Source organism: Aquarana catesbeiana, linkage group LG07, assembly GCF_042186555.1.
Source record: "Aquarana catesbeiana isolate 2022-GZ linkage group LG07, ASM4218655v1, whole genome shotgun sequence".
Lineage (NCBI taxonomy): Eukaryota > Metazoa > Chordata > Amphibia > Anura > Ranidae > Aquarana > Aquarana catesbeiana.
This window is the reverse complement of record NC_133330.1, coordinates 335,682,847-335,754,935: the sequence shown is the minus strand read 5'-3', so window position 1 is coordinate 335,754,935 and position 72,089 is coordinate 335,682,847. Positions and strand designations below refer to the sequence as shown.

General features: G+C 45.9%; 1 long non-coding RNA gene across 1 annotated transcript; it reads left to right on the top strand.

Moving 5' to 3' along the window:
* The first annotated feature begins 59,868 nt into the window (after positions 1–59,868).
* Positions 59,869–71,839, top strand: LOC141103851 (uncharacterized). The gene is made up of 3 exons (XR_012235380.1): positions 59,869–59,994; positions 65,765–65,972; positions 71,446–71,839. It is a non-coding gene; the product is annotated as an uncharacterized lncRNA (long non-coding RNA).
* The last annotated feature ends 250 nt before the right edge of the window (positions 71,840–72,089 follow it).

Sequence of the window (72,089 nt, the reverse complement as noted above, 5' to 3'; positions counted from 1 at the left end):
GAGACTGCAGACATGATAAAGGAGACGGTTAGAGACTGCAGACATGGTACAGGAGATGGTCAGAGACTGCAGACATAATACAAGACATGGTCAGAGACTGCAAACATAGTACAGGAGTTGGTCAGTGACTGCAGACATGATATAGGAGACGGTTAGAGTTTGCAGACATAGTACAGGAGATGGTCAGAGACTGCAGACATAATACAAGAGATGGTAAGAGACTGCACACATAGTACAGGAGATGGTCAGAGACGGCAGACATGATACAGGAGATGGTCTGAGACTGCAGACATAGTAAAGAAGATGGTCCGAGACTGCAGACATAGTACAGGAGATGGTCCGAGACTGCAGACATGATACAAGAGATGATCAGAGTCTGCAGACATAATACAGGAGACGGTTAGAAGCTGCAGACATAGTACAGGAGATGGTCAGAGACTGCAGACATAATACAGGAGATGGTCTGAGACTGCAGACATAGTAAAGAAGATGGTCCGAGACTGCAGACATAGTACAGGAGAAGGTCCGAGACTGCAGACATGATACAAGAGATGATCAGAGTCTGCAGACATAATACAGGAGACGGTTAGAGGCTGCAGACATTGAACAGGAGATGGTCAGAGACTGGAACACATAATACAGGAGCTGGTCAGAGACTACAGACATAGTACAAGAGATGGTCAGAGACTGCAGACATGATATAGGAGACGGTTAGAGACTGAAGACTTAGTACAGGAGATGGTCAGAGACTGCAGACATAGTATAGGAGATGGTCCGAGACTGCAGACATGATACAAGAGATGGTCAGAGACTGCAGACATAGTACAGGAGATGGTCAAAGACTACAGACATAGTACAGGAGATGGTCAGAGACTACAGACATAGTACAGAAGATGGTCAGAGACTGCAGACATAGTACAGGAGATGGTCCGAGACTGCAGACATGATACAAGAGATGATCAGAGTCTGCAGACATAATACAGGAGATGGTTAGAGGCTGCAGACATTGAACAGGAGATGGTCAGAGACTGCAGACATAATACAGGAGCTGGTCAGAGATTACAGACATAGTACAGGAGATGGTCAGAGACTGCAGACATGATACAGGAGACGGTTAGAGACTGCAAACATTGTACAGGAGATGGTCAGAGACTGCAGACATAGTACAGGAGATTGTCAGAGACTGCAGACATAGTACAGGAGATGGTCAGAGACTGCAGACATGATACAGGAGATGGTCCGAGACTGCAGACATAGTACAGAAGATGGTCCGAGACCACAGACATAGTACAGGAGATGGTCCGAGACTGCAGACATGATACAAGAGATGGTCAGAGACTGCAGACATTGTACAGGAGATGGTCAGAGACTGCGGACATAGTACAGGAGATGGTCAGAGACTGCAGACATGATACAGGAGACGGTTAGAGACTGCAGACATAGTACAGGAGATGGCCAGAGACTGCAGACATAGTACAGGAGATTGTCAGAGACTGCAGACATAGTACAGGAGATGGTCAGAGACTGCAGACATGATACAGGAGATGGTTCGAGACTGCAGATATAGTACAGAAGAAGATCAGAGACTGCAGACATGATACAGGAGATGGTCCGAGACTGCAGACATAGTACAGAAGATGGTCCGAGTCTGCAGACATAATACAGGAGACGGTTAGAGGCTGCAGACATTGAACAGGAGATGGTCAGAGACTGCAGATATAATACAGGAGCTGGTCAGAGATTACAGACATAGTACAGGAGATGGTCAGAGACTGCAGACATGATACAGGAGACGGTTAGAGACTGCAGACATTGTACAGGAGATGGTCAGAGACTGCAGACATAGTACAGGAGATTGTCAGAGACTGCAGACATAGTACAGGAGATGGTCAGAGACTGCAGACATGATACAGGAGATGGTCCGAGACTGCAGACATAGTAGAGAAGATGGTCCGAGACCACAGACATAGTACAGGAGATGGTCCGAGACTGCAGACATGATACAAAAGATGGTCAGAGACTGCAGACATTGTACAGGAGATTGTCAGAGACTGCGGACATAGTACAGGAGATTGTCAGAGACTGCAGACATAGTACAGGAGATGGTCAGAGACTGCAGACATGATACAGGAGATGGTCCGAGACTGCAGACATAGTACAGAAGATGGTCAGAGACTGCAGACATGATACAGGAGATGGTCCGAGACTGCAGACATAGTACAGAAGATGGTCCGAGACTGCAGACATAGTACAGGAGATGATCCGAGACTGCAGACATGATACAAGAGATGATCAGAGACTGCAGACATAATACAGGAGATGGTTATAGGCTGCAGACATAGTACAGGAGATGGTCAGAGACTGCAGACATGATATAGGAGACAGTTAGAGACTGCAGACATAGTACAGGAGATGGTCAGAGACGGCAGACATGAGACAGGAGATGGTCAGAGACTGCAGACATAATACAAGAGATGGTCCGAGACTGCAGACATAGTACAGAAGATGGCCTGAGACTGCAGACATAGTACAGGAGATGGTCAGAGACCGCAGACATAGTACAGAAGATGGTCTGAGACCACAGACATAGTACAGGAGATGGTCCAAGACTGCAGACATGATACAAGAGATGGTCAGAGACTGCAGACATAGTACAGGAGATGGTCAGAGACTGCAGACATAATACAGGAGATGGTCTGAGACTGCAGACATAGTAAAGAAGATGGTCCGAGACTGCAGACATAGTACAGGAGAAGGTCCGAGACTGCAGACATGATACAAGAGATGATCAGAGTCTGCAGACATAATACAGGAGACGGTTAGAGGCTGCAGACATTGAACAGGAGATGGTCAGAGACTGGAACACATAATACAGGAGCTGGTCAGAGACTACAGACATAGTACAAGAGATGGTCAGAGACTGCAGACATGATATAGGAGACGGTTAGAGACTGAAGACTTAGTACAGGAGATGGTCAGAGACTGCAGACATAGTATAGGAGATGGTCCGAGACTGCAGACATGATACAAGAGATGGTCAGAGACTGCAGACATAGTACAGGAGATGGTCAAAGACTACAGACATAGTACAGGAGATGGTCAGAGACTACAGACATAGTACAGAAGATGGTCAGAGACTGCAGACATAGTACAGGAGATGGTCCGAGACTGCAGACATGATACAAGAGATGATCAGAGTCTGCAGACATAATACAGGAGATGGTTAGAGGCTGCAGACATTGAACAGGAGATGGTCAGAGACTGCAGACATAATACAGGAGCTGGTCAGAGATTACAGACATAGTACAGGAGATGGTCAGAGACTGCAGACATGATACAGGAGACGGTTAGAGACTGCAAACATTGTACAGGAGATGGTCAGAGACTGCAGACATAGTACAGGAGATTGTCAGAGACTGCAGACATAGTACAGGAGATGGTCAGAGACTGCAGACATGATACAGGAGATGGTCCGAGACTGCAGACATAGTACAGAAGATGGTCCGAGACCACAGACATAGTACAGGAGATGGTCCGAGACTGCAGACATGATACAAGAGATGGTCAGAGACTGCAGACATTGTACAGGAGATGGTCAGAGACTGCGGACATAGTACAGGAGATGGTCAGAGACTGCAGACATGATACAGGAGACGGTTAGAGACTGCAGACATAGTACAGGAGATGGCCAGAGACTGCAGACATAGTACAGGAGATTGTCAGAGACTGCAGACATAGTACAGGAGATGGTCAGAGACTGCAGACATGATACAGGAGATGGTTCGAGACTGCAGATATAGTACAGAAGAAGATCAGAGACTGCAGACATGATACAGGAGATGGTCCGAGACTGCAGACATAGTACAGAAGATGGTCCGAGTCTGCAGACATAATACAGGAGACGGTTAGAGGCTGCAGACATTGAACAGGAGATGGTCAGAGACTGCAGATATAATACAGGAGCTGGTCAGAGATTACAGACATAGTACAGGAGATGGTCAGAGACTGCAGACATGATACAGGAGACGGTTAGAGACTGCAGACATTGTACAGGAGATGGTCAGAGACTGCAGACATAGTACAGGAGATTGTCAGAGACTGCAGACATAGTACAGGAGATGGTCAGAGACTGCAGACATGATACAGGAGATGGTCCGAGACTGCAGACATAGTAGAGAAGATGGTCCGAGACCACAGACATAGTACAGGAGATGGTCCGAGACTGCAGACATGATACAAAAGATGGTCAGAGACTGCAGACATTGTACAGGAGATTGTCAGAGACTGCGGACATAGTACAGGAGATTGTCAGAGACTGCAGACATAGTACAGGAGATGGTCAGAGACTGCAGACATGATACAGGAGATGGTCCGAGACTGCAGACATAGTACAGAAGATGGTCAGAGACTGCAGACATGATACAGGAGATGGTCCGAGACTGCAGACATAGTACAGAAGATGGTCCGAGACTGCAGACATAGTACAGGAGATGATCCGAGACTGCAGACATGATACAAGAGATGATCAGAGACTGCAGACATAATACAGGAGATGGTTATAGGCTGCAGACATAGTACAGGAGATGGTCAGAGACTGCAGACATGATATAGGAGACAGTTAGAGACTGCAGACATAGTACAGGAGATGGTCAGAGACGGCAGACATGAGACAGGAGATGGTCAGAGACTGCAGACATAATACAAGAGATGGTCCGAGACTGCAGACATAGTACAGAAGATGGCCTGAGACTGCAGACATAGTACAGGAGATGGTCAGAGACCGCAGACATAGTACAGAAGATGGTCTGAGACCACAGACATAGTACAGGAGATGGTCCAAGACTGCAGACATGATACAAGAGATGGTCAGAGACTGCAGACATAGTACAGGAGATGGTCAGAGACTGCAGACATAGTACAGGAGATGGTCAGAGACTGCAGACATGATACAGGAGACGGTTAGAGACTGCAGACATAGTACAGGAGATGGTCAGAGACTGCAGACATAGTACAGGAGATGGTCAGAGACTGCAGACATGATACAGGAGACGGTTAGAGACTGCAGACATAGTACAGGAGATGGTCAGAGACTGCACACATAGTACAGGAGATGGTCAGAGACGGCAGACATGAGACAGGAGATGGTCTGAGACTGCAGACATAGTAAAGAAGATGGTCCGAGACTGCAGACATAGTACAGGAGATGGTCCGAGACTGCAGACATGATACAAGAGATGATCAGAGTCTGCAGACATAATACAGGAGACGGTTAGAGGCTGCAGACATAGTACAGGAGATGGTCAGAGACTGCAGACATAATACAGGAGATGGTCTGAGACTGCAGACATAATACAGGAGATGGTCTGAGACTGCAGACATAGTAAAGAAGATGGTTCGAGACTGCAGACATAGTACAGAAGATGGTCAGAGACTGCAGACATGATACAAGAGATGGCCAGAGACTGCAGACATAGTACAGGAGATGGTCAGAGACTGCAGACATAGTACAGGAGATGGTCAGGGACTGCAGACATAGTACAGGAGATGGTCAGAGACTGCAGACATGATACAGGAGATGGTCCGAGACTGCAGACATAGTACAGAAGATGGTCAGAGACTGCAGACATGATACAGGAGATGGTCCGAGACTGCAGACATAGTACAGAAGATGGTCCGAGACTGCAGACATAGTACAGGAGATGGTCTGAGACTGCAGACATGATACAAGAGATGATCAGAGACTGCAGACATAATACAGGAGATGGTTATAGGCTGCAGACATAGTACAGGAGATGGTCAGAGACTGCAGACATGATATAGGAGACAGTTAGAGACTGCAGACATAGTACAGGAGATGGTCAGAGACTGCAGACATAATACAAGAGATGGTCCGAGACTGCAGACATAGTACAGAAGATGGCCTGAGACTGCAGACATAGTACAGGAGATGGTCAGAGACTGCAGACATAGTACAGGAGATGGTCAGAGACCGCAGACATAGTACAGAAGATGGTCAGAGACTGCAGACATGGTACAGAAGATGGTCTGAGACCACAGACATAGTACAGGAGATGGTCCAAGACTGCAGACATGATACAAGAGATGGTCAGAGACTGCAGACATAGTACAGGAGATGGTCAGAGACTGCAGACATAGTACAGGAGATGGTCAGAGACTGCAGACATGATACAGGAGACGGTTAGAGACTGCAGACATAGTACAGGAGATGGTCAGAGACTGCAGACATAATACAAGAGATGGTAAGAGAATGCACACATAGTACAGGAGATGGTCAGAGACGGCAGACATGAGACAGGAGATGGTCTGAGACTGCAGACATAGTAAAGAAGATGGTCCGAGACTGCAGACATAGTACAGGAGATGGTCCGAGACTGCAGACATGATACAAGAGATGATCAGAGTCTGCAGACATAATACAGGAGACGGTTAGAGGCTGCAGACATAGTACAGGAGATGGTCAGAGACTGCAGACATAATACAGGAGATGGTCTGAGACTGCAGACATAATACAGGAGATGGTCTGAGACTGCAGACATAGTAAAGAAGATGGTTCGAGACTGCAGACATAGTACAGAAGATGGTCAGAGACTGCAGACATGATACAGGAGATGGTCCGAGACTGCAGACATAGTACAGAAGATGGTCCTAGACTGCAGACATAGTACAGGAGATGATCCGAGACTGCAGACACAGTACAGGAGATGATCAGAGACTGCAGACATAGTACAGGAGATGGTCAGGGACTGCAGACATAGTACAGGAGATGGTCAGAGACTGCAGACATCATACAGGAGATGGTCCGAGACTGCAGACATAGTACAGAAGATGGTCAGAGACTGCAGACATGATACAGGAGATGGTCCGAGACTGCAGAGTTAGTACAGAAGATGGTCCGAGACTGCAGACACGATACAAGAGATGATCAGAGACTGCAGACATAATACAGGAGACGGTTAGAGGCTGCAGACATAGTACAGGAGATGGTCAGAGACTGCAGACATGATAAAGGAGACGGTTAGAGACTGCAGACATGGTACAGGAGATGGTCAGAGACTGCAGACATAATACAAGAGATGGTCAGAGACTGCAAACATAGTACAGGAGATGGTCAGAGACTGCACACATAGTACAGGAGATGGTCAGAGACGGCAGACATGAGACAGGAGATGGTCTGAGACTGCAGACATAGTAAAGAAGATGGTCCGAGACTGCAGACATAGTAAAGAAGATGGTCCGAGACTGCAGACATAGTACAGAAGATGGTCCGAGACTGCAGACATGATACAAGAGATGATCAGAGTCTGCAGACATAATACAGGAGACGGTTAGAGGCTACAGACATAGTACAGGAGATGGTCAGAGACTGCAGACATAATACAGGAGATGGTCTGATACTGCAGACATAATACAGGAGATGGTCTGAGACTGCAGACATAGTAAAGAAGATGGTTCGAGACTGCAGACATAGTACAGAAGATGGTCAGAGACTGCAGACATGATACAGGAGATGGTCCAAGACTGCAGACATAGTACAGAAGATGGTCCTAGACTGCAGACATAGTACAGGAGATGATCCGAGACTGCAGACACAGTACAGGAGATGATCAGAGACTGCAGACATAGTACAGGAGATGGTCAGGGACTGCAGACATAGTACAGGAGATGGTCAGAGACTGCAGACATCATACAGGAGATGGTCCGAGACTGCAGACATAGTACAGAAGATGGTCAGAGACTGCAGACATGATACAGGAGATGGTCCGAGACTGCAGAGTTAGTACAGAAGATGGTCCGAGACTGCAGACACGATACAAGAGATGATCAGAGACTGCAGACATAATACAGGAGACGGTTAGAGGCTGCAGACATAGTACAGGAGATGGTCAGAGACTGCAGACATGATAAAGGAGACGGTTAGAGACTGCAGACATGGTACAGGAGATGGTCAGAGACTGCAGACATAATACAAGAGATGGTCAGAGACTGCAAACATAGTACAGGAGATGGTCAGAGACTGCACACATAGTACAGGAGATGGTCAGAGACGGCAGACATGAGACAGGCGATGGTCTGAGACTGCAGACATAGTAAAGAAGATGGTCCGAGACTGCAGACATAGTAAAGAAGATGGTCCGAGACTGCAGACATAGTACAGAAGATGGTCCGAGACTGCAGACATGATACAAGAGATGATCAGAGTCTGCAGACATAATACAGGAGACGGTTAGAGGCTACAGACATAGTACAGGAGATGGTCAGAGACTGCAGACATAATACAGGAGATGGTCTGATACTGCAGACATAATACAGGAGATGGTCTGAGACTGCAGACATAGTAAAGAAGATGGTTCGAGACTGCAGACATAGTACAGAAGATGGTCAGAGACTGCAGACATAATACAGGAGATGGTCCAAGACTGCAGACATAGTACAGAAGATGGTCCTAGACTGCAGACATAGTACAGGAGATGATCCGAGACTGCAGACACAGTACAGGAGATGATCAGAGACTGCAGACATAGTACAGGAGATGGTCAGGGACTGCAGACATAGTACAGGAGATGGTCAAAGACTGCAGACATCATACAGGAGATGGTCCGAGACTGCAGACATAGTACAGAAGATGGTCAGAGACTGCAGACATGATACAGGAGATGGTCCGAGACTGCAGAGTTAGTACAGAAGATGGTCCGAGACTGCAGACATGATACAAGAGATGATCAGAGACTGCAGACATAATACAGGAGACGGTTAGAGGCTGCAGACATAGTACAGGAGATGGTCAGAGACTGCAGACATGATTAAGGAGACAGTTAGAGACTGCAGACATGGTACAGGAGATGGTCAGAGACTGCAGACATAATACAAGAGATGGTCAGAGACTGCAAACATAGTACAGGAGTTGGTCAGTGACTGCAGACATGATATAGGAGACGGTTAGAGACTGCAGACATAGTACAGGAGATGGTCAGAGACTGCAGACATAATACAAGAGATGGTAAGAGACTGCACACATAGTACAGGAGATGGTCAGAGACGGCAGACATGATACAGGAGATGGTCTGAGACTGCAGACATAGTAAAGAAGATGGTCCGAGACTGCAGACATAGTACAGGAGATGGTCCGAGACTGCAGACATGATACAAGAGATGATCAGAGTCTGCAGACATAATACAGGAGACGGTTAGAGGCTGCAGACATAGTACAGGAGATGGTCAGAGACTGCAGACATAATACAGGAGATGGTCTGAGACTGCAGACATAGTAAAGAAGATGGTCCGAGACTGCAGACATAGTACAGGAGAAGGTCCGAGACTGCAGACATGATACAAGAGATGATCAGAGTCTGCAGACATAATACAGGAGACGGTTAGAGGCTGCAGACATTGAACAGGAGATGGTCAGAGACTGGAACACATAATACAGGAGCTGGTCAGAGACTACAGACATAGTACAAGAGATGGTCAGAGACTGCAGACATGATATAGGAGACGGTTAGAGACTGAAGACTTAGTACAGGAGATGGTCAGAGACTGCAGACATAGTATAGGAGATGGTCCGAGACTGCAGACATGATACAAGAGATGGTCAGAGACTGCAGACATAGTACAGGAGATGGTCAAAGACTACAGACATAGTACAGGAGATGGTCAGAGACTACAGACATAGTACAGAAGATGGTCAGAGACTGCAGACATAGTACAGGAGATGGTCCGAGACTGCAGACATGATACAAGAGATGATCAGAGTCTGCAGACATAATACAGGAGATGGTTAGAGGCTGCAGACATTGAACAGGAGATGGTCAGAGACTGCAGACATAATACAGGAGCTGGTCAGAGATTACAGACATAGTACAGGAGATGGTCAGAGACTGCAGACATGATACAGGAGACGGTTAGAGACTGCAAACATTGTACAGGAGATGGTCAGAGACTGCAGACATAGTACAGGAGATTGTCAGAGACTGCAGACATAGTACAGGAGATGGTCAGAGACTGCAGACATGATACAGGAGATGGTCCGAGACTGCAGACATAGTACAGAAGATGGTCCGAGACCACAGACATAGTACAGGAGATGGTCCGAGACTGCAGACATGATACAAGAGATGGTCAGAGACTGCAGACATTGTACAGGAGATGGTCAGAGACTGCGGACATAGTACAGGAGATGGTCAGAGACTGCAGACATGATACAGGAGACGGTTAGAGACTGCAGACATAGTACAGGAGATGGCCAGAGACTGCAGACATAGTACAGGAGATTGTCAGAGACTGCAGACATAGTACAGGAGATGGTCAGAGACTGCAGACATGATACAGGAGATGGTTCGAGACTGCAGATATAGTACAGAAGAAGATCAGAGACTGCAGACATGATACAGGAGATGGTCCGAGACTGCAGACATAGTACAGAAGATGGTCCGAGTCTGCAGACATAATACAGGAGACGGTTAGAGGCTGCAGACATTGAACAGGAGATGGTCAGAGACTGCAGATATAATACAGGAGCTGGTCAGAGATTACAGACATAGTACAGGAAATGGTCAGAGACTGCAGACATGATACAGGAGACGGTTAGAGACTGCAGACATTGTACAGGAGATGGTCAGAGACTGCAGACATAGTACAGGAGATTGTCAGAGACTGCAGACATAGTACAGGAGATGGTCAGAGACTGCAGACATGATACAGGAGATGGTCCGAGACTGCAGACATAGTACAGAAGATGGTCCGAGACCACAGACATAGTACAGGAGATGGTCCGAGACTGCAGACATGATACAAAAGATGGTCAGAGACTGCAGACATTGTACAGGAGATTGTCAGAGACTGCGGACATAGTACAGGAGATTGTCAGAGACTGCAGACATAGTACAGGAGATGGTCAGAGACTGCAGACATGATACAGGAGATGGTCCGAGACTGCAGACATAGTACAGAAGATGGTCAGAGACTGCAGACATGATACAGGAGATGGTCCGAGACTGCAGACATAGTACAGAAGATGGTCCGAGACTGCAGACATAGTACAGGAGATGATCCGAGACTGCAGACATGATACAAGAGATGATCAGAGACTGCAGACATAATACAGGAGATGGTTATAGGCTGCAGACATAGTACAGGAGATGCTCAGAGACTGCAGACATGATATAGGAGACAGTTAGAGACTGCAGACATAGTACAGGAGATGGTCAGAGACGGCAGACATGAGACAGGAGATGGTCAGAGACTGCAGACATAATACAAGAGATGGTCCGAGACTGCAGACATAGTACAGAAGATGGCCTGAGACTGCAGACATAGTACAGGAGATGGTCAGAGACCGCAGACATAGTACAGAAGATGGTCTGAGACCACAGACATAGTACAGGAGATGGTCCAAGACTGCAGACATGATACAAGAGATGGTCAGAGACTGCAGACATAGTACACGAGATGGTCAGAGACTGCAGACATAGTACAGGAGATGGTCAGAGACTGCAGACATGATACAGGAGACGGTTAGAGACTGCAGACATAGTACAGGAGATGGTCAGAGACTGCAGACATAGTACAGGAGATGGTCAGAGACTGCAGACATGATACAGGAGACGGTTAGAGACTGCAGACATAGTACAGGAGATGGTCAGAGACTGCACACATAGTACAGGAGATGGTCAGAGACGGCAGACATGAGACAGGAGATGGTCTGAGACTGCAGACATAGTAAAGAAGATGGTCCGAGACTGCAGACATAGTACAGGAGATGGTCCGAGACTGCAGACATGATACAAGAGATGATCAGAGTCTGCAGACATAATACAGGAGACGGTTAGAGGCTGCAGACATAGTACAGGAGATGGTCAGAGACTGCAGACATAATACAGGAGATGGTCTGAGACTGCAGACATAATACAGGAGATGGTCTGAGACTGCAGACATAGTAAAGAAGATGGTTCGAGACTGCAGACATAGTACAGAAGATGGTCAGAGACTGCAGACATGATACAAGAGATGGCCAGAGACTGCAGACATAGTACAGGAGATGGTCAGAGACTGCAGACATAGTACAGGAGATGGTCAGGGACTGCAGACATAGTACAGGAGATGGTCAGAGACTGCAGACATGATACAGGAGATGGTCCGAGACTGCAGACATAGTACAGAAGATGGTCAGAGACTGCAGACATGATACAGGAGATGGTCCGAGACTGCAGACATAGTACAGAAGATGGTCCGAGACTGCAGACATAGTACAGGAGATGGTCCGAGACTGCAGACATGATACAAGAGATGATCAGAGACTGCAGACATAATACAGGAGATGGTTATAGGCTGCAGACATAGTACAGGAGATGGTCAGAGACTGCAGACATGATATAGGAGACAGTTAGAGACTGCAGACATAGTACAGGAGATGGTCAGAGACTGCAGACATAATACAAGAGATGGTCCGAGACTGCAGACATAGTACAGAAGATGGCCTGAGACTGCAGACATAGTACAGGAGATGGTCAGAGACTGCAGACATAGTACAGGAGATGGTCAGAGACCGCAGACATAGTACAGAAGATGGTCAGAGACTGCAGACATGGTACAGAAGATGGTCTGAGACCACAGACATAGTACAGGAGATGGTCCAAGACTGCAGACATGATACAAGAGATGGTCAGAGACTGCAGACATAGTACAGGAGATGGTCAGAGACTGCAGACATAGTACAGGAGATGGTCAGAGACTGCAGACATGATACAGGAGACGGTTAGAGACTGCAGACATAGTACAGGAGATGGTCAGAGACTGCAGACATAATACAAGAGATGGTAAGAGAATGCACACATAGTACAGGAGATGGTCAGAGACGGCAGACATGAGACAGGAGATGGTCTGAGACTGCAGACATAGTAAAGAAGATGGTCCGAGACTGCAGACATAGTACAGGAGATGGTCCGAGACTGCAGACATGATACAAGAGATGATCAGAGTCTGCAGACATAATACAGGAGACGGTTAGAGGCTGCAGACATAGTACAGGAGATGGTCAGAGACTGCAGACATAATACAGGAGATGGTCTGAGACTGCAGACATAATACAGGAGATGGTCTGAGACTGCAGACATAGTAAAGAAGATGGTTCGAGACTGCAGACATAGTACAGAAGATGGTCAGAGACTGCAGACATGATACAGGAGTTGGTCCGAGACTGCAGACATAGTACAGAAGATGGTCCTAGACTGCAGACATAGTACAGGAGATGATCCGAGACTGCAGACACAGTACAGGAGATGATCAGAGACTGCAGACATAGTACAGGAGATGGTCAGGGACTGCAGACATAGTACAGGAGATGGTCAGAGACTGCAGACATCATACAGGAGATGGTCCGAGACTGCAGACATAGTACAGAAGATGGTCAGAGACTGCAGACATGATACAGGAGATGGTCCGAGACTGCAGAGTTAGTACAGAAGATGGTCCGAGACTGCAGACACGATACAAGAGATGATCAGAGACTGCAGACATAATACAGGAGACGGTTAGAGGCTGCAGACATAGTACAGGAGATGGTCAGAGACTGCAGACATGATAAAGGAGACGGTTAGAGACTGCAGACATGGTACAGGAGATGGTCAGAGACTGCAGACATAATACAAGAGATGGTCAGAGACTGCAAACATAGTACAGGAGATGGTCAGAGACTGCACACATAGTACAGGAGATGGTCAGAGACGGCAGACATGAGACAGGAGATGGTCTGAGACTGCAGACATAGTAAAGAAGATGGTCCGAGACTGCAGACATAGTAAAGAAGATGGTCCGAGACTGCAGACATAGTACAGAAGATGGTCCGAGACTGCAGACATGATACAAGAGATGATCAGAGTCTGCAGACATAATACAGGAGACGGTTAGAGGCTACAGACATAGTACAGGAGATGGTCAGAGACTGCAGACATAATACAGGAGATGGTCTGATACTGCAGACATAATACAGGAGATGGTCTGAGACTGCAGACATAGTAAAGAAGATGGTTCGAGACTGCAGACATAGTACAGAAGATGGTCAGAGACTGCAGACATGATACAGGAGATGGTCCAAGACTGCAGACATAGTACAGAAGATGGTCCTAGACTGCAGACATAGTACAGGAGATGATCCGAGACTGCAGACACAGTACAGGAGATGATCAGAGACTGCAGACATAGTACAGGAGATGGTCAGGGACTGCAGACATAGTACAGGAGATGGTCAGAGACTGCAGACATCATACAGGAGATGGTCCGAGACTGCAGACATAGTACAGAAGATGGTCAGAGACTGCAGACATGATACAGGAGATGGTCCGAGACTGCAGAGTTAGTACAGAAGATGGTCCGAGACTGCAGACACGATACAAGAGATGATCAGAGACTGCAGACATAATACAGGAGACGGTTAGAGGCTGCAGACATAGTACAGGAGATGGTCAGAGACTGCAGACATGATAAAGGAGACGGTTAGAGACTGCAGACATGGTACAGGAGATGGTCAGAGACTGCAGACATAATACAAGAGATGGTCAGAGACTGCAAACATAGTACAGGAGATGGTCAGAGACTGCACACATAGTACAGGAGATGGTCAGAGACGGCAGACATGAGACAGGCGATGGTCTGAGACTGCAGACATAGTAAAGAAGATGGTCCGAGACTGCAGACATAGTAAAGAAGATGGTCCGAGACTGCAGACATAGTACAGAAGATGGTCCGAGACTGCAGACATGATACAAGAGATGATCAGAGTCTGCAGACATAATACAGGAGACGGTTAGAGGCTACAGACATAGTACAGGAGATGGTCAGAGACTGCAGACATAATACAGGAGATGGTCTGATACTGCAGACATAATACAGGAGATGGTCTGAGACTGCAGACATAGTAAAGAAGATGGTTCGAGACTGCAGACATAGTACAGAAGATGGTCAGAGACTGCAGACATGATACAGGAGATGGTCCAAGACTGCAGACATAGTACAGAAGATGGTCCTAGACTGCAGACATAGTACAGGAGATGATCCGAGACTGCAGACACAGTACAGGAGATGATCAGAGACTGCAGACATAGTACAGGAGATGGTCAGGGACTGCAGACATAGTACAGGAGATGGTCAAAGACTGCAGACATCATACAGGAGATGGTCCGAGACTGCAGACATAGTACAGAAGATGGTCAGAGACTGCAGACATGATACAGGAGATGGTCCGAGACTGCAGAGTTAGTACAGAAGATGGTCCGAGACTGCAGACATGATACAAGAGATGATCAGAGACTGCAGACATAATACAGGAGACGGTTAGAGGCTGCAGACATAGTACAGGAGATGGTCAGAGACTGCAGACATGATTAAGGAGACAGTTAGAGACTGCAGACATGGTACAGGAGATGGTCAGAGACTGCAGACATAATACAAGAGATGGTCAGAGACTGCAAACATAGTACAGGAGTTGGTCAGTGACTGCAGACATGATATAGGAGACGGTTAGAGACTGCAGACATAGTACAGGAGATGGTCAGAGACTGCAGACATAATACAAGAGATGGTAAGAGACTGCACACATAGTACAGGAGATGGTCAGAGACGGCAGACATGATACAGGAGATGGTCTGAGACTGCAGACATAGTAAAGAAGATGGTCCGAGACTGCAGACATAGTACAGGAGATGGTCCGAGACTGCAGACATGATACAAGAGATGATCAGAGTCTGCAGACATAATACAGGAGACGGTTAGAGGCTGCAGACATAGTACAGGAGATGGTCAGAGACTGCAGACATAATACAGGAGATGGTCTGAGACTGCAGACATAGTAAAGAAGATGGTCCGAGACTGCAGACATAGTACAGGAGAAGGTCCGAGACTGCAGACATGATACAAGAGATGATCAGAGTCTGCAGACATAATACAGGAGACGGTTAGAGGCTGCAGACATTGAACAGGAGATGGTCAGAGACTGGAGACATAATACAGGAGCTGGTCAGAGACTACAGACATAGTACAGGAGATGGTCAGAGACTGCAGACATGATATAGGAGACGGTTAGAGACTGAAGACTTAGTACAGGAGATGGTCAGAGACTGCAGACATAGCATAGGAGATGGTCCGAGACTGCAGACATGATACAAGAGATGGTCAGAGACTGCAGACATAGTACAGGAGATGGTCAGAGACTACAGACATAGTACAGAAGATGGTCAGAGACTGCAGACATAGTACAGGAGATGGTCCGAGACTGCAGACATGATACAAGAGATGATCAGAGTCTGCAGACATAATACAGGAGATGGTCTGAGACTGCAGACATAATACAGGAGATGGTCTGAGACTGCAGACATAGTAAAGAAGATGGTTCGAGACTGCAGACATAGTACAGAAGATGGTCAGAGACTGCAGACATGATACAGGAGATGGTCCGAGACTGCAGACATAGTACAGAAGATGGTCCTAGACTGCAGACATAGTACAGGAGATGGTTCGAGACTGCAGACATAGTACAGAAGATGGTCAGAGACTGCAGACATGATACAGGAGATGGTCCGAGACTGCAGACATAGTACAGAAGATGGTCCTAGACTGCAGACATAGTACAGGAGATGATCCGAGACTGCAGACACAGTACAGGAGATGATCAGAGACTGCAGACATAGTACAGGAGATGGTCAGGGACTGCAGACATAGTACAGGAGATGGTCAGAGACTGCAGACATCATACAGGAGATGGTCCGAGACTGCAGACATAGTACAGAAGATGGTCAGAGACTGCAGACATGATACAGGAGATGGTCCGAGACTGCAGAGTTAGTACAGAAGATGGTCCGAGACTGCAGACACGATACAAGAGATGATCAGAGACTGCAGACATAATACAGGAGACGGTTAGAGGCTGCAGACATAGTACAGGAGATGGTCAGAGACTGCAGACATGATAAAGGAGACGGTTAGAGACTGCAGACATGGTACAGGAGATGGTCAGAGACTGCAGACATAATACAAGACATGGTCAGAGACTGCAAACATAGTACAGGAGTTGGTCAGTGACTGCAGACATGATATAGGAGACGGTTAGAGTTTGCAGACATAGTACAGGAGATGGTCAGAGACTGCAGACATAATACAAGAGATGGTAAGAGACTGCACACATAGTACAGGAGATGGTCAGAGACGGCAGACATGATACAGGAGATGGTCTGAGACTGCAGACATAGTAAAGAAGATGGTCCGAGACTGCAGACATAGTACAGGAGATGGTCCGAGACTGCAGACATGATACAAGAGATGATCAGAGTCTGCAGACATAATACAGGAGACGGTTAGAGGCTGCAGACATAGTACAGGAGATGGTCAGAGACTGCAGACATAATACAGGAGATGGTCTGAGACTGCAGACATAGTAAAGAAGATGGTCCGAGACTGCAGACATAGTACAGGAGAAGGTCCGAGACTGCAGACATGATACAAGAGATGATCAGAGTCTGCAGACATAATACAGGAGACGGTTAGAGGCTGCAGACATTGAACAGGAGATGGTCAGAGACTGGAACACATAATACAGGAGCTGGTCAGAGACTACAGACATAGTACAAGAGATGGTCAGAGACTGCAGACATGATATAGGAGACGGTTAGAGACTGAAGACTTAGTACAGGAGATGGTCAGAGACTGCAGACATAGTATAGGAGATGGTCCGAGACTGCAGACATGATACAAGAGATGGTCAGAGACTGCAGACATAGTACAGGAGATGGTCAAAGACTACAGACATAGTACAGGAGATGGTCAGAGACTACAGACATAGTACAGAAGATGGTCAGAGACTGCAGACATAGTACAGGAGATGGTCCGAGACTGCAGACATGATACAAGAGATGATCAGAGTCTGCAGACATAATACAGGAGATGGTTAGAGGCTGCAGACATTGAACAGGAGATGGTCAGAGACTGCAGACATAATACAGGAGCTGGTCAGAGATTACAGACATAGTACAGGAGATGGTCAGAGACTGCAGACATGATACAGGAGACGGTTAGAGACTGCAAACATTGTACAGGAGATGGTCAGAGACTGCAGACATAGTACAGGAGATTGTCAGAGACTGCAGACATAGTACAGGAGATGGTCAGAGACTGCAGACATGATACAGGAGATGGTCCGAGACTGCAGACATAGTACAGAAGATGGTCCGAGACCACAGACATAGTACAGGAGATGGTCCGAGACTGCAGACATGATACAAGAGATGGTCAGAGACTGCAGACATTGTACAGGAGATGGTCAGAGACTGCGGACATAGTACAGGAGATGGTCAGAGACTGCAGACATGATACAGGAGACGGTTAGAGACTGCAGACATAGTACAGGAGATGGCCAGAGACTGCAGACATAGTACAGGAGATTGTCAGAGACTGCAGACATAGTACAGGAGATGGTCAGAGACTGCAGACATGATACAGGAGATGGTTCGAGACTGCAGATATAGTACAGAAGAAGATCAGAGACTGCAGACATGATACAGGAGATGGTCCGAGACTGCAGACATAGTACAGAAGATGGTCCGAGTCTGCAGACATAATACAGGAGACGGTTAGAGGCTGCAGACATTGAACAGGAGATGGTCAGAGACTGCAGATATAATACAGGAGCTGGTCAGAGATTACAGACATAGTACAGGAGATGGTCAGAGACTGCAGACATGATACAGGAGACGGTTAGAGACTGCAGACATAGTACAGGAGATGGTCAGAGACTGCAGACATAGTACAGGAGATTGTCAGAGACTGCAGACATAGTACAGGAGATGGTCAGAGACTGCAGACATGATACAGGAGATGGTCCGAGACTGCAGACATAGTACAGAAGATGGTCCGAGACCACAGACATAGTACAGGAGATGGTCCGAGACTGCAGACATGATACAAAAGATGGTCAGAGACTGCAGACATTGTACAGGAGATTGTCAGAGACTGCGGACATAGTACAGGAGATTGTCAGAGACTGCAGACATAGTACAGGAGATGGTCAGAGACTGCAGACATGATACAGGAGATGGTCCGAGACTGCAGACATAGTACAGAAGATGGTCAGAGACTGCAGACATGATACAGGAGATGGTCCGAGACTGCAGACATAGTACAGAAGATGGTCCGAGACTGCAGACATAGTACAGGAGATGATCCGAGACTGCAGACATGATACAAGAGATGATCAGAGACTGCAGACATAATACAGGAGATGGTTATAGGCTGCAGACATAGTACAGGAGATGGTCAGAGACTGCAGACATGATATAGGAGACAGTTAGAGACTGCAGACATAGTACAGGAGATGGTCAGAGACGGCAGACATGAGACAGGAGATGGTCAGAGACTGCAGACATAATACAAGAGATGGTCCGAGACTGCAGACATAGTACAGAAGATGGCCTGAGACTGCAGACATAGTACAGGAGATGGTCAGAGACTGCAGACATAGTACAGGAGATGGTCAGAGACCGCAGACATAGTACAGAAGATGGTCTGAGACCACAGACATAGTACAGGAGATGGTCCAAGACTGCAGACATGATACAAGAGATGGTCAGAGACTGCAGACATAGTACAGGAGATGGTCAGAGACTGCAGACATAGTACAGGAGATGGTCAGAGACTGCAGACATGATACAGGAGACGGTTAGAGACTGCAGACATAGTACAGGAGATGGTCAGAGACTGCAGACATAGTACAGGAGATGGTCAGAGACTGCAGACATGATACAGGAGACGGTTAGAGACTGCAGACATAGTACAGGAGATGGTCAGAGACTGCACACATAGTACAGGAGATGGTCAGAGACGGCAGACATGAGACAGGAGATGGTCTGAGACTGCAGACATAGTAAAGAAGATGGTCCGAGACTGCAGACATAGTACAGGAGATGGTCCGAGACTGCAGACATGATACAAGAGATGATCAGAGTCTGCAGACATAATACAGGAGACGGTTAGAGGCTGCAGACATAGTACAGGAGATGGTCAGAGACTGCAGACATAATACAGGAGATGGTCTGAGACTGCAGACATAATACAGGAGATGGTCTGAGACTGCAGACATAGTAAAGAAGATGGTTCGAGACTGCAGACATAGTACAGAAGATGGTCAGAGACTGCAGACATGATACAAGAGATGGCCAGAGACTGCAGACATAGTACAGGAGATGGTCAGAGACTGCAGACATAGTACAGGAGATGGTCAGGGACTGCAGACATAGTACAGGAGATGGTCAGAGACTGCAGACATGATACAGGAGATGGTCCGAGACTGCAGACATAGTACAGAAGATGGTCAGAGACTGCAGACATGATACAGGAGATGGTCCGAGACTGCAGACATAGTACAGAAGATGGTCCGAGACTGCAGACATAGTACAGGAGATGGTCCGAGACTGCAGACATGATACAAGAGATGATCAGAGACTGCAGACATAATACAGGAGATGGTTATAGGCTGCAGACATAGTACAGGAGATGGTCAGAGACTGCAGACATGATATAGGAGACAGTTAGAGACTGCAGACATAGTACAGGAGATGGTCAGAGACTGCAGACATAATACAAGAGATGGTCCGAGACTGCAGACATAGTACAGAAGATGGCCTGAGACTGCAGACATAGTACAGGAGATGGTCAGAGACTGCAGACATAGTACAGGAGATGGTCAGAGACCGCAGACATAGTACAGAAGATGGTCAGAGACTGCAGACATGGTACAGAAGATGGTCTGAGACCACAGACATAGTACAGGAGATGGTCCAAGACTGCAGACATGATACAAGAGATGGTCAGAGACTGCAGACATAGTACAGGAGATGGTCAGAGACTGCAGACATAGTACAGGAGATGGTCAGAGACTGCAGACATGATACAGGAGACGGTTAGAGACTGCAGACATAGTACAGGAGATGGTCAGAGACTGCAGACATAATACAAGAGATGGTAAGAGAATGCACACATAGTACAGGAGATGGTCAGAGACGGCAGACATGAGACAGGAGATGGTCTGAGACTGCAAACATAGTAAAGAAGATGGTCCGAGACTGCAGACATAGTACAGGAGATGGTCCGAGACTGCAGACATGATACAAGAGATGATCAGAGTCTGCAGACATAATACAGGAGACGGTTAGAGGCTGCAGACATAGTACAGGAGATGGTCAGAGACTGCAGACATAATACAGGAGATGGTCTGAGACTGCAGACATAATACAGGAGATGGTCTGAGACTGCAGACATAGTAAAGAAGATGGTTCGAGACTGCAGACATAGTACAGAAGATGGTCAGAGACTGCAGACATGATACAGGAGATGGTCCGAGACTGCAGACATAGTACAGAAGATGGTCCTAGACTGCAGACATAGTACAGGAGATGATCCGAGACTGCAGACACAGTACAGGAGATGATCAGAGACTGCAGACATAGTACAGGAGATGGTCAGGGACTGCAGACATAGTACAGGAGATGGTCAGAGACTGCAGACATCATACAGGAGATGGTCCGAGACTGCAGACATAGTACAGAAGATGGTCAGAGACTGCAGACATGATACAGGAGATAGTCAGAGACTGCAGAGTTAGTACAGAAGATGGTCCGAGACTGCAGACACGATACAAGAGATGATCAGAGACTGCAGACATAATACAGGAGACGGTTAGAGGCTGCAGACATAGTACAGGAGATGGTCAGAGACTGCAGACATGATAAAGGAGACGGTTAGAGACTGCAGACATGGTACAGGAGATGGTCAGAGACTGCAGACATAATACAAGAGATGGTCAGAGACTGCAAACATAGTACAGGAGATGGTCAGAGACTGCACACATAGTACAGTAGATGGTCAGAGACGGCAGACATGAGACAGGAGATGGTCTGAGACTGCAGACATAGTAAAGAAGATGGTCCGAGACTGCAGACATAGTAAAGAAGATGGTCCGAGACTGCAGACATAGTACAGAAGATGGTCCGAGACTGCAGACATGATACAAGAGATGATCAGAGTCTGCAGACATAATACAGGAGACGGTTAGAGGCTACAGACATAGTACAGGAGATGGTCAGAGACTGCAGACATAATACAGGAGATGGTCTGATACTGCAGACATAATACAGGAGATGGTCTGAGACTGCAGACATAGTAAAGAAGATGGTTCGAGACTGCAGACATAGTACAGAAGATGGTCAGAGACTGCAGACATGATACAGGAGATGGTCCAAGACTGCAGACATAGTACAGAAGATGGTCCTAGACTGCAGACATAGTACAGGAGATGATCCGAGACTGCAGACACAGTACAGGAGATGATCAGAGACTGCAGACATAGTACAGGAGATGGTCAGGGACTGCAGACATAGTACAGGAGATGGTCAAAGACTGCAGACATCATACAGGAGATGGTCCGAGACTGCAGACATAGTACAGAAGATGGTCAGAGACTGCAGACATGATACAGGAGATGGTCCGAGACTGCAGAGTTAGTACAGAAGATGGTCCGAGACTGCAGACATGATACAAGAGATGATCAGAGACTGCAGACATAATACAGGAGACGGTTAGAGGCTGCAGACATGGTACAGGAGATGGTCAGAGACTGCAGACATGATTAAGGAGACAGTTAGAGACTGCAGACATGGTACAGGAGATGGTCAGAGACTGCAGACATAATACAAGAGATGGTCAGAGACTGCAAACATAGTACAGGAGTTGGTCAGTGACTGCAGACATGATATAGGAGACGGTAAGAGACTGCACACATAGTACAGGAGATGGTCAGAGACGGCAGACATGATACAGGAGATGGTCTGAGACTGCAGACATAGTAAAGAAGATGGTCCGAGACTGCAGACATAGTACAGGAGATGGTCCGAGACTGCAGACATGATACAAGAGATGATCAGAGTCTGCAGACATAATACAGGAGACGGTTAGAGGCTGCAGACATAGTACAGGAGATGGTCAGAGACTGCAGACATAATACAGGAGATGGTCTGAGACTGCAGACATAGTAAAGAAGATGGTCCGAGACTGCAGACATAGTACAGGAGAAGGTCCGAGACTGCAGACATGATACAAGAGATGATCAGAGTCTGCAGACATAATACAGGAGATGGTTAGAGGCTGCAGACATTGAACAGGAGATGGTCAGAGACTGGAGACATAATACAGGAGCTGGTCAGAGACTACAGACATAGTACAGGAGATGGTCAGAGACTGCAGACATGATATAGGAGACGGTTAGAGACTGAAGACTTAGTACAGGAGATGGTCAGAGACTGCAGACATAGCATAGGAGATGGTCCGAGACTGCAGACATGATACAAGAGATGGTCAGAGACTGCAGACATAGTACAGGAGATGGTCAAAGACTACAGACATAGTACAGGAGATGGTCAGAGACTACAGACATAGTACAGAAGATGGTCAGAGACTGCAGACATAGTACAGGAGATGGTCCGAGACTGCAGACATGATACAAGAGATGATCAGAGTCTGCAGACATAATACAGGAGACGGTTAGAGGCTGCAGACATTGAACAGGAGATGGTCAGAGACTACAGACATAGTACAGAAGATGGTCAGAGACTGCAGACATAGTAAAGGAGATGGTCAGAGACTGCAGACATTGTACAGCAGATGGTCAGAGACTGCAGACATGATATAGGAGACGGTTAGAGACTGCAGAAATGATATAGGAGACGGTTAGAGACTGCAGACATGGTACAGGAGATGATCAGAGACTGCAGACATGATATAGGAGACGGTTAGAGACTGCAGACATGATATAGGAGATGATTAGAGACTGCAGACATGATATAGGAGATGGTTAGAGCCTGCAGACATAGTACATGAGATGGTCAGAGACTGCAGACAAAATAAAAGAGATGGTCAGAGACTGCAGACATAATACAGGAGATGGTCAGAGACTACAGACGTAGTACAGGAGATGGTCAGAGACTGCAGCCATGATATAGGAGGAGACGGTTAGAGACTGCAGACATAGTACAGGAGATGGTCAGAGACTGCAGACATAGTCTAGGAGGTGGTCAGAGACTGCAGACATAGTACAGGAGATGGTCAGAGACTGCAGACATGATATAGGAGACAGTTAGAGACTACAGACATAGTACAGGGTATGGTCAGAGACTGCAGACATAATACAGGAGCTGGTCAGAGACTACAGAAATAGTACAGGAGATGATTAGAGACTGCAGGCATAGTATAGGAGATGGTCAGAGACTACAGACATGATATAGGAGACGGTTAGAGACTGCAGACATGGTACAGGAGATGGTCAGAGACTGCAGACATAATACAAGAGATGGTCAGAGACTGCAGACATAGTACTGGAGATAGTCAGAGACTGCAGACATAGTATAGGAGATGGTCCGAGACTGCAGACATGATACAGGAGATGGTCTGAGACTGCAGACATAGTACAGGAGATGGTCAGAGACTGCAGACATAGTACAGGTGATCAGAGACTGCAGAAATAGTACAGGAGATGGTCAGAGACTGCAGACATTATATAGGAGACGGTTAGAGACTGCAGACTTAGTACAGGAGATGGTCAGAGCCTGCAGACATAGTACAGGAGATGGTCAGAGACCGCAGACATAGTACAGGAGATGGTCAGAGACCGCAGACATTGTACAGGAGATGGTCAGAGACTGCAGACATAGTATAGGAGATGGTCCGAGACTGCAGACATAGTACAGGAGATGATCAGAGACTGTAGACATAATACAGGAGATGATCAGAGGCTGCAGACATAATACAGGAGATGGTCAGAGACTACAGACATAGTACAGGAGATGGTCAGAGACTGCAGACATAGTACAGAAGATGGTCAGAGACTGCAGACATAGTACAGGAGATGGACAGAGACTGCAGACATAATACAGGAGCTGGTCAGAGACTGCAGACATGATATAGGAGACAGTTAGAGACTGCAGACATAATACAAGAGATGGTCAGAGACTGCAGACTTAGTACAGGAGATGGTCAGAGACTGCAGACATAGTACAGGAGATGGTCAGATACTGCAGAAATAATACAAGAAATGGTCACAGACTGCAGACATAGTACAGGAGATGGTCTGAGACTGCAGACATAGTACTGGAGATGGTCAGAGACTGCAGACATGATATAGGAGATGGTTAGAGCCTGCAGACATAGTACAGGAGATGGTCAGAGACTGCAGACATAATACAGGAGATGGTCAGAGACTACAGACATAGTACAGGAGATGATCAGAGACTTCAGACATAGTACAGGAGATGGTCAGGGACTGCAGCCATGATATAGGAGACGGTTAGAGACTGCAGACATAGTACAGGAGATGGTCAGAGACTGCAGACATGATATAGGAGACGGTTAGAGACTGCAGACATAGTACAGGAGATGGTCAGAGACTGCAGACATAGTCTAGGAGGTGGTCAGAGACCGCATACATAGTACAGGAGATGGTCAGAGACCGCAGACATAGTACAGGAGATGGTCAGAGACTGCAGACATAGTATAGGAGAAGGTCCGAGACTGCAGACATAGTACAAGAGATTGTCCGAGACTGCAGACATAATACAGGAGATGATCAGAGACTGCAGACATAGTACAGGAGATGGTCAGAGACTGCAGACATAATACAGGAGATGATCAGAGACTGCAGTCATAATATAGGAGATGATCAGAGACTGCAGACATAATACAGTAGATGGTCAGAGACTGCAGACATGGTACAGAAGATGGTCAGAGACTGCAGACATAGTACAGGAGATGGTCAGAGACTGCAGACATAATACAGGAGATGATCAGAGACTGCAGTCATAATATAGGAGATGATCAGAGACTGCAGACATAATATAGTAGATGGTCAGAGACTGCAGACATGGTACAGAAGATGGTCAGAGACTGCAGACATGATACAGGAGATGGTCCGAGACTGCAGACATAGTACAGAAGATGATCCAAGACTGCAGACACAGTACAGGAGATGATCAGAGACTGCAGACATAGTACAGGAGATGGTCAGGGACTGCAGACATAGTACAGGAGATGGTCAGAGACTGCAGACATCATACAGGAGATGGTCCGAGACTGCAGACATAGTACAGAAGATGGTCAGAGACTGCAGACATGATACAGGAGATGGTCCGAGACTGCAGAGTTAGTACAGAAGATGGTCCGAGACTGCAGACATGATACAAGAGATGATCAGAGACTGCAGACATAATACAGGAGACGGTTAGAGGCTGCAGACATAGTACAGGAGATGGTCAGAGACTGCAGACATGATAAAGGAGACGGTTAGAGACTGCAGACATGGTACAGGAGATGGTCAGAGACTGCAGACATAATACAAGAGATGGTCAGAGACTGCAAACATAGTACAGGAGTTGGTCAGAGACGGCAGACATGATACAGGAGATGGTCTGAGACTGCAGACATAGTAAAGAAGATGGTCCGAGACTGCAGCCATAGTACAGAAGATAGTCCGAGACTGCAGACATAACACAGGAGATAGTCCGAGACCGCAGACATAGCACAGAAGATGGTCAGAGACTGCAGACATGATACAGGAGATGGTCCGAGACCGCAGACATAGTACAGAAGATGGTCAAGGACCACAGACATAGTACAGGAGATGGTCCGAGACTGCAGACATGATACAAGAGATGGTCCGAGACCACAGACATACTACAGGAGATGGTCAGAGACTGCAGACATAGTACAGAAGATGGTCAGAGACTGCAGACATGATACAGGAGATGGTCCGAGACTGCAGACATACTACAAGAGATGGTCAGAGACTGCAGACATAGTACAGGAGATGGTCAGAGACTGCAGACATGATACAGGAGACGGTTAGAGACTGCAGACAACAGTACAGGAGATGGTCAGAGACTGCAGACATAGTACAGGAGATTGTCAGAGACTGCAGACATAGTACAGGAGATGGTCAGAGACTGCAGACATGATACAGGAGATGGTTCGAGACTGCAGACAAAGTACAGAAGATGGTCCGAGACTGCAGACATAGTACAGGAGATGGTCCGAGACTGCAGACATAGTACAGGAGATGGTCCGAGACTGCAGACATGATACAAGAGATGGCCAGAGACTGCAGACATAGTACAGGAGATGGTCAGAGACTGCAGACATAGTACAGGAGATGGTCAGGGACTGCAGACATAGTACAGGAGATGGTCAGAGACTGCAGACATGATACAGGAGATGGTCCGAGACTGCAGACATAGTACAGAAGATGGTCAGAGACTGCAGACATGATACAGGAGATGGTCCGAGACTGCAGACATAGTACAGAAGATGGTCCGAGACTGCAGACATAGTACAGGAGATGGTCCGAGACTGCAGACATGATACAAGAGATGATCAGAGACTGCAGACATAATACAGGAGATGGTTATAGGCTGCAGACATAGTACAGGAGATGGTCAGAGACTGCAGACATGATATAGGAGACAGTTAGAGACTGCAGACATAGTACAGGAGATGGTCAGAGACTGCAGACATAATACAAGAGATGGTCCGAGACTGCAGACATAGTACAGAAGATGGCCTGAGACTGCAGACATAGTACAGGAGATGGTCAGAGACTGCAGACATAGTACAGGAGATGGTCAGAGACCGCAGACATAGTACAGAAGATGGTCAGAGACTGCAGACATGATACAGGAGATGGTCCGAGACTGCAGACATTTTACAGAAGATGGTCTGAGACCACAGACATAGTACAGGAGATGGTCCAAGACTGCAGACATGATAAAAGAGATGGTCAGAGACTGCAGACATAGTACAGGAGATGGTCAGAGACTGCAGACATAGTACAGGAGATGGTCAGAGACTGCAGACATGATACAGGAGACGGTTAGAGACTGCAGACATAGTACAGGAGATGGTCAGAGACTGCAGACATAATACAAGAGATGGTAAGAGACTGCACACATAGTACAGGAGATGGTCAGAGACGGCAGACATGAGACAGGAGATGGTCTGAAACTGCAGACATAGTAAAGAAGATGGTCCGAGACTGCAGACATAGTACAGGAGATGGTCCGAGACTGCAGACATGATACAAGAGATGATCAGAGTCTGCAGACATAATACAGGAGACGGTTAGAGGCTGCAGACATAGTACAGGAGATGGTCAGAGACTGCAGACATAATACAGGAGATGGTCTGAGACTGCAGACATAATACAGGAGATGGTCTGAGACTGCAGACATAGTAAAGAAGATGGTTCGAGACTGCAGACATAGTACAGAAGATGGTCAGAGACGGCAGACATGATACAAGAGATGGCCAGAGACTGCAGACATAGTACAGGAGATGGTCAGAGACTGCAGACATAGTACAGGAGATGGTCAGGGACTGCAGACATAGTACAGGAGATGGTCAGAGACTGCAGACATGATACAGGAGATGGTCCGAGACTGCAGACATAGTACAGAAGATGGTCAGAGACTGCAGACATGATACAGGAGATGGTCCGAGACTGCAGACATAGTACAGAAGATGGTCCGAGACTGCAGACATAGTACAGGAGATGGTCCGAGACTGCAGACATGATACAAGAGATGATCAGAGACTGCAGACATAATACAGGAGATGGTTATAGGCTGCAGACATAGTACAGGAGATGGTCAGAGACTGCAGACATGATATAGGAGACAGTTAGAGACTGCAGACATAGTACAGGAGATGGTCAGAGACTGCAGACATAATACAAGAGATGGTCCGAGACTGCAGACATAGTACAGAAGATGGCCTGAGACTGCAGACATAGTACAGGAGATGGTCAGAGACTGCAGACATAGTACAGGAGATGGTCAGAGACCGCAGACATAGTACAGAAGATGGTCAGAGACTGCAGACATGATACAGGAGATGGTCCGAGACTGCAGACATAGTACAGAAGATGGTCTGAGACCACAGACATAGTACAGGAGATGGTCCAAGACTGCAGACATGATACAAGAGATGGTCAGAGACTGCAGACATAGTACAGGAGATGGTCAGAGACTGCAGACATAGTACAGGAGATGGTCAGAGACTGCAGACATGATACAGGAGATTGTTAGAGACTGCAGACATAGTACAGGAGATGGTCAGAGACTGCAGACATAATACAAGAGATGGTAAGAGACTGCACACATAGTACAGGAGATGGTCAGAGACGGCAGACATGAGACAGGAGATGGTCTGAGACTGCAGACATAGTAAAGAAGATGGTCCGAGACTGCAGACATAGTACAGGAGATGGTCCGAGACTGCAGACATGATACAAGAGATGATCAGAGTCTGCAGACATAATACAGGAGACGGTTAGAGGCTGCAGACATAGTACAGGAGATGGTCTGAGACTGCAGACATAATACAGGAGATGGTCTGAGACTGCAGACATAGTAAAGAAGATGGTTCGAGACTGCAGACATAGTACAGAAGATGATCATAGACTGCAGACATGATACAGGAGATGGTCCGAGACTGCAAACATAGTACAGAAGATGGTCTTAGACTGCAGACATAGTACAGGAGATGATCCGAGACTGCAGACACAGTACAGGAGATGATCAGGGACTGCAGACATAGTACAGGAGATAGTCAGAGACTGCAGACATCATACAGGAGATGGTCCGAGACTGCAGACATAGTACAGAAGATGGTCAGAGACTGCAGACATGATACAGGAGATGGTCCGAGACTGCAGAGTTAGTACAGAAGATGGTCCGAGACTGCAGACACGATACAAGAGATGATCAGAGACTGCAGACATAATACAGGAGACGGTTAGAGGCTGCAGACATAGTACAGGAGATGGTCAGAGACTGCAGACATGATAAAGGAGACGGTTAGAGACTGCAGACATGGTACAGGAGATGGTCAGAGACTGCAGACATAATACAAGAGATGGTCAGAGACTGCAAACATAGTACAGGAGTTGGTCAGTGACTGCAGACATGATATAGGAGACGGTTAGAGACTGCAGACATAGTACAGGAGATGGGCAGAGACTGCAGACATAATACAAGAGATGGTAAGAGACTGCACACATAGTACAGGAGATGGTCAGAGACGGCAGACATGATACAGGAGATGGTCTGAGACTGCAGACATAGTAAAGAAGATGGTCCGACACTGCAGACATAGTACAGGAGATGGTCCGAGACTGCAGACATGATACAAGAGATGATCAGAGTCTGCAGACATAATACAGGAGACGGTTAGAGGCTGCAGACATAGTACAGGAGATGGTCAGAGACTGCAGACATAATACAGGAGATGGTCTGAGACTGCAGACATAGTAAAGAAGATGGTCCGAGACTGCAGACATAGTACAGGAGAAGGTCCGAGACTGCAGACATGATACAAGAGATGATCAGAGTCTGCAGACATAATACAGGAGACGGTTAGAGGCTGCAGACATTGAACAGGAGATGGTCAGAGACTGGAGACATAATACAGGAGCTGGTCAGAGACTACAGACATAGTACAGGAGATGGTCAGAGACTGCAGACATGATATAGGAGACGGTTAGAGACTGAAGACTTAGTACAGGAGATGGTCAGAGACTGCAGACATAGTATAGGAGATGGTCCGAGACTGCAGACATGATACAAGAGATGGTCAGAGACTGCAGACATGATACAGGAGACGGTTAGAGACTGCAGACATAGTACAGGAGATGGTCAGAGACTGCAGACATAGTATAGGAGATTGTCAGAGACTGCAGACATAGTACAGGAGATGGTCAGAGACTGCAGACATGATACAGGAGATGGTTCGAGACTGCAGATATAGTACAGAAGAAGGTCAGAGACTGCAATCATGATACAGGAGATGGTCCGAGACTGCAGACATAGTACAGAAGATGGTCCGAGTCTGCAGACATAATACAGGAGACGGTTAGAGGCTGCAGACATTGAACAGGAGATGGTCAGAGACTGCAGACATAATACAGGAGCTGGTCAGGGATTACAGACATAGTACAGGAGATGGTCAGAGACTGCAGACATAATACAAGAGATGGTAAGAGACTGCACACATAGTACAGGAGATGGTCAGAGACGGCAGACATGATACAGGAGATGGTCTGAGACTGCAGACATAGTAAAGAAGATGGTCCGAGACTGCAGACATAGTACAGGAGATGGTCAGAGACTGCAGACATAATACAGGAGATGGTCTGAGACTGCAGACATGATACAGGAGACGGTTAGAGACTGCAGACATAGTACAGGAGATGGTCAGAGACTGCAGACATAGTACAGGAGATGGTCAGAGACTGCAGACATAATACAAGAGATGGTAAGAGACTGCACACATAGTACAGGAGATGGTCAGAGACGGCAGACATGATACAGGAGATGGTCTGAGACTGCAGACATAGTAAAGAAGATGGTCCGAGACTGCAGACATAGTACAGGAGATGGTCCGAGACTGCAGACATGATACAAGAGATGATCAGAGTCTGCAGACATAATACAGGAGATGGTTAGAGGCTGCAGACATAGTACAGGAGATGGTCAGAGACTGCAGACATAATACAGGAGATGGTCTGAGACTGCAGACATAGTAAAGAAGATGGTCCGAGACTGCAGACATAGTACAGGAGAAGGTCCGAGACTGCAGACATGATACAAGAGATGATCAGAGTCTGCAGACATAATACAGCAGACGGTTAGAGGCTGCAGACATTGAACAGGAGATGGTCAGAGACTGGAGACATAATACAGGAGCTGGTCAGAGACTACAGACATAGTACAGGAGATGGTCAGAGACTGCAGACATGATATAGGAGACGGTTAGAGACTGAAGACTTAGTACAGGAGATGGTCAGAGACTGCAGACATAGTATAGGAGATGGTCCGAGACTGCAGACATGATACAAGAGATGGTCAGAGACTGCAGACATAGTACAGGAGATGGTCAAAGACTACAGACATAGTACAGGAGATGGTCAGAGACTACAGACATAGTACAGAAGATGGTCAGAGACTGCAGACATAGTACAGGAGATGGTCCGAGACTGCAGACATGATACAAGAGATGATCAGAGTCTGCAGACATAATACAGGAGACGGTTAGAGGCTGCAGACATTGAACAGGAGATGGTCAGAGACTGCAGACATAATACAGGAGCTGGTCAGAGATTACAGACATAGTACAGGAGATGGTCAGAGACTGCAGACATGATACAGGAGACGGTTAGAGACTGCAGACATAGTACAGGAGATGGTCAGAGACTGCAGACATAGTACAGGAGATTGTCAGAGACTGCAGACATAGTACAGGAGATGGTCAGAGACTGCAGACATGATACAGGAGATGGTCCGAGACTGCAGACATAGTACAGAAGATGGTCCGAGACCACACACATAGTACAGGAGATGGTCCGAGACTGCAGACATGATACAAGAGATGGTCAGAGACTGCAGACATTGTACAGGAGATGGTCAGAGACTGCGGACATAGTACAGGAGATGGTCAGAGACTGCAGACATGATACAGGAGACGGTTGGAGACTGCAGACATAGTACAGGAGATGGTCAGAGACTTCAGACATAGTACAGGAGATTGTCAGAGACTGCAGACATAGTACAGGAGATGGTCAGAGACTGCAGACATGATACAGGAGATGGTTCAAGACTGCAGATATAGTACAGAAGAAGGTCAGAGACTGCAGACATGATACAGGAGATGGTCCGAGACTGCAGACATAGTACAGAAGATGGTCCGAGACTGCAGACATAGTACAGAAGATGGTCCGAGTCTGCAGACATAATACAGGAGACGGTTAGAGGCTGCAGACATTGAACAGGAGATGGTCAGAGACTGCAGACATAATACAGGAGCTGGTCAGAGATTACAGACATAGTACAGGAGATGGTCAGAGACTGCAGACATGATACAGGAGACGGTTAGAGACTGCAGACATAGTACAGGAGATGGTCAGAGACTGCAGACATAGTACAGGAGATTGTCAGAGACTGCAGACATAGTACAGGAGATGGTCAGAGACTGCAGACATGATACAGGAGATGGTCCGAGACTGCAGACATAGTACAGAAGATGGTCCGAGACCACAGACATAGTACAGGAGATGGTCCGAGACTGCAGACATGATACAAAAGATGGTCAGAGACTGCAGACATTGTACAGGAGATGGTCAAAGACTGCGGACATAGTACAGGAGATTGTCAGAGACTGCAGACATAGTACAGGAGATGGTCAGAGACTGCAGACATGATACAGGAGATGGTCCGAGACTGCAGACATAGTACAGAAGATGATCAGAGACTGCAGACATGATACAGGAGATGGTCTGAGACTGCAGACATAGTACAGAAGATGGTCCGAGACTGCAGACATAGTACAGGAGATGATCCGAGACTGCAGATATGATACAAGAGATGATCAGAGACTGCAGACATAATACAGGAGATGGTTATAGGCTGCAGACATAGTACAGGAGATGGTCAGAGACTGCAGACATGATATAGGAGACAGTTAGAGACTGCAGACATAGTACAGGAGATGGTCAGAGACTGCAGACATGATACAAGAGATGATCAGAGACTGCAGACATAATACAGGAGATGGTTATAGGCTGCAGACATAGTACAGGAGATGGTCAGAGACTGCAGACATGATATAGGAGACAGTTAGAGACTGCAGACATAGTACAGAAGATGGCCTGAGACTGCAGACATAGTACAGGAGATGGTCAGAGACTGCAGACATAGTACAGGAGATGGTCAGAGACCGCAGACATAGTACAGAAGATGGTCAGAGACTGCAGACATGATACAGGAGATGGTCCGAGACTGCAGACATAGTACAGAAGATGGTCTGAGACCACAGACATAGTACAGGAGATGGTCCAAGACTGCAGACATGATACAAGAGATGGTCAGAGACTGCAGACATAGTACAGGAGATGGTCAGAGACTGCAGACATAGTACAGGAGATGGTCAGAGACTGCAGACATGATACAGGAGACGGTTAGAGACTGCAGACATAGTACAGGAGATGGTCAGAGACTGCAGACATAATACAAGAGATGGTAAGAGACTGCACACATAGTACAGGAGATGGTCAGAGACGGCAGACATGAGACAGGAGATGGTCTGAGACTGCAGACATAGTAAAGAAGATGGTCCGAGACTGCAGACATAGTAAAGAAGATGGTCCGAGACTGCAGACATAGTACAGGAGATGGTCCGAGACTGCAGACATGATACAAGAGATGATCAGAGTCTGCAGACATAATACAGGAGACGGTTAGAGGCTACAGACATAGTACAGGAGATGGTCAGAGACTGCAGACATAATACAGGAGATGGTCTGATACTGCAGACATAATACAGGAGATGGTCTGAGACTGCAGACATAGTAAAGAAGATGGTTCGAGACTGCAGACATAGTACAGAAGATGGTCAGAGACTGCAGACATGATACAGGAGATGGTCCAAGACTGCAGACATAGTACAGAAGATGGTCCTAGACTGCAGACATAGTACAGGAGATGATCCGAGACTGCAGACACAGTACAGGAGATGATCAGAGACTGCAGACATAGTACAGGAGATGGTCAGGGACTGCAGACATAGTACAGGAGATGGTCAAAGACTGCAGACATCATACAGGAGATGGTCCGAGACTGCAGACTTAGTACAGAAGATGGTCAGAGACTGCAGACATGATACAGGAGATGGTCCGAGACTGCAGAGTTAGTACAGAAGATGGTCCGAGACTGCAGACATGATACAAGAGATGATCAGAGACTGCAGACATAATACAGGAGACGGTTAGAGGCTGCAGACATAGTACAGGAGATGGTCAGAGACTGCAGACATGATAAAGGAGATGGTTAGAGACTGCAGACATGGTACAGGAGATGGTCAGAGACTGCAGACATAATACAAGAGATGGTCAGAGACTGCAAACATAGTACAGGAGTTGGTCAGTGACTGCAGACATGATATAGGAGACGGTTAGAGACTGCAGACATAGTACAGGAGATGGTCAGAGACTGCAGACATAATACAAGAGATGGTAAGAGACTGCACACATAGTACAGGAGATGGTCAGAGACGGCAGACATGATACAGGAGATGGTCTGAGACTGCAGACATAGTAAAGAAGATGGTCCGAGACTGCAGACATAGTACAGGAGATGGTCCGAGACTGCAGACATGATACAAGAGATGATCAGAGTCTGCAGACATAATACAGGAGACGGTTAGAGGCTGCAGACATAGTACAGGAGATGGTCAGAGACTGCAGACATAATACAGGAGATGGTCTGAGACTGCAGACATAGTAAAGAAGATGGTCTGAGACTGCAGACATAGTACAGGAGAAGGTCCGAGACTGCAGACATGATACAAGAGATGATCAGAGTCTGCAGACATAATACAGGAGACGGTTAGAGGCTGCAGACATTGAACAGGAGATGGTCAGAGACTGGAGACATAATACAGGAGCTGGTCAGAGACTACAGACATAGTACAGGAGATGGTCAGAGACTGCAGACATAGCATAGGAGATGGTCCGAGACTGCAGACATGATACAAGAGATGGTCAGAGACTGCAGACATAGTACAGGAGATGGTCAAAGACTACAGACATAGTACAGGAGATGGTCAGAGACTACAGACATAGTACAGAAGATGGTCAGAGACTGCAGACATAGTACAGGAGATGGTCCGAGACTGCAGACATGATACAAGAGATGATCAGAGTCTGCAGACATAATACAGGAGACGGTTAGAGGCTGCAGACATTGAACAGGAGATGGTCAGAGACTGCAGACATAATACAGGAGCTGGTCAGAGATTACAGACATAGTACAGGAGATGGTCAGAGACTGCAGACACGATATAGGAGACGGTTAGAGACTGAAGATTTAGTACAGGAGATGGTCAGAGACTGCAGACATAGTACAGGAGATGGTCAGAGACCGCAGACATAGTACAGGAGATGGCCAGAGACTGCAGACATAGTACAGGAGATGGTCCGAGACTGCAGACATGATATAGGAGATGGTCAGAGACCGCAGACATAGTAAAGGAGATGGTCAGAGATAACACAGACATAGTACAGGAGATGGTCCGAGACTGCAGACATAGTACAGGAGACGGTCAAAGACCACAGATATAGTACAGGAGATGGTCAGAGACTGCAGACATGATATAGGAGATGGTTAGGGACTGCAGACATAGTACAGGAGATGGTCAGAGGCTGCAGACATAGTACAGGAGATGGTCAGAGACTGCGGAAATAGTACAGGAGATGGTCAGAGACCGCAGACATAGTACAGAAGATGGTCAGAGACTGCAGACATGATACAGGAGATGGTCAGAGACTGCAGACATAGTACAGAAGATGGTCCGAGACCACAGACATAGTACAGGAGATGGTCCGAGACTGCAGACATGATACAAGAGATGGTCAGAGACTGCAGACATAGTACAGGAGATGGTCAGAGACTGCGGACATAGTACAGGAGATGGTCAGAGACTGCAGACATGATACAGGAGACGGTTAGAGACTGCAGACATAGTACAGGAGATGGTCAGAGACTGCAGACATAGTACAGGAGATTGTCAGAGACTGCAGACATAGTACAGGAGATGGTCAGAGACTGCAGACATGATACAGGAGATGGTCCGAGACTGCAGACATAGTACAGAAGATGGTCCGAGACCACAGACATAGTACAGGAGATGGTCCGAGACTGCAGACATGATACAAGAGATGGTCAGAGACTGCAGACATTGTACAGGAGATGGTCAGAGACTGCGGACATAGTACAGGAGATGGTCAGAGACTGCAGACATGATACAGGAGACGGTTAGAGACTGCAGACATAGTACAGGAGATGGTCAGAGACTGCAGACATAGTACAGGAGATTGTCAGAGACTGCAGACATAGTACAGGAGATGGTCAGAGACTGCAGACATGATACAGGTGATGGTTCGAGACTGCAGATATAGTACAGAAGATGGTCAGAGACTGCAGACATGATACAGGAGATGGTCCGAGACTGCAGACATAGTACAGAAGATGGTCCGAGACTGCAGACATAGTACAGGAGATGATCCGAGACTGCAGACACAGTACAGGAGATGATCAGAGACTGCAGACATAGTACAGGAGATGGTCAGAGACTGCAGACATCATACAGGAGATGGTCCGAGACTGCAGACATAGTACAGGAGATGGTCAGAGACTGCAGACATCATACAGGAGATGGTCCGAGACTGCAGACATAGTACAGAAGATGGTCAGAGACTGCAGACATGATACAGGAGATGGTCCGAAACTGCAGAGTTAGTACAGAAGATGGTCCGAGACTGCAGACATGATACAAGAGATGATCAGAGACTGCAGACATAATGCAGGAGTCGGTTAGAGGCTGCAGACATAGTACAGGAGATGGTCAGAGACTGCAGACATGATAAAGGAGATGGTTAGAGACTGCAGACATAGTACAGGAGATGGTCAAAGACTGCAGACATAATACAAGAGATGGTCAGAGACTGCAAACATAGTACAGGAGAACGTCAGTGACTGCGGACGTGATGAAGGAGACGGTTAGAGACTGCAGACATAGTACAGGAGATGGTCAGAGACTGCAGACATAATACAAGAGATGGTAAGAGACTGCACACATAGTACAGGAGATGGTCAGAGATGGCAGACATAGTACAGGAGATGGTCTGAGACTGCAGACATAGTAAAGAAGATGTTCCGAGACTGCAGACATAGTACAGGAGATGGTCAGAGACTGCAGACATAATACAGGAGATGGTCTGAGACTGCAGACATAGTACAGGAGATGGTCCGAGACTGCAGACATGATACAAGAGATGATCAGAGTCTGCAGACATAATACAGGAGACAGTTAGAGGCTGCAGACATTGAACAGGAGATGGTCAGAGACTGCAGACATAATACAGGAGATGTAAGGAGACTGCAGTCATAGTACAGGAGATGGACAGAGACTGCAGACATGATAAAGGAAACGTTTAAAGACTGCAGACAAAGTACAGGAGATGGTCAGAGACAACAGACATAGTACAGGAGATGGTCAGAGACTGTAGACATAGTAGAGAAGATGGTCCGAGACTGCAGACACAGTACAGGAGCTGGTCAGAGACTGCAGACATGATATAGGAGACGGTTAGAGACTGAAGACTTAGTACAGGAGATGGTTAGAGACTGCAGACATAGTATAGGAGATGGTCCGAGACTGCAGACATGATACAAGAGATGGTCAGAGACTGCAGACATAGTACAGGAGATGGTCAAAAACTACAGACATAGTACAGGAGATGGTCAGAGACTACAGACATAGTACAGAAGATGGTCAGAGACTGCAGACATAGTACAGGAGATGGTCCGAGACTGCAGACATGATACAAGAGATACAAGAGATGATCGGAGTCTGCAGACATAATACAGGAGACGGTTAGAGGCTGCAGACATTGAACAGGTGATGGTCAGAGACTGCAGACATAATACAGGAGCTGGTCAGAGACTACAGACATAGTACAGGAGATGGTCAGAGACTGCAGACATGATATAGAAGACGGTCAGAGACTGAAGACTTAGTACAGGAGATGGTCAGAGACTGCAGACATAGTACAGGAGATGGTCAGAGACCGCAGACATAGTACAGGAGATTGCCAGAGACTGCAGACATAGTACAGGAGATGGTCCGAGACTGCAGACATGATATAGGAGATGGTCAGAGACCGCAGACATTGTAAAGGAGATGGTCAGAGACCACAGACATAGTACAGGAGATGGTCCGAGACTGCAGACATAGTACAGGAGACGGTCAAAGACCACAGATATAGTACAGGAGATGGTCAGAGACTGCAGACATGATATAGGAGATGGTTAGGGACTGCAGACATAGTACAGGAGATGGTCAGAGGCTGCAGACATAGTACAGGAGCTGGTCAGAGACTGCGGAAATAGTACAGGAGATGGTCAGAGACTGCAGACATGATATAGGAGACGGTTAGAGACTGCAGCCTTAGTACAGGAGATGGTCAGAGACTGCAGAAATAGTACAGGAGATGGTCAGAGACCGCAGACATAGTACAGGAGATGGTCAGAGGCCGCAGACATAGTACAGAAGATGGTCAGAGACTGCAGACATAGTACAGGAGATGGTCCGAGACTGCAGACATAGTACAGAAGACGGTCAGAGACCACAGATATAGTAAAGGAGATGGTCAGAGACTGCAGACATTGTACAGCAGATGGTCAGAGACTGCAGACATGATATAGGAGACGGTTAGAGACTGCAGAAATGATATAGGAGACGGTTAGAGACTGCAGACATGGTACAGGAGATGATCAGAGACTGCAGACATGATATAGGAGACGGTTAGAGACTGCAGCCTTAGTACAGGAGATGGTCAGAGACTGCAGAAATAGTACAGGAGATGGTCAGAGGCCGCAGACATAGTACAGAAGATGGTCAGAGACTGCAGACATAGTACAGGAGATGGTAAGAGACTGCAGACATAGTACAGGAGATTGTCAGAGACTACAGACATAGTACAGGAGATGGTCAGAGACTCCAGACATAATACAGGAGATTGTCAGAGACTACAGACATAGTACAGGAGATGATCGGAGACTGCAGACATGATATAGGAGACAGTTAGAGACTGCAGACATAGTACAGGAGATGGTCAGAGACTGCAGACATAGTACAGGAGATGGTCAGAGACTGTAGACATAGTAGAGAAGATGGTCAGAGACTGCAGACATAGTACAGGAGATGGTCAGAGACTGCAGACATAGTACAGGAGATGGTCAGAGACTGCAGACATGATATAGGAGATGGTTAGAGACTGCAGACATAGTACAGGAGATGTAAGGAGACTGCAGTCATAGTACAGGAGATGGACAGAGACTGCAGACATGATAAAGGAAACGTTTAAAGACTGCAGACAAAGTACAGGAGATGGTCAGAGACAGCAGACATAGTACAGGAGATGGTCAGAGACTGTAGACATAGTAGAGAAGATGGTCCGAGACTGCAGACACAGTACAGGAGATGGTTAGAGACTGCAGACATGATATAGGAGACGGTTAGAGACTGCAGACTTAGTACAGGAGATGGTCAGAGACTGCAGACATAGTACAGGAGATGGTCAGAGACTGCAGACATGATACAGGAGATGGTCAGAGAATACAGACATAGTATAGGAGATGATCAGAGACTGCAGACATGATATAGGAGACGGTTAGAGACTGCAGACATGATATAGAAGATGGTTAGAGACAGCAGACATAGTACAGGAGATGGTCAGAGACTGCAGACATAGTACAGGAGATGGTCAGAGACTGCAGTCATAATACAGGAGATGGTCAGAGACCGCAGATATAGTAAAGGAGATGGTCAGAGACTGCAGACATAGTACAGGAGATGGTCAAAGACTGCAGACATAGTACAGGAGATGGTCAAAGACTGCAGACATAGTACAGGAGATGGTCAGAGACCGCAGACATAGTAGAGAAGATGGTCCGAGACTGCAGACATAGTACAGGAGATGGTCCGAAACTGCAGACATGATACAAGAGATGGTCGGAGACTGCAGACATAGTACAGGAGATGGTCAGAGTCTGCAAACATGATACAGGAGATGGTCCCAGACTGCAGACATAGTACAGAAGATGGTCAGAGACTGCAGACATAGTACAGGAAATGGTCCGAGACTGTAGACATGATACAAGAGATGGGTATGGGAATGCAGACATAGTAATGGAGATGGTCAGAGACTGCAGACATTGTACAGCAGATGGTCAGAGACTGCAGACATGATATAGGAGACGGTTAGAGACTGCAGAAATGATATCGGAGACGGTTAGAGACTGCAGACATGGTACAGGAGATGATCAGAGACTGCAGACATGATATAGGAGACGGTTAGAGACTGCAGACATGATATAGGAGATGGTTAGAGACTGCAGACATGATATAGGAGATGGTTAGAGCCTGCAGACATAGTACATGAGATAGTCAGAGACTGCAGACAAAATAAAAGAGATGGTCAGAGACTGCAGACATAATACAGGAGATGGTCAGAGACTACAGACGTAGTACAGGAGATGGTCAGAGACTGCAGCCATGATATAGGAAGAGACGGTTAGAGACTGCAGACATAGTACAAGGAGATGGTCAGAGACTGCAGACATGATATAGGAGACAGTTAGAGACTGCAGACATAGTACAGGAGATGGTCAGAGACTGCAGACATAGTCTAGGAGGTGGTCAGAGACTGCAGACATAGTACAGGAGATGGTCAGAGACTGCAGACATGATATAGGAGACAGTTAGAGACTACAGACATAGTACAGAATATGGTCAGAGACTGCAGACATAATACAGGAGCTGGTCAAAGACTACAGAAATAGTACAGGAGATGGTTAGAGACTGCAGGCATAGTATAGGAGATGGTCAGAGACTACAGACATGATATAGGAGACGGTTAGAGACTGCAGACTTGGTACAGGAGATGGTCAGAGACTGCAGACATAATACAAGAGATGGTCAGAGACTGCAGACATAGTACTGGAGATAGTCAGAGACTGCAGACATAGTATAGGAGATGGTCCGAGACTGCAGACATGATACAGGAGATGGTCTGAGACTGCAGACATAGTACAGGAGATGGTCAGAGACTGCAGACATAGTACAGGTGGTCAGAGACTGCAGAAATAGTACAGGAGATGGTCAGAGACTGCAGACATTATATAGGAGACGGTTAGAGACTGCAGACTTAGTAAAGGAGATGGTCAGAGCCTGCAGACATAGTACAGGAGATGGTCAGAGACCGCAGACATAGTACAGGAGATGGTCAGAGACCGCAGACATTGCACAGGAGATGGTCAGAGACTGCAGACATAGTATAGGAGATGGTCCGAGACTGCAGACATAGTACAGGAGATGATCAGAGACTGTAGACATAATACAGGAGATGATCAGAGACTGCAGACATAATACAGGAGATGGTCAGAGACTACAGACATAGTACAGGAGATGGTCAGAGACTGCAGACATAGTACAGAAGATGGTCAGAGACTGCAGACATAGTACAGGAGATGGACAGAGACTGCAGACATAATACAGGAGCTGGTCAGAGACTGCAGACATGATATAGGAGACAGTTAGAGACTGCAGACATAATACAAGAGATGGTCAGAGTCTGCAGACTTAGTACAGGAGATGGTCAGAGACTGCAGACATAGTACAGGAGATGGTCAGATACTGCAGACATAATACAAGAAATGGTCAGAGACTGCAGACATAGTACAGGAGATGGTCAGAGACTGCAGACATAGTACAGGAGATGGTCAGAGACTGCAGACATGATATAGGAGATGGTTAGAGCCTGCAGACATAGTACAGGAGATGGTCAGAGACTGCAGACATAATACAGGAGATGGTCAGAGACTACAGACGTAGTACAGGAGATGATCAGAGACTTCAGACATAGTACAGGAGATGGTCAGGGACTGCAGCCATGATATAGGAGACGATTAGAGACTGCAGACATAGTACAGGAGATGGTCAGAGACCGCAGACATAGTACAGGAGATGGTCAGAGACCGCAGACATAGTACAGGAGATGGTCAGAGACTGCAGACATAGTATAGGAGATGGTCCGAGACTGCAGACATAGTACAAGAGATTGTCCGAGACTGCAGACATAATACAGGAGATGATCAGAGACTGCAGACATAGTACAGGAGATGGTCAGAGACTGCAGACATAATACAGGAGATGATCAGAGACTGCAGTCATAATATAGGAGATGATCAGAGACTGCAGACATGGTACAGAAGATGGTCAGAGACTGCAGACATGGTACAGGAGATGGTTAGAGACTACAGACATAGTACAGGAGATGGTTAGAGACTGCAGACATAGTACAGGAGATGGTCTGTGACTGCAGACATAGTACACGAGATGGTCAGAGACTGCAAACATGATATATGAGACGGTTAGAGACTGCAGACATAGTACAGGAGATGGTCAGAGACTGCAGTCATAATACAGGAGATGATCAGAGACTGCAGACATAGTATAGGAGATGGTCATAGACTACAGACATAGTACAGGAGATGGTCATAGACTACAGACATAGTACAGGAGATGGTCAGAGACCGCAGACATAGTACAGGAGATGGTCAGAGACCGCAGACATAGTACAGGAGATGGTCAGAGACCGCAGACATAGTACAGGAGATGGTCAGAGACTGCAGACATAGTACAGGAGATGGTCAGAGACTGCAGACATAATACAGGAGATGATCAGAGACTGCAGTCATAATACAGGAGATGATCAGAGACTGTAGACATAATACAGTAGATGGTCAGAGACTACAGAGATAGTACAGGAGATGGTCAGAGACTGCAGACATAATACAAGAGATGGTCAGAGACTGCAGACATAGTACTGGAGATAGTCAGAGACTGCAGACATAGTACAGGAGATGGTCAGAGACTGCAGACATAGTACAGAAGATGATCAGAGACTGCAGACATAATACAAGAGATGGTAAGAGACTACAGACATAGTACAAGTGATGATCAGAGAGTGCCGATATGGTACAGGAGATGGTCTGAGACTGCAGTCATAATACAGGAGATGGTCAGAGTCTACAGATATAGTACAGGAGATGGTCAGAGACTGCAGACATGATATAGGAGACGGTTAGAGACTGCAGACATAGTACAGGAGATGGTCAGAGACTGCAGACATGATACAGGAGATCGTCAGAGACTGCAGACATGATACAGGAGATGGTCCAAGACTGAAGACATAGTACAGGAGATGATCGTGGACCGCAGACATAGTACAGGAGATGGTCCGAGACTGCAGACATGGTACAGGAGATGATCGTGGACCGCAGACATAGTACAGGAGATGGTTAGAGACTGCAGACATAGTACAGGAGATGGTCAGAGACTGTAGACATAATACAGGAGATGATCAGAGACTGCAGACATAATACAGTAGATGGTCAGAAACTACAGACATAGTACAGGATATGGTCAGAGACTGCAGACATAATACAGGAACTGGTCAGAGACTACAGAAATAGTACAGGAGATGGTTAGAGACTGCAGGCATAGTATAGGAGATGGTCAGAGACTACAGACATGATATAGGAGACGGTTAGAGACTGCAGACATGGTACAGGAGATGGTCAGAGACTGCAGACATAATACAAGAGATGGTCAGAGACTGCAGACATAGTACTGGAGATAGTCAGAGACTGCAGACATAGTATAGGAGATGGTCCGAGACTGCAGACATGATACAGGAGATGGTCTGAGACTGCAGTCATACTACAGGAGATGGTCAGAGTCTACAGATATAGTACAGGAGATGGTTAGAGACTGCAGACATGATGCAGGAGATGGTCAGAGACTTCAGACATGATACAGGAGATGGTCCGAGACTGAAGACATAGTACAGGAGACGATCAGAGACTGCAGATATACTACAGGAGATGGTCAGAGACTGCAGACATAGTACAGGAGATAGTCCGAGACTGCAGACATAGTACAGGAGACGATCAGAGACTGCAGATATACTACAGGAGATGGTCCGAGACTGCAGACATGATTCAGGAGATGGTCAGAGACTGCAGACATAGTACAGGAGATGGTCCGAGACTGCAGTCATGATTCAGGAGATGGTCAGAGACTGCAGACATGATTCAGGAGATGGTCAGAGACTGCAGATATACTACAGGAGATGGTCCGAGACTGCAGACTAAGGATGATCTCCGGCGTGTTCGCAAGCTGTACGTACAGAGCCCACCAGGAAGTCAACATTGCACATCGCTAATCGCAGGCAGTGACACATTTCCCAATCTCTGCAGCCGCACATTGGGAAATGTCTCACTGCCTGTGATTAGCGCTGTGCAGTGCCGACTTCCTGGCGGGCTCTGCACGTGCAGCTTGCGAACATCCTGAAGCTCATCCTTACTGCAGACATAGTACAGGAGACGATCAGAGACTGCAGATATACTACAGAAAATGGTCAGAGACTGCAGACATACTACAGGAGATTGTCTGAGACTGCAGACTAAGGATGAGCTGAGGCGTGTTCGCAAGCTGTACGTACAGAGCCCACCAGGAAGTCGGCACGGCACATCGCTAATCGCAGGCAGTGACACATTTCCCAATCTCTGCAGCCGCACATTGGGAAATGTCTCACTGCCTGTGATTAGCGCTATGCAGTGCCGACTTCCTGGCGGGCTCTGCACGTGCAGCTTGCGAACACGCTGGAGCTCATCCTTACTGCAGACATAGTACAGGAGATGGTCCATTAGACCCCTTTCACACTGGAGGCGTTTTTCATGTTTTTTAGTGTTAAAAATAGCGCCTGGAAAAAGCCTTATCTACAATCCCAGTGTGGGAGCCCGAATGCTTTCACACTGGAGCAGAGCACTGGCACGACGTCCAAAAAATTCCTGCAAGTAGTTTCTTTGAGGCGCTTTAGGAGCAGTGTATACAAAGCTCCTAAAGCACCCTTGGCCATTGAAATCAATGGGCAGTGCCTGCAAAGCGCCTCCGCAGTTGCGCCTTTGAACCCTTTGGTGGGGGTTAAATGTACCTCTAAAGCGACGGTAAAGCGCCACTAAAATTAGCGGCGCATTACCGCCAGCGCCCCCGCACTGTCAGTGTGAAAGGGCTCTCAGTACATATCATAATACATCACATCTGTAGATGGACTACTGAGGTGCAGGAAGGGACAGGGCCTGTGTATCCTATGTAATCTATCATGCCATAAAACATCTCCTAGCAGGGGCAGCCCAGAGCACATGTAAAGGTGTGCTGGGGATACCATTCCTACACACAGCACACTGAACACTGTGACTCACCTCGGTTCTCTCTCCTTGCAGCCCGAGATAGAGATGGGAGGGGGAGGCATTCCAACTGGAGTTGGTGGAGACAGTGCGGGATCCCAGTGTGAGGAATTCATTCCCGCACATCAGCACTCAGCAGCCACTGACTAGAACCCTCGTGTCAGGAAGAAGAGCGCCCCTCTCCCCGAGCACTGCCAGGCTGGACGGGCTGCCCTACGCTCACACTAGTGTTCTGGACGGACACTTACAAGGAGAGAAGGAGGGAGGGGAGAACTCTGGCACTATGGCGCCCCCACCTCTGCAGGCGCCCGGGTGCAAAGCACCCTGCGCACCCCGGGTAGGATCGGCGCTGATAGGGATGGTGTTCTTAGGGTCATAATCAGCATTTTTCTTCCTCCAAACACGGTGAGTCAAGTTAATACCAAATGGCTCAATTTTGGTCTTGTCTGACCACAGCACTTTCTCCCAATCCTCCTCTGAATCATTTAGATGTTCATTGGCAAACGTCAGACGTGCCTGTACATGTGCCTTCTTGAGGAGGGGGACCTTGCAGGTGCTGCAGGATTTCAATCCACGGCTACGTATTGAGTTACCAATGGTTTGTTTGGTGACTGTGGTCCCAACTGCCTTGAAATCATGCACAAACTTCTCCCGTGTAGTTCTCGGCGAATCCCTCACTTTTCTCATGATCATCCCCACCCCATGAGGCAAAACCTTGCATGGAGCTTCAGACTGAGCAATTGATGGTTATTTTGTATTTCTTCCATTTGCGAATAATCGCTTCAACAGTTGTCACCAAGCTTCTTGCTGATGGTCTTGTAGCCCATTCCAGCCCTGAGCAGGTCTACAATCTTATTCCTGACGTCCTTTGACAGCTCTTTGGTCTTGGCCGTGATGGTGACGAGGTTTGCATGGAAGAAAGAGATTCTCTGGACAGGTGTCATTTATACACATAACGAGTTGTCGTTAGGAGCACCTTATTATATTGACAGGACTAATCTGTGTACCACATGAGCACCTACTGTAGTCAGTCTGTGGAGGGCAGAATTATTGTTGGTTGGTAGGGGATCAAATACTTATTTTACTCACTGAACTGCAACCCCATTTATAACATTTGTATCATGTTTATAATGAGAAAAGAAAAATAATTTTGGGACTTTAACTGAGGCAGGAACCAAAGGGGTAACTGCCTCCATCCCTATCATTGATTAAAATTGAGAGCGAATGGTGGGACTTTATATGAAGCACACAGCAGCACAAAAGGAAGTCAAGTGACTGGGAAACACTTTATTCATGTTGTATAATATAACATACAACTTAATGGGTATATAACCTCCAAATGCATTAGATCATTTACAACATAACATACCAATGGGTACAGATATTTACTAGAGTGACAGTAGAGTAGCTTGGAATTGATTGGTTGCTTTGGGGCGATAATGATTTCCTCTAAAATGAATGATATTTGTATTTAATATCTTATATATATATGTAAAGAATGCTGTATATCTTTATTTCTTCAAATGCTCTTTATTCTAATTTCATTTTTTTTTACATTCTATATATATTAATTATTATTATTAATTAATATTATAGTAATATTTATGTATATATTTATTTTCTTCAAATGCACATTTATCTAAATTCATTTTTTATTTTTTTCAGAAATAATTTTATCTCTATTGTATACCTTTTTTAATTTATATAATATTTATTATACAATTTTATATGTATATATATGTGTATGTATATATATGTATATATATGTGTGTATATATAGATTGTGTAGATTTTGTGTGTAGATTTTTAATCTACCAGTGATAGGTAAATCTTGTGGGTTACTTGTTAGAGGAAGTTAGATTTGCCTCTGTTCCAGCTTGGCTGAGTTGCGTGTAGTTCCACACTGTGCCGGTGGGTGTCGTTGTCACCATGGGCTGGTGTTGAAAAGGCAACGTGTTGAGGTGTATGAGTGCTCCTCTGTCCCGGAGATAACTCGGTGGAGGTGGTCCTCCGAGTTGCATTCTGGGAGAGGGTATTTATGGGGCAGACACCACGTTTAGGGGTTCGTTTTTCAGCCACCTGCTGGCCCTCCTGGCCGACAGGTATGTGTTAAGAGTACCACCTCGTGGTCCTCCGGTCCGGAGGCCCACGTCGATGCGGCGTGTGGGTGGGCCCAGAAGCCTGTCTGGGGCCTACCACAGCAGCAGAGGAATGGTCCTGAGCTGTCTATCCTGAGTGAAGAAGCTGGACAACCAAGGAGATCCCAGGGGAGGACCCGTCATGGAAGGATCATGCAGAGTGCTGGTCTGGAGAGGGGCCTGGTGACTCGGTTGGAGGACGCATCCTGAAGTAATCTTACTGCATAGTACTGCCGGGTTGGCTTAAAGATTCAAGTACTGTGTCTAACATTCATCGCAAACCAATACATCCTGTGGCAGAGGATCGTAAGGGTTTTATTCCAAACAAGTCTGTGGCAGAGACTTTTGTTCGTACTGCGTACTGGCTGCTAGGCAAGTGAGAGAGGCCTATCCAGGCGGCGAATGATTGAATCCCACAAGGGGAGCACATTCAACTACAAGTGATAAATTCCAGAGAATGTTCCAAAGGTTACTAAGGAAAGGTATTTGAGCTTCCCTGCAGCTTTCCTTCTGCCTCTTTCCTGCTACTTCCTTTATTTGTTCATTAAAGCATTGGAAAACCTACTCAAGTGTTTGGTGCTTATATCGTCCAGAGGTAAACTCAACGGAACCCTAGACCCGTTGCCGGTGAAACAGAGGTATCGAGAGTGAAGGTAACAGCCCGCTTTAAACCAGCAGCTCCACCGAGAGTTAGTGCTACATATATATCTATTATATCTCAATTAGCTTTAAATGCTCTTTATTCTATTTTTTTTTTAACAACCTTATTATATAGAATAGAAAAATAGAATAAAGAGCATTTAAAGCTAATTAAGATATAAGATTATATATATATATATATATATATATATATATATATATATATACACAATATCTCCAAAATGCAGTACACCCCTCACAATTTTTGTAAATATTTTCTTCTATCTTTTCATGTGACAACACTGGAGAAATGACACTTTGCTACAATGTAAAGTAGTGAGTGTACAGCTTGTATAACAGTGTAAATTCGCTGTTCCCCCAAAATAACTCAACACACAGCCATTAATGTCTAAACCGCTGGCAACAAGAGTGAGTACACCCCTAAGTGAAAATGTCCAAATTGGGCCCAATTAGCCATTTTCCCTCCCCGTGTCATGTGACTCATTAGTGTTACAATGTCTCAGGTGTGAACAGGGAACAGGTGTGTCAACATGGCATCTCATGGCAAAGAACTCTCTAAGGATCTGAAAAAAAGAATTGTTGCTCTACATAAAGATGGCCTAGGCTATAAGAAGATTGCCAAGACCCTGAAACAGCTGCAGCATGGTGACCAAGACCATACAGTGGTATAACAGGACAGGTTCCACTCAGTACAGGCCTCACCATGGTCCACCAAAGGAGTTGAGTGCACATGTTCAGCGTTATATCTAGAGGTTGTCTTTGGGAAATAGACATATGAGTGCTGCCAGCATTGCTGCAGAGGTTGAAGGGGTGGGGGGGTCAGCCTGTCAGTGTTCAGACCATACGCTGCACACTGCATCAAATTGGTCTGCATGGCTGTCATCCCAGAAGAAAGCCTCTTCTAAAGATGATGCACAAGAAAGCTCACCAACAGTTTGCTGAAGACAAGCAGACTAAGGACATGGATTACTGGAACCATGTCCTGTGGTCTGATGAGACCAAGATAAACGTATTTGGTTCAGATGTCAAGCATGGTGGTGGGAGTGTCATGGTCTGGGGCTGCATGAGTTCTGCCGGCACTGGGGAGCTACAACTCATTGAGGGAACCATGAATGTCAACATGTACTGTGACATACTGAAGCAGAGCATGATCCCCTCCCTTCGGAGACTGGGACACAGGGCAGTATTCCAACATGATAACCACCCCAAACACACCTCCAAGATGACCACTGCCTTGCTACATAAGCTGAGGGTAAAGGTGATGGACTGGCCAAGCATGTCTCCAGACCTAAAGCCTATTGAGCATCTGTGGGACATCCTCAAATGGAAGGTGGAGGAGCGCAAGGTCTCTAACATTCACCAGCTCCATGATGTCGTCATGGAGAAGTGGAAGAGGACTCCAGTGACAACCTGTGAAGCTCTGGTGACCTCCATGCCCAAGAGGGTTAAGGCAGTGCTGGAAAATAATGGTGGCCACACAAAATATTGACACTTTGGGCCCAATTTGGACATTTTCACTTAGGGGTGTACTCACTTTTGTTGCCAGCGGTTTAGACATTAATGGCTGTGTGTTGAGTTATTTTGAGGGGACAGCAAATTTACACTGTTATACAAGCTGTACACTCACTACTTTACATTGTAGCAAAGTGTCATTTCTTCAGTGTTGTCACATGAAAAGATAGAATAAAATATTTACAAAAATGTGAGGGGTGTATTCACCTTTGTGAGATACTGTATATATATATATATATACATATATCTATGTATATATATATATATATATATAGATAGATATATTTATATATATTATATATTTTTTATCTTATATCTTAATTAGCTTTAAATGCATGGGGGGAGGGGCTATTGTTGCTGGGGGTCTATTGTTTCAGGGGGAGGGGGTCAGTCTATTGTTGCCAGCTGCAGGGGATCCATTTTACCGCTTTTCTTTTCATTAACCACTTCAGTACCGGACACTTTCACCCCCCTCCTGCCCAGGCCAATTTTCAGCTTTCAGCACTGTCACACTTTGAATGACAATTGCGCGATCATGCAACACTGTACGCAGATGAAATTTTTATTATTTTTTTCACACAACTAGAGCTTTTGGTGGCATTTAATCACCACTGTTTTTTTTTTTAATTTATTTTTATTATATAAACAAAAAAAGACCGAAAAAAAATGTTTCTGTTATAAAATGGAACAAATAAATAATTCTTCATAAATTTAGGCCAAAATGTATTCTGCTACATTTCTTTGGTGAATATAACCCAAATCAGTGTATATTATTTGGTCTGTAGGAAAGTTAGAGAGTCCACAAGCTATGGGATATCTATCTGAAAATGGATCAATTCTGATGTACTGACAGTCAATCCCATTTTTGGAGGCCCCAAAAATGACCCCTTTTTGGAACATAGACAGTCTGAGGTATTTAGTAAGAGGCACAGCAGTTTTTTTTTTTAAGTTGTAATCCTTTGTTGCATTTTTTTGGAAAATTAAGAAACAAAAAAGTTCCCCATTTTTTTTATTTATTTTTTTACATACTGTCACCAGTGCAGTACAGTGTCCTCATATAACTGGTGTGGCAATATATATATTTTTTCCATTTTCAATTTTCTAAATTCATTTTTCTTTTTTGTTACATTTTTTAATGATTTTTTTTTTTTTACATACTGTGACCAGAGCAATACAGTCTTCCCATACATAGTAACACTGCACTACTCTGGGGAGGTGATCGTGATTTTTATTTTTACACACTATGATTGCTTATATTTCACTGGTATAAGCAACCATTTTTTCTGAATTAAATCTATTCATTCCATGTTTACTATTGCTAATCGCATGGTACAGATAGGCTGTGATTGGACCTGTCTGTGCCATGTGATCACTGTGGCCAATCACAGAGAGCAACACAATAGTGCACAATCAATGGCATGAATAGAAGCCATTCATTGTGTACAATTGTCATGTTGGTCTGTGGTGATTGGTCACAGCGATCACATGGCACCGGCAGCACGCCAATACACTGATCTGTCATCCGTTGTGTCCGGCTGCAGTGCGGTATGTGAGGCACGCGAGGTGCATTCTGGGGAGGACATCATATGACGTCCACTGAGAACAGCGAAAATCCCGTCCAGGCCTCATTTTACGGCGGGGTGGGAAGGTGTTAAAGGTACAGGGACTCTCACCGCCGACCCAGTCGCTGCCTCCTGGCTAGCTGGCTGTCTTGCCGACGCTGCGGGTCCTGAGAGGAGTGTGGAGGAGCGAAGGGGATCGAGAAGTGGTGAACGGTCCCGGGCTCGGCTTGGTTCGGCTGAGTAGCTGTGATATCCCGGGGTGCGGAAGCCATCGGAGGTCACGTGGGCGCCTTCGGTAACTCTCAGGAGTTGCTGGTCACCTGATCCACCCGACATGCTCAGCTGCCAGGTCGGGTCCCCTGGGAGAACCTCGGGGAAGGCCGAGACATCGGAGCGGCAGGCGCCCGAGAGGTCCATCAATCCCTGCATCTGAAAAAAGCAGAACAGAGCAGCAGCAAGAGCCACTGAGGTATATCGAGGACTGAAATATTGAGTGAGTAAAAAAAAACAAAAAACTATCTGTAGGGTTAACTAAGCTTAAGGTTCACCTGGAAACTGAGCTCAGTGGCACAGATCTTTTCACACAAATTTTGATCCCTAGGAAATACAGAACTTTGTCCTCTACCACATTACCGCTTACACGCTCCACCCTCATGGTGTGGGACTCACTGTGCAAGATGAATAAATGGACATATAACTCTCCTCTCTTGCCATTGAGCGGTCATAACTACTTTCCCCCGGTGAACATTGACCCCGGGATTCACGTTTGGAATTTTGGGGCTACGGCCCAACTACATCAAGTAACTACTCCATGGGGTATCGTGCCTTTGTCTATAATAATACATAGCTCCACAGTGACACTCATGGACCAGTGGAGATATCGCCAACTAGCCGCTTTTGTGCATTCTCTCCCGAAACCGTTACAGTCCGTCTCGGATCCGACACCTATAGAAGCCGCTTTTTCTGAGGACCAACCAGTGGAGAAGCCTGTCTCCCACTTTTACCAAGCATTGCCAACGCTAATCTCCACAAGAGACCCTACTTTCTTATGCAATTGGGAACAAGACCTCCGCAAAGAGTTGTCAGCAGCCCAAAGATCCACCATCCTCATAATGGCTCATACCTCCTCTGGGGCTTCCAAAACCGCGGAGGTGAACTATAAATTGTTGACGAGATAGCACTACACCCTTGTGGTGCTGCACAATACCTTTCCACAAGCATCACCTCTGTGCTGGAGGGGATGCGGTGAACGAGCAACACATGCTCACATCTGGTGGTTTTGCCCACTTATACGCCCATATTGGCTAGCTATTCTACACTGGGCCAAGGAGATCCAAGGTTATGAGATTCCCAATGATCCGTGGATTGTATTACTACATTGTACAGGCAAACCAGTGGGAACATATAAGAAATCTATAACGCCACACCTCCGTAACGCTGCAAAGGCACTTATCCCCCAATATTGGAAGCAACCGACCATACCTACGCTACGCCAATGGCTAGTGAATGTAGACCATATATACTATATGGAAGACTTGACTCTCTCCCTTAGAAATAAATCTTACCTAGCAAAGAAAATATGGTTCTGCTGGTTTGCCTTCAAATACACATCTGCTTACGCGGAAATTATGTCTCAACCTAGGTAATGTGATGTTGGCTAATTATATTGCATAAGAGGGATTGGACCGAGGCGGACACACTCCCCCTCCCTCCCCACCTTGTCTCTTGTTCTCTACTTTCACTCTTCTCTTTTACTTACATTCTGTCTTCTCAAGGTTTTATGCCTAAGTAAAGGGCTTTTACAGGGAAGATACTGGAGCCTATGCCCTGTGTTTTGTGAATATGTTGCCAATTTTGACAAGCTGGTAAGAACTGAGCGCATTGAGCCTCGATATATGTCATAGATGGTATTTGAATATGTATATAGATGTTTATTCCTGCATATACGGTTTACTGACTGTTCTGTTACTACGAGGTTCACTCGTCAACTTGTTTAAATCTTCTCTGTATTGTACATTGTGCATTATACATACTATTCTTCAATAAAAACTAATTAAACAAAAAATAAAAGTTGTATACCTGTAACTTATTACACAGCAACAACTCCTTTTTTCTATGTCTAGCAGCTTGTGAAAACCAAAGCGGCAGGGATTGGTCTTTCAATCTACATATCTAGTAGTATTTATTACTGTGTCTGCGTATCCACTCGGGGACTGAAGGCTGTGAAGGTTGTGCTTATCTGACACTACAAAACTACCCAGAGTAGGGATTACTGCTTGCAGTGATCTCCATTCGAGGAAATAATGGTGAAAAAGGGAACTAAAGCAAACCAGGCGGAAGTGGGGAGCCGTAACACCAATAAAACCAAACTTGGTCCAGGAGGGGTTAGACCAAACAGTAGAAAATATAAGTGCGAACGTAACACCATTGCTGACAGAGTATAACTTGCCTTCGCAGTAAGGTGCACATGGAAGGAGCAGAAAACAAATCCACACAAAAACCTCCTGCGCTAGGGAGTGAACCCACACAATGTAAGTTGGCTATATATCCGTCCTGGCTTGTATAGATGCACTTCGTCTTGCTGCCTCTTAGGACTGGGGGAGTCTGGAACAACTGAGACTATAAAAAGACAGAGAGGGCGCCCAGACTTAGTGCTGTAGACCCCTTTCACACAGGAGGCAGTTTTCAGTCGTTTTAGCGCTAGAAATAGCGCCTGTAAACTGCCTCCGATGCGCCCGAATGTGAAAGCCTGAGTGTTTACACACTGGGGCTTGTGGGACGTTACAAAAAGTCCTGCAAGCAGCATCTTTGGGGAGGTTTTAGAGCATTGTATACAAAGCTCCCAAACTGCCACTGCCCATTGGAATGAATGGGCAGTGATTCCGAAGCGCCTGAAAAGCCATTTGGACGCGCCGCAAACACGGGTGCTTTTAACCCCATCTTCGGCCGCTATTGGGGTTAAAAGCACCCCACTAGCGGCCCAAAAACACTGATTAAACAGCGCTAAAACACTGCTAAAACAAGCGGCGCTTTAGCGATAACGCAGCCCCAATGTGAAAGTAACCTTATCCTTAAACCATCAGTTTATTAATATAAAAAGTGGTAAGTATTATACTCACAAGATGACAAATGTATCGAGCACATCACATAGTACACCGTCATCTAATCCACATTACATCAGATCATGTGGTAGGAGAAGGTGAAGAGCCAATAGGCTAACATGTTTCAAGAACTAGCCACTTCCTCAGAGCCCTGAAGAAGCTAGTCCTCGAAATGCATTAGCGTATTGGATCTTCACCTTCTCCTACCACATGATGCAATGTGGATTGGATGACGGTGTACTATGTGATGTGCTTGATACATTTGTCATTTTGTGAGTATAATACTTACCACTTTTTATATTAATAAAGGGATGGTTTTAGGATAAAGCACTAGGTCTGGGCACCCTCTCTGTCTTTTTATGGTTGCACATGGAAGGAGATTGCACAATACAGGCAAAAAAAAAAATTCCCAGCAGACTTACCAGCCAGCCAGCAAAAGAAACAAATTGTCGTTTCTAACAATTCAGGGTAAAAACAGAGGCTTTTGTTGCACTCATTTGCAAATCTATGTGGAAGCCGCAGCTCCCCGCCAAGGCTCCTCTGTAAAGTGCGGCCCTAACTCTATATATATGTTTAGTTGCAGGTTTGTCCCTACATAGGATTGTTACTCTTTATTGCTTTCACTAAATATCCTATAAAGAGACCCAGTCACCAGCTACAACTTTTCAATTTACGGAATTTTATTGAAACATAAATGTACTTTATTTATCACAAGTATTTCTATAATGCCAACAATTTACACATTTATATTGCACATTCATATCAGCCCTCTCGGATCTTACAATCTATAGCCGGCCACAGAAGGATTGAATCTCGGCTGGTTCAGCAGGGACAGGCCTGAGATTCAATCTATCCATGGGCAGGCTGGTTGTACTGAAATCGATTGAGTTCAGTACAACCAGTCTGTGGGATTTTTATTCAGGCAATCACAGCCGGCAGTGATCATTCTGTTCTGCCAGCAGGGAAAGCACCCCGCTGGCAAAACACAATAGCGCTATGGGAGGGATTCCCCCATCTGTGTTGATGGGGGAAATCAAGCAATTTTCTTTCCATTCACCCATTGTGGATGGAAAAAAAGGTGCATAATCTATGGGCTGCTAAAGTCCTTAAGGTTGGCCATAGAAGTGTATTTTTAATTTTTTTTCAATCAGGCAGTGGGCGGATCGGAAAAACCAAATGGAATCCCCATCCGTTTACATAAAACAAACACCCTAAAGAACACAGTTATATAGAAATGTAACAGTACCACACCAGTATTGTTAAGTAAAAGTAGTCAAATTTTATTACAATATCCAATAAAAAAATCCCATAGATTGGGCTATATTGCAAATGTAGAAAACACTTTACAGTAAAAGGCATTGCCACCCTTGGTAGTAGATTAGTGGGTGTAGCTGAGCCCAAGAGGCATTGCCACCCTTGCTGATACAAAAAGGTGGTTACTATCCGCCCCCACCTGTAACTGGTCACTGCAGCAAGGAGCATTGCAAAGGCAACACATAAAAATAAGACATTTCCACGCTCAACTTACCGACCAGCCTGTGACCAACCAAACTGTCCTGTCAAGCAGTATGTGTCAAAGACAGGGGTTTAGTTGCACACATTTACAAATGCATGCGTAAGCCACAGAGCCACGGCAAGGCACCCCATTTTTCTGTGGAACCTAAGAGGCATTGCCACCATTGGTGGTAGATGAGTGTATGTAGGTGGGAGCAGGGGGTACGCTGGGCATGGGGGAGTGAGGGCAGAAACTTGGAGGGAAGTTCCACTGGCCACACTCACCCCCTACCCAGGGTTGTAGCGTCCCTTCTTGGTGGTAGATGAGTGGGTGTAGCAGAGCCTGAGGCATTGTCACCCTTGGTGGTAGATGATTGCATATAGGTGGGGGCATTACCAGTATGCTGGGCATGGGGGAGTGAGGGCAGATGAAACTTGGGGGGGAAGTTCCACTGGCCACACTCACCCCCCTACCCAGGGTGGTAGCGTTCCTTCTTGGTGGTAGATGAGTGGGTGTAGCAGAGCCTGAGGCATTGTCACCCTTGGTGGCAGATGATTGCATATAGGTGGGGGCAGGGGGTATTACCAGTATGCTGGGTATGGTGGAGTGAGGGCAGATGAAACTTGGGGGGAAGTTCCACTGGCCACACTCACCCCATACCCAGGGTGGTAGCGTCCCCTCTTTGTGGTAGATGATTGCATATAGGTGGGTGCAGGGGGTATTACCAGTATGCTGGGTGTGGGGGAGTGAGGGCAGATGAAACTTGGGGGGAAGTTCCACTGGCCACACTCACCCCCTACCCAGGGTGGTAGCATCCCCTCTTTGTGGTAGATGATTGCATATAGGTGGGTGCAGGGGGTATTACCAGTATGCTGGGTGTGGGGGAGTGAGGGCAGATGAAACTTGGGGGGAAGTTCCACTGGCCACACTCACCCCCTACCCAGGGTGGTAGCGTCCCCTCTTGGTGGTAGATGAGTGGGTGTAGGTGGGGGCAGGGGGTACTACCAGTATGCTGGGTATGGTGGAGTGAGGGCAGATGAAACTTGGGGGGAAGTTCCACTGGCCACACTCACCCCATGCCCGGGGTGGTAGCATCCCCCCTTGGTGGTAGAAGAGTGGGTGTATTGGGTTGTGAGGCAGTTGATCCAGAGGAAGGTGAAAAACGCCAGCAAAGCATGATCCAATGTGCTCCAGCTGGGGAAAAAATTCCTTCCTGATCCCCCGAGAGGCAATCGAATATTTCCTGGATCGGCCCTGTGTGTGGGGGAGGGCAGGCAATTGGAGCCCCACCCTCGGTGGTAGGTGAGTGGAGATGTGGGTGTCAGTGTGTGGAGAGCGGGGGAGGAGGGACCATCCCCCACACAGAGCTCTGGAGGGAGGAGCCATTGTCCAGACTACAGCCGGGTAACGGCGTGTCTGTGCGATCTGCCTCCTCTGCTCAGGCTCTAAAGGAACTACAAGTCCCAGCAATCTCTGTCCACATGAGGAACTACAACTCCCAGCATGCACTGTGTAAGTGATGGGGGTTCCGCTCCCAGCCTGGAATAAGATGCTGTGGGACTACATATCCCAGCATGATTTTCTCTATGGAGATATTACAGGTCCAGTGATCTCTACATACCCCAGTCTGCTCCCCGGCCCCTCCCCCTCCTCAGAGGGAATTGCACCTCCCCAGTCCCGACCAGCCCTCCCCCATCCTGGGGAGAGGGGACCCACCACCTGTGGTGGGAGAGGATGGTGGGGTGCAATTACCCCTGAGGAGGGGGAGGGAAGCAGGCTGGGGTATGTAGAGATTGCTGGGACTTGTAGTACATCTATAGGAGAAATCATGCTGGGATATGTAGTCCTGTAACATCCTATTCCAGGCTGGGAGCTCAACCCCCATTACTTAGTACATGCTGGGAGTTGTAGTTCCTCATGTGGACAGAGATTGCTGGGAGTTGTAGTTCTTCAGAGGCTGAGCAGAGGAGGCAGGTTCCCCGGACACACAGACACACTGTGACCCGGCTGTAGTCCAGACAATGGCTCCACCCTCCGGAGCTCTGTGGTGGAGATGTTTCCTGGATCGGCCCCGTGTGTGTGGGGGAGGGCGAGCAATTGGAGCCCCACCCTCGGTGGTAGGTGAGTGGAGATGTGGGTGTCAGTGTGTGGAGAGCGGGGGAGGAGGGACCATCCCCCACACAGAGCTCTGGAGGGAGGAGCCATTGTCCGGACTACAGCCGGGTCACGGCGTGTCTGTGTGATCTGCCTCCTCTGCTCAGGCTCTAAAGGAACTACAAGTCCCAGTAATCTCTGTCCACATGAGGAACTACAACTCCCAGCATGCACTGTGTAAGTAATGGGGGTTCCGCTCCCAGCCTGGAATAAGATGCTGTGGGACTACATATCCCAGCATGATTTTCTCTATGGAGATATTACAGGTCCAGTGATCTCTACATACCCCAGTCTGCTCCCCGGCCCCTCCCCCTCCTCAGAGGGAATTGCACCTCCCCAGTCCCGACCAGCCCTCCCCCATCCTGGGGGGAGGGGACCCACCACTTGTGGTGGGAGAGGATGGTGGGGTGCAATTACCCCTGAGGAGGGGGAGGGAAGCAGGCTGGGGTATGTAGAGATTGCTGGGACTTGTAGTACATCTATAGAAGAAATCATGCTGGGATATGTAGTCCTGTAACATCCTATTCCAGGCTGGGAGCTGAACCCCCATTACTTACACAGTACATGCTGGGAGTTGTAGTTCCTCATGTGGACAGAGATTGCTGGGAGTTGTAGTTCTTCAGAGGTTGAGCAGAGGAGGCAGGTTCCCCGGACACACAGACACGCTGTGACCCGGATGTAGTCCGGACAATGGCTCCTCCCTCCGGAGCTCTGTGGTGGAGATGTTTCCTCCTCACCGCTCTCCTCACACTGACGCGCTCCCTTCCCCGCTCAGCTTTTTATCTGATCAAGTCATGACGTCACAGGTGTAACGGCTCCAGCCTCTAGCTCCTGATTGGCTATTCATCCTCTGGTCACGCCCACTCCCACGTGAGCCGTTAGGTCGCTCTCTGCTGCAGTCACGTGTTGCACGTAACGGTCAGAACGAGGCCACGTGACTTCACAGGAGAAGCATGAAATCCTCCCTGCAGCTACTGCGCATGTGCGGCTCAGACGGCAGAAGGTAAACAAGCCGAGGTGATGATTTCCATGGAAACCATTAGCCCCATAAATGCCAGACACTGGAGTCTCCGCCCCCTGCAGGTTCCCAGCCTATCTCCTGCAGGCTGCTGCTTGAGTGGGCAGGATGGGGGGGTGTGGCCTGGAAGAGGGAGGAGTTCCTGGAGGTGCATTACTTTCCAGGCCTGAAACTCCCCCTCGTCAGTGTTGTGATTGGTCAGGGTGAGTAGGAAGTTTTCTTCAGCTCCTCCTCCCTGAGTCCTGACCTCTGACCCCCCTCCCTCCAGATCATACTGTCACTGCTCTGTGATCACTGAACTCCAGGCTTTGGATGGAGTAGTACTTCTGCTGGAGGGGGTGAGTGGGGGAGGGGAACAAAGTCACAAAACTTTAGGATTTTGGAGAGAAGTGAATATGAAGCCAGCCTAGAAGTGCAGAGAGTTGTCACTGCAGAGCTGAGCAAGAAGACAGTGAAGACATCTCTATGTCTCTCCATGTGCCAGGAATCTCTGCCCAGCCATTTCTATATCCCATCCCTGAGATCCCTGTATACTTCACATAACATTCCTCATCACATTTCTATATACCATCCCTAAGATCCCTGTATACTTCACATAACAAACATTCCTCATCACATTTCTATATCCATCCCTAAGATCCCTGTATACTTCACATAACATTCCTCATCACATTTCTATATCCCATCCCTAAGATCCCTGTATACTTCACATAACATTCCTCATCACATTTCTATATCCCATCCCTAAGATCCCTGTATACTTCACATAACATTCCTCATCACATTTCTATATACCATCCCTGAGATCCCTGTATACTTCACATAACATTCCTCATCACATTTCTATATCCCATCCCTGAGATCCCTGTATACTTCACATAACATTCCTCATCACATTTCTATATACCATCCCTGAGATCCCTGTATACTTCACATAACATTCCTCATCACATTTCTATATACCATCCCTAAGATCCCTGTATACTTCACATAACAAACATTCCTCATCACATTTCTATATACCATCCCTAAGATCCCTGTATACTTCACATAACATTCCTCATCACATTTCTATATCCCATCCCTAAGATCCCTGTATACTTCACATAACATTCCTCATCACATTTCTATATACCCTCCCTAAGATCCCTGTATACTTCACATAACATTCCTCATCACATTTCTATATACCATCCCTAAGATCCCTGTATACTTCACATAACAAACATTCCTCATCACATTTCTATATACCATCCCTAAGATCCCTGTATACTTCACATAACATTCCTCATCACATTTCTATATCCCATCCCTGAGATCCCTGTATACTTCACATAACATTCCTCATCACATTTCTATATACCATCCCTAAGATCCCTGTATACTTCACATAACATTCCTCATCACATTTCTATATACCATCCCTGAGATCCCTGTATACTTCACATAACATTCCTCATCATATTTCTATATCCCATCCCTAAGATCCCTGTATACTTCACATAACATTCCTCATCACATTTCTATATCCCATCCCTAAGATCCCTGTATACTTCACATAACATTCCTCATCACATTTCTATATCCCATCCCTAAGATCCCTGTATACTTCACATAACATTCCTCATCACATTTCTATATCCATCCCTAAGATCCCTGTATACTTCACATAACATTCCTCATCACATTTCTATATACCATCCCTAAGATCCCTGTATACTTCACATAACATTCCTCATCACATTTCTATATACCATCCCTAAGATCCCTGTATACTTCACATAACATTCCTCATCACATTTCTATATACCATCCCTAAGATCCCTGTATACTTCACATAACATTCCTCATCACATTTCTATATCCACCCCTAAGATCCCTGTATACTTCACATAACATTCCTCATCACATTTCTATATACCATCCCTAAGATCCCTGTATACTTCACATAACAAACATTCCTCATCACATTTCTATATACCATCCCTGAGATCCCTGTATACTTCACGTAACAAACATTCCTCATCACATTTCTATATCCATCCCTGAGATCCCTGTATACTTCACATAACATTCCTCATCACATTTCTATATCCCATCCCTGAGATCCCTGTATACTTCACATAACATTCCTCATCACATTTCTATATCCATCCCTAAGATCCCTGTATACTTCACATAACATTCCTCATCACATTTCTATATCCCATCCCTAAGATCCCTGTATACTTCACATAACATTCCTCATCACATTTCTATATACCATCCCTAAGATCCCTGTATACTTCACATAACATTCCTCATCACATTTCTATATCCATCCCTAAGATCCCTGTATACTTCACATAACATTCCTCATCACATTTCTATATCCCATCCCTGAGATCCCTGTATACTTCACATAACATTCCTCATCACATTTCTATATCCATCCCTAAGATCCCTGTATACTTCACATAACATTCCTCATCACATTTCTATATCCCATCCCTAAGATCCCTGTATACTTCACATAACATTCCTCATCACATTTCTATATACCATCCCTAAGATCCCTGTATACTTCACATAATATTCCTCATCACATTTCTATATCCCATCCCTAAGATCCCTGTATACTTCACATAACATTCCTCATCACATTTCTATATCCCATCCCTAAGATCCCTGTATACTTCACATAACATTCCTCATCACATTTCTATATACCATCCCTAAGATCCCTGTATACTTCACATAACAAACATTCCTCATCACATTTCTATATACCATCCCTAAGATCCCTGTATACTTCACATAACATTCCTCATCACATTTCTATATACCATCCCTGAGATCCCTGTATACTTCACATAACATTCCTCATCATATTTCTATATCCCATCCCTAAGATCCCTGTATACTTCACATAACATTCCTCATCACATTTCTATATACCATCCCTAAGATCCCTGTATACTTCACATAACATTCCTCATCACATTTCTATATACCATCCCTAAGATCCCTGTATACTTCACATAACATTCCTCATCACATTTCTATATACCATCCCTAAGATCCCTGTATACTTCACATAACATTCCTCATCACATTTCTATATACCATCCCTAAGATCCCTGTATACTTCACATAACATTCCTCATCACATTTCTATATCCATCCCTAAGATCCCTGTATACTTCACATAACATTCCTCATCACATTTCTATATACCCTCCCTAAGATCCCTGTATACTTCACATAACAAACATTCCTCATCACATTTCTATATACCATCCCTGAGATCCCTGTATACTTCACGTAACAAACATTCCTCATCACATTTCTATATCCCATCCCTAAGATCCCTGTATACTTCACATAACATTCCTCATCACATTTCTATATCCCATCCCTGAGATCCCTGTATACTTCACATAACATTCCTCATCACATTTCTATATCCATCCCTAAGATCCCTGTATACTTCACATAACATTCCTCATCACATTTCTATATCCCATCCCTAAGATCCCTGTATACTTCACATAACATTCCTCATCACATTTCTATATACCATCCCTGAGATCCCTGTATATTTCACATAACATTCCTCATCATATTTCTATATCCCATCCCTAAGATCCCTGTATACTTCACATAACATTCCTCATCACATTTCTATATACCATCCCTAAGATCCCTGTATACTTCACATAACATTCCTCATCACATTTCTATATCCCATCCCTAAGATCCCTGTATACTTCACATAACATTCCTCATCACATTTCTATATACCATCCCTAAGATCCCTGTATACTTCACATAACATTCCTCATCACATTTCTATATCCATCCCTAAGATCCCTGTATACTTCACATAACATTCCTCATCACATTTCTATATCCCATCCCTGAGATCCCTGTATACTTCACATAACATTCCTCATCACATTTCTATATCCATCCCTAAGATCCCTGTATACTTCACATAACATTCCTCATCACATTTCTATATCCCATCCCTAAGATCCCTGTATACTTCACATAACATTCCTCATCACATTTCTATATACCATCCCTAAGATCCCTGTATACTTCACATAACATTCCTCATCACATTTCTATATCTCATCCCTAAGATCCCTGTATACTTCACATAACATTCCTCATCACATTTCTATATACCCTCCCTAAGATCCCTGTATACTTCACATAACATTCCTCATCACATTTCTATATCCCATCCCTAAGATCCCTGTATACTTCACATAACATTCCTCATCACATTTCTATATACCATCCCTAAGATCCCTGTATACTTCACATAACATTCCTCATCACATTTCTATATCCATCCCTAAGATCCCTGTATACTTCACATAACATTCCTCATCACATTTCTATATCCCATCCCTGAGATCCCTGTATACTTCACATAACATTCCTCATCACATTTCTATATACCATCCCTAAGATCCCTGTATACTTCACATAACATTCCTCATCACCTTTCTATATCCATCCCTAAGATCCCTGTATACTTCACATAACATTCCTCATCACATTTCTATATCCCATCCCTGAGATCCCTGTATACTTCACATAACATTCCTCATCACATTTCTATATCCATCCCTAAGATCCCTGTATACTTCACATAACATTCCTCATCACATTTTTATATACCATCCCTAAGATCCCTGTATACTTCACATAACATTCCTCATCACATTTCTATATCCATCCCTGAGATCCCTGTATACTTCACATAACATTCCTCATCACATTTCTATATCCCATCCCTAAGATCCCTGTATACTTCACATAACATTCCTCATCACATTTCTATATCCCATCCCTGAGATCCCTGTATACTTCACATAACATTCCTCATCACATTTCTATATACCATCCCTGAGATCCCTGTATACTTCACATAACATTCCTCATCACATTTCTATATACCATCCCTGAGATCCCTGTATACTTCACATAACATTCCTCATCACATTTCTATATCCATCCCTAAGATCCCTGTATACTTCACATAACATTCCTCATCACATTTCTATATCCATCCCTAAGATCCCTGTATACTTCACATAACATTCCTCATCACATTTCTATATCCATCCCTAAGATCCCTGTATACTTCACATAACAAACATTCCTCATCACATGTCCTTGTATTTCGCACATAGGGGAACCCGTTCACTTCAATGGGCTGCCATATATGTGACAAACACATCGCATTTGGGGCGCCATTAACAATTATTGGGCACCACAAGTTCTTTGCGCATGTGAAGTACATTTCCGGAATGCGCTGCAGATTGCCCGTTACCTGCGCACTTTGTCACACATTCAGGTGACCTCAAATGTCAATGTGGCCCAATGTCTCCCATACACGGCTAGTTTTCTTTAGATTTGCGGAGGGGGGGTTGTCAAGTAGGTTGTAGGGGGTCCCGTGATTTCTAACAGCGGCCCTGAGTGACCAATGGGGTGCCATCTCCTCCTCATGTACCCCGTGTGTCATGCATGTAATCTGTGACCGTCCCGTGTGTCATGCATGTAATCTGTGACCGTCCCGTGTGTCATGCATGTAGACTGTGACCATCTCGTGATCATGTATGTAATTTGTGACTGTCCCGTGTGTCATGTATGTAATCTGTGACTGTCCCGTGTGTCATGTATGTAATCTGTGACTGTCCCGTTTGTCATGTATGTAATCTCTGACCATCCCGTGTGTCATGTATGTAATCTATGACTGTCCCTTGTGTCTTGCATTCAATCTCTGACCATCCTGTGTGTCATGTATGTAATCTTTGACTGTCCCTTGTGTCATGTATGTAATTTGTGACTGTCCCGTGTGTCATGTATGTAATCTCTGACCATCTTGTGATCATGTATGTAATCTTTGACTGTCCCTTGTGTCTTGTATGCAATCTCTGACCATCCCGTGTGTCATGTATGTAATCTGTGACCATCTTGTGATCATGTATGTAATCTATGACTGTCCTGTGTGTCATGTATGTAATCTATGACTGTCCCTTGTGTCATGTATGTAATCTGTGACTGTCCCTTGTGTCATGTATGTAATCTCTGACCAGTAACTGCTAACAGTACCCACCAGTAGTACCAGCAAAACCCACCAGCACCCGCCAACAGTACCCACCAGCAGTATCCACAATACTCGCCAGAAGTACCAGCAAAACTGACCATCTATATTCATCCAGGGGGACAGCCAGCAGCAGCCGCCAGCCATACCCGCCTGGGGACAGCAACCGCCAACGATACCTGCAGGAATCCTGAGGAAGAAGTGAAGATTGAGGTCAGTTTTTAATTAAAAATCAAACAGCAATGGGGATATCTGCACTCTGTACTCGCTACACTGGGCTGCTTTCACACTGATCTGCAGGTGCGGTGCAATGTACCTGTACTGACCCATAGACTTCTATTATTACCTGTACTGACCCATAGACTTCTGTTATTACCTGTACTGAGCCCCATAGACTTCTATTATTACCTGTACTGACCCATAGACTTCTGTTATTACCTGAAATGAGCCCGATAGACTTCTGTTATTACCTGTACTGAGCCCCATAGACTTCTGTTATTACCTGTACTGAGCCCCATAGAATTCTGTTATTACCTGTACTGACCCATAGACTTCTATTATTACCTGTACTGACTCATAGACTTCTATTATTACCTGTACTGACCCATGGACTTCTATTATTACCTGTACTGACCCATAGACTTCTATTATTACCTGTACTGACCCACAAACTTCTATTATTACCTGTACTGACCCATAGACTTCTGTTATTACCTGTACTGAGCCATAGACTTCTATTATTACCTGTACTGACCCATAGACTTCTATTATTACCTGTACTGACCCATAGACTTCTATTATTACCTGTACTGACCCATAGACTTCTGTTATTACCTGTACTGAGCCATAGACTTCTGTTATTACCTGTACTGAGCCATAGACTTCTATTATTACCTGCACTGACCCATAGACTTCTATTATTACCTCTACTGACCCATAGACTTCTATTATTACCTGTACTGACCCATAGACTTCTATTATTACCTGTACTGACCCATAGACTTCTATTATTACCTGTACTGACCCATAGACTTCTGTTATTACCTGTACTGAGCCATAAACTTCTATTATTACCTGTACTGACCCATAGACTTCTATTATTACCTGTACTGACCCATAGACTTCTGTTATTACCTGTACTGAGCCATAGATTTCTATTATTACCTGTACTAAGCCCCATAGACTTCTATTATTACCTGTACTGAGCCCCATAGACTTCTGTTATTACCCGTACTGACCCATAGACTTCTATTATTACCTGTACTGAGCCATAGACTTCTATTATTACCTGTACTGAGCCATAGACTTCTGTTATTACCTGCGGGTTTGGTGTGCTTTCAGAAAGTGGATCACAGATGCAGGATATAATAGAATTATATGGCAAAGTGCACTACAAACTGCCATACACTGTATCTTTTACATTTTTTTTCTTTGTTTTTTCCTTTCACAAGGGATGTACAGCATCCCTTGTGATAGTATAGGCCATGACCGGTCCTCTTTATGGAGAGATCTGGGGTCTTTTAGACCCTCTTATCTGTCCTCTGGCCTCCAAAGCACCTGATCAAACCAAGATCAGTCTGATCAGATGCTTGTTCAGGCCGGTAATGGATTGTTTACATGATAACAAAACCGGAAGTGATACAATTCTCACCACTCCTGGTTTGTGACGTCACACAGTGGGAGGAACGACATCCACCCCTCTCACTGTGTCTCAGGAACTGGATGCTACTGGTCCCATCTTAAAGGTGGTGGTTGGGGGACCCCCTTCCACTGCCTGGAAAAATAATCCAGCGGCTTCCTAGGATTACTTTTAGTTTGTGCAGAATTGCTGGGGCTAAAAAAATGATATCATTGCTGCAGTGATGACCGAGATATCACCCTTCCAATCCAGAGACGTACTGGTACATCGCTGGACGGGAAGAGGTTAAAGTGGATTTGTTTGGGGGGCAGTAAAAATGCAGCTCTGCTGCACATCTTTACTGCTCCCCCCAAATGAAGTGTAAAGTAGCAGCATCTCACCGTCTTATGATCATCAGCATTACAATAATCACACAGACAGCACAGTAAGCAGGTGCTCTATCATGGCCCTATCATGGCTCTATTATGCCTCTATCGTGGCTCTATCATATCCCTATCATATCCCTATCATGTTCCTATCATGGCCCTATTATGGCCCTATCATGGCTCTATTATGCCTCTATCGTGGCTCTATCATGGTTCTGCTTTTGAATGAATGAAAGACTATTTGAATTTAAAAAAAAAATAAATTCTACAACTAAATTCGAAAGAATGAAAAACATTTGGATAATTTTGTTTTTCGTATTTTCTAACATAATTAAATTATTAACCATTATTATAGTTTTTATTATTTTAATAATAAATAATAATAACTATAATAATAGTTATAAACTATTAAATTATAGGTATTGGAATTTCCTTTCAAATTTGGCAAACTGAACGTAACGAATTTATCTGAAATAACGAATGCCGCATCTAAATGAAATCATCTGATAAACGAAAAAAAAACGAACGAATGAAAGGAGCACTTACTGTGCTGCCTGTGTGATTTATTATAATATTGATACCCTGCTGTGCTGGGAGTTCTATAATAGGACACAGTGAGGGATCAATGCTCTATTATTCACTCGCTGTGTCCAGTGCAGCTACGCTCTCCTTCTGATGTTCCGTGGCAGCTTTATCCACTTGAAGGAATTTAACAAGACTCGTGGCCACTCATTAAAATTAGAAGAAAAGAGGTTTAACCCCAAAACTGTGTAGAGGGTTCTTTACTGTAAGAGCTGCAAGGATGTGGAATCCCCTTCCACAAGCGGTGGTCTCAGCGGGGGGCATCGATAATTTAAAAACACTATTATATAAGCACCTGAACGACCGCAACATACAGGGATATACAATGTAATACTGACATATAATCACACACATAGGTTGGCCTTGATGGACTTGTGTCTTTTTTTACCTCACCTACTATGTAACTATGTTTTTTGAGAAGTGCAGCTTCTTACGTTTATCTATTTATGCTTGTGTACATTTCACTTTGAGCTGCAGCTGTAGTTGTAGGTTTGGAAACAGCGCAGTTTTTTTCTTTAACATACTACAGGAGATGGTCAGAGACTGCAGACATAATACAAGAGATGGTCAGAGACTGCAGACATAGTACAGGAGATGGTCAGAGACTGCAGACATGATACAGGAGATGGTCAGAGACTGCAGACGTATTACAGGAGATGGTCAGAGACTGCAGACATGATACAGGAGACGGTCAGAGACTGCAGACATGATACAGGAGATGGTCAGAGAATTTGGGCATTTAATGTCCGATTGAACTTTCAGTTAAAATCAGCTAAATGTATTTCAGGTGCATCAAAACATCATCCTTTCTTTCCCCCTCTCCTCCCCCCTTCTTCCCTTCCCTCCCTACTTGTCATCTTCCCTCCCTTATTTTCCTTTTCCTAGTCCTTTCTCCGCCCCCTCTCCTCACTCCCTTTCACTTAAACTATTTTTTATAGTAGATTTATATTTCACTTAGGATATTTTAATTTATACATTTTTGCACTGCTCCTTTGGCTAGATTGCAGCCGAACAATTTTTTCGGGCCCTATTTGGCATCTTCTTATGTGCACTACCCAGTGACGGTTTTTTTCACTTGACATTGAGTCGCCGGTGTTCTGCCGAGAAAGTTCCGCTCGGCGGATTAGTTCCCCCCTCTACTGCGCAGGCGCTGTAGAAGCCGGCGGAAATAGCCGAAGCGGAACAGCTGAAAATCAGCTGTACACGGCGCCTGTAAGAGGGCCCCTTGCGGGCTCGCTTCGCTCGCCACGCTTCGGGCACGGCCTCGCTGCGCTCGGCACTTTTAGATTCCCCCTCTAGGTCCACTTGGATAGTGGGGAAGGAACCTGGACCCAGAGCACAGGCGCCGTGTACAGCTGATTGAAGCGTTTGAGCTTCGGCTATCTCCGGCGGCCGACAGTAGTACGTACTGCGCAGGCGCTGCGCCTGCGCAGTACAGGGGGGGAACCTATCCGCCGAAGGAACTTATTCGGCAAGACACCGGCAAAAGATCCTCATATTGGTGATGGGCGTGGTAGTCGACAGCTTACTCTACCGTGCCATTATTATTTTTATTTCCTATTTTTTTTGTATTGTATTCTAAGTCAATGTAATGTTTTTAATTTTGTTTCGTTCTATGCAGTGTTACATTGTCTTTAAATTATCTCCTGATGAACCCAGAGTGACGAAACATGTTGGGACAATCACTCCAATGCTATTGCCGAGTGATTCAATGTTGTCATCTGCTTTGCATTCTAGATCTTTCCTTGTACATGTGCACATAACTTATACAGTGGAACCTCGGATTAGGAGCATAATCCGTTCCAGGAGAATGCTCGTCCAATCCAAAGTACTCGCATATCAAAGCGAGTTTTCCCATTGAAGTCAATGGAAACGAAAATAATTCGTTCCGCATTGACTTCAATGGGATGCAATACCGCATGCGGCCAGAGGCGGGGGGGGGGGGGGGGCGCGCCGGAGAGCCTCGGAAACCGTCGAAAAGGCCCAAGAACAGTTCGGCTGACCTCGGAAAGACTTCCTACCCGAGATTTGCTGAGGTCAGCCGTGCTGTACTTGGGGCCTTTCCGTGCATTTCTGAACAGGACGTTTGGCTCTGCTCGGCTCCGGCGCCCCCCCCACCTCAGGCCAAAAGCGGTACTGCCCACCCTTTGGTCTGAATTGTGCTCGTTTTGCAAGACAACACTCATAAACCGAGTTACGTTTTTTAAAAATACAGTGCTTGTATTGTGAAACGCTCGTTAACCACGTTACTCGCAATCCGAGGTTCCACTGTACCAAAAAAACCTTTTAACTTTGTCTTGTATGTAGCAATAAAAATCTTGTCATTTTTTTTATACATATTGCGGAGTATTGAAATGAGTTCTTCTTGTTTTGCCGGCACCCTCAAAAATTTCCCTTGTCTACACTTATCTACAGGGATGTTGGTGCCATTTCCTTGTCATTGTCACCTACCCATATTACTACTTCTCAAAAGATGTGCAAAGTTTTACGGTTGTTTTTTTTTTTTTTTTTATAAAGCAGCCACAGCCTGAGTAGAAAATCCTGTCCTCTGCCAGCATGCTGCAGAGTGGCACCCTTGCAGTGGTCTTCAGAGGCTCAACACAACCCCTATAAGCCTCTCAATTGAAAAGCTCCTGCTCCCTGCTGATTGGAGAGCTCCTGTTCTGACTCAGCGGGGGGGGGGGGGGGGGGGCATGTGCAGAGAGGCTGCTGCTTCCGCATACAGAGAGTATGGGTGCTACTCTGCAGCATGCTGGCAGGGGACTGACTTTTCTGTGCACATCTTTTGCTTTTATGAACCTGACATGTATTTAGCAGATTTAAACGAAAAGTTCAATTGGCCTTTAACTGCTGGAAGTCAGTCTAGGCAGGAACATACAAACACAGATGGCAGGGGCCCAGGGGCTGAACATTGAACTGCCAAAGGGCCACCAGTTTGGCACCAAGGGGTTAAAACCTCTGTCAAAATTGCTATTGGTGTTTTGTGTCCCCATTGGGAACATTCACCCTGACTTCCTGTCCCAGTGACCGCACAGGAAATTACGTTTTCTGATTGGAGGAAATCTCTTTCTGAATACCTGATCTTTTGTTTCTCTTCCAGTTATTGAAGGACGCTTCCCCGGATGCAGATGATGGTTGTTCTCTTCAGCAGCCTTCAGGCTTTTCCAAAGACCTCCAAACTCCTGGCCCATCTCCATGGAGCCTCTTTCCGCTTATAACCTCAGTACGAGGCTCGGCCTGCACACATCCAGCCAATGGCAGAAGAGGGAGGCCAAGGAAAGAATCCTTATCACCGAAGTGCAGCGTCACTGCTAGGAAATAAAGAAGACCCCTGTGCCTGAGACTGTACTGGTCTAAACACCACCAATCGTGCAACTTTGTCCATAGGCAGTGTCATCGGTCTGGAAACTCTGATGCAGCCGGCTATGTTGGGGCCTTAAAAAAAAAATGTTGGTTTCTTCCTTTGACCTATTAAAATATATCTGAACTGTTCACTTGTGGTGTGGAGCATCTACCTCAGATCTCTAGCCAGCAAAGGGGACCTTATTCAATTCTGTTTGTAACATTTTAACCACTTGCTGCCTACTGGGGTAATTTTTTTTTTACTTTTTCACTTAGAACCCCCAAATATTATAGTGCCTTGAAAAAGTATTCACACCCCTTGAAATTTTTCACATTTTGTCATGTTACAACCGAAAATGTATTTTATTGGGATTTTATGTGATAGACCAACACAAAGTGGCA